This window comes from Nuphar pumila, chromosome 2 (genome assembly GCF_984573655.1).
Source record: "Nuphar pumila chromosome 2, dmNupPumi1.hap1.1, whole genome shotgun sequence".
NCBI classification, from domain to species: Eukaryota; Viridiplantae; Streptophyta; class Magnoliopsida; order Nymphaeales; family Nymphaeaceae; genus Nuphar; species Nuphar pumila.
The window spans coordinates 114,614,271-114,686,359 of record NC_143250.1 but is presented as its reverse complement, the minus strand read 5'-3'; the positions used below and the strand labels follow the sequence as shown (position 1 = coordinate 114,686,359).

General features: G+C 36.5%; 2 protein-coding genes and 1 long non-coding RNA gene across 3 annotated transcripts; all 3 read right to left on the bottom strand.

The window, feature by feature from the left end:
• Nucleotides 1-13,346: 13,346 nt before the first annotated feature.
• LOC149846824 (pentatricopeptide repeat-containing protein At1g80150, mitochondrial-like) lies at nt 13,347-14,415 on the bottom strand. Its single transcript, XM_089992589.1, has 2 exons — nt 13,421-14,415; nt 13,347-13,371 (listed from the first exon to the last, which is right to left on the bottom strand). Exons 1-2 carry the CDS (start codon nt 14,413-14,415, stop codon nt 13,347-13,349), a joined length of 1,020 nt encoding a protein of 339 aa, XP_089848715.1.
• Nucleotides 14,416-32,895: 18,480 nt separating this feature from the next.
• Nucleotides 32,896-34,100, bottom strand: LOC149846823 (uncharacterized). Its single transcript, XM_089992578.1, has 3 exons — nt 33,840-34,100; nt 33,129-33,737; nt 32,896-32,964 (listed from the first exon to the last, which is right to left on the bottom strand). Exons 1-3 carry the CDS (start codon nt 34,098-34,100, stop codon nt 32,896-32,898), a joined length of 939 nt encoding a protein of 312 aa, XP_089848704.1.
• Nucleotides 34,101-37,637: 3,537 nt separating this feature from the next.
• On the bottom strand, nt 37,638-39,366 carry LOC149846822 (uncharacterized). The gene is made up of 3 exons (XR_016430561.1): nt 39,171-39,366; nt 37,978-38,102; nt 37,638-37,892 (listed from the first exon to the last, which is right to left on the bottom strand). It is a non-coding gene; the product is annotated as an uncharacterized LOC149846822 (long non-coding RNA).
• Between the last annotated feature and the right edge of the window lie 32,723 nt (nt 39,367-72,089).

The following is a 72,089-nucleotide window of genomic DNA, read 5'->3' as shown; positions in this document are numbered from 1 at the left end:
AATTTTTCCCAAAGTTTGAATAACTCATTATAATATTCATGGATAGATTTGTCACTTTAAGTCATCGTCCAAACTTTCTCTTGAAGATTGCACACATGTGCAATATCTTTAGGGGAATACATATTTCTAAGGTATTCCCATGCCTTATCGGCATGTTCAAACTTAGCAAGGCTAGAACATTTTTTAATGTCTTCGTTATTAATAAGCCATGACATTATTTTAGTATGTCTCATCCTCCACTCTTTCCATTTCTTTTCATATGAGGCTAGAGCCTTGATTTTCTCCTCTTCTGTTAGAAGAACATCCTTATCACCCTCTTTCTTGGTGAGGGATAGTTTGGGTTTCGAATCGGAACAATCCACGATTCTTCATAAACCTTTTCCCCATATGTGGTGCTTCGTAATTGAAGCCCACATCACATAATTAGTTTCATTCAATTTCATAGGAATGATGGTGACTTTATCATGGTCATTTATCTTTTACAAGGGTGTAAAGTAGAAAGATAGATGAGAAAAAAAAGAAATGAACAGAGAAACAAGAAGGAAGAAATACAATACAATGTAGTTTAAGTCCTCTCCAAATGAATCCTCTTGTAGCCGATAGATAAGTCGTAAAACATCTTTTCGGCAAGTGATAAAGCACTTCTTTCCAAGTGACGAAACATTTTTTGTAAGAACAAGGTGGTAAAACACCTTTGCACAAGAAACACGGAAATCAAGGTGGAAGCTTTTCAAGATCTAACAATTCCGTAGCTTTGATACCATGTAATGAAATGGTAGTCTTCCACGAATGCACTTGAATCTCTCAAAAGAAAGTATCTAAAAGATACTTTATACAAGACCCAAAAAAGAGTATAAATGGAAAAACAAGAAATAAATGACAAGCTTTATTCATGAGAACAAATGTTTAAAAAACATTTTTAGTGAATGATTTTACAAAGGGGGATGCACCCCTATTTATAAGAGAAAAGGATAAGGAGCTCTCCTCTTAACCAATTCTAGCCGTTAGACTAGTTCCAACAGCTAGATGCTTGGTCATGTTCGTCATGTTCCAACCAAAACTTGACCAAAAGCAAACTATCTAGTTCAAAATGAACTAGATAGTTAAAAGACAAAATATAAAAATATAAAATTTTATATAATAATATAATATTATTCTTATTCTTATATAAATATGTATTTTACATTTTAACAGTCATTGTTGCCTTGCTTCTTCCCAGCCAGCTACTCTATTGTTTGAACCCTTCAAAAGGATACAGGTGACACTTAGAATATTAATTTGAACATTATCTTTCTGATCATCTTCAAATACAACCTGTAAATTCAACTTTGAACAATTTTTTACGGCGTTATCCACTGAAGAATCAAGACCTAAGTTATAAGTAGATGTTTCAATAGGAGGAAGAGCTGACTGCACCGATGTGATTTTCTAGATATTAATGCATGACAACAATTGAACGAGCTGTAGCCGCAAATTTTTTTTCAGAGCTAGAAGCAGCTGAATACATTCAGTATGAGGAGGAGGATTTTTGAAGATTGTGTTTTCAAGTAATGTTTTTCTAAAACTTTATTAAAAGAAGCATACATATATACATGGGACTTATAAGACGAACAAAAGAAATAATAACAACAATAATAATAATATGGGAAAAACAAAAAAGGATTCAGTAACCCCAAGAAAGAAAATTACCACAGATTTACCCATGGAAAATGGAAGTGTATCAATTGTGCATAGTGGTGAGTGAAGAATGTAAGGAAATGAGGATCTTTCATGAAAGCGCAAATGCTTGTAATCAGTGTCTATTAAAGACACTACAATCATAACCCACAAAAGAGTATAAAGGAATAACACAAAGATAAAATAATAAACTTTATTTCAGTCACATAAAAATGCTTAAGAAGCATTAATAAAAAAAGGGAGAACACCCCTATTTATATACAATGAGAGAGGGAGAGAAAGAAGCTTAAAGGGGACTCAAGAGAGACTATAATTGTAAACGTTGGACTAGCTCCAAACGCTATCTCAAAACCAATCAAAGGTTTGACTAGTTTTGAGTCTAGTTCAATATGAATTAGACCAGCCTAAAAATACAGAAATAAATACAAAAATAAATAAATAAATAAATTTATTATATATAATATAATATATTATATTATATATAATTATATACACTTTTTAACACTCTCTCTCAAACTTACGGTACAATGAGCGAAAGTTTCTTTAAGAGAAAATAAAATCTAAAAGCAACGAGAGGTTTGATGAAAAAATCAGATAATTAGTATTCTGATATAACATACGGCAGATCAATAGTTTCATGTAAATACTCCTCTCTGACATAGTGACAATCCATTTCAATATGTTTGGTGAGTTCATGAAATGTTCGGTTGCTGGCAATATAGATCGTACTCTTGTTGTCACAGCACATGCGTGAAGCTTATGTCACTTCAGCTCTCATGTCAGTCAGTAGTCTTCTGAGCCAAACTACCTCAATTGTTGTAGTGGTCATGGCTCGGTACTTAGCTTCAATGGACGAAAGAGAGACTTTTTGTTGCTTTTTGCACCGCCACGAAATCAAGAATTCACTTAAAAAACACAAAAGCCAGTGGTTGAGAGCCTTTTATTGGGATCACTTCACTAATCAACATCAGTATAAGTAATTAAATTTAATAACGATGAAACAGACAAAAAGAGGCCTCGTAAAAGGAAAGACTTGATGTATCTAACAATACGCAAAACTGCATCCATTTGAACAGAAGTGAGAGCATGCTGAAACTGACTAGCTGTGTGTACAACGTGAGCTACATTAGGTCTAATAACAAAAATATAGAAAAGTGCTCCAATAAGCTATCTGTAAGGAGTGAGACCATCAAGAGGTTCTCCATCATCGATTTTCATTTTGATGTTTACAACTTCTAGAGTATCCACTCTCTTATCATCTGTAATTTCAGACCTGAAAACAATATCAAAAACAAATTTAGATTGAGATAATAAATAATCTCGAGGAAAATAAGCAACTTCAATTTCTAAAAAATATCTCAATAAACCTAAATCAGTTATTTCAAAATGATTTTTAAGAAGTTTTTTAATGTTTTCAACTCCCTGTTTGTTGCCTCCGGTGATGATCATGTCATCCACACAAAGAAGAAGAAGAAGAATCCTTGCATTAGAAATCTTAATAAACAAAGCAGTGTCAGTCAAACAAGTTCTAAATCCAATATCAAGCATAACATGACTAAACCTATTGTACCAAGCTTTTGGTGCCTGTTTATGACCATAAAGAGTCTTTTTTAAACGAAGAGCCTTACCTTTAGGAATACTAATACCAAGTGATGCTTCCATATAAACTTCTTCAACTAGGTTTCTATTGAAAAAAACATTTTTGACATCCATTTGAAATATGAGTCATTTTCTAATAGAGGCTAAGGCTATTATTAGTGTCCTAACGATAGACATCTGGGCAACTTGAGCAAAAGTTTCTTCGTAATCGATGGCATACTCTTGGGAATACCCCTTGGCCACTAATCTGGCTTTATATCTTTCAAGTGTTCTGTCACTCTTGGTTTTAACTTTATAAACTCACCTATAGCTTATAGGTTTCTTTCTTTGTAGAATATTTTAAATAGTCCAAGTGTTAGCAAATTCTAATGCTTCCAATTTTGCCTTCATGACTTCTACCTACTCTATATGGTTTTTGGCTTGAGTATAGGATGAAGGTTCTACATATAAGTGTATTAATGCAATAAATACCTTATATGTGGGTGAAAAGGATTCGTAAGATAAATTTTATGGGAGGTTTAAAAATTTTAGATTACTTTCTGATTTGTGCCTCAAAATATTTTTTCAATTCAAATGGAAGATTGGATTCTCTACGTCTTGAGTATTGTAAATTGGTGTCCCTATGGGTTTGCTCTTCATTAGCAACATTATGTTCAAAATCAAGAGTACCTTCACCATCGTCTAGATCGTATTCATAGTCACATCTATTAGATTTCAATGTCAAATCTATCAAAAAAGAATATTTGATTACTTACTTGGTCTTTTCAAAATAAAAAAAACTTTCCTTTTTCAAGAAGAATATATTTCTTGATACATACAATTTTTCATTTTTAAAATCAAAACACCTATAGCCTTTTTTATTATATGCATAACCTAAGAAGGCACAAGGAATGACACAGGAAGGAGAGTTTATCATTTTTGTTGGTGAAGACAAAACATTTGCATCCAAAAACTCTCAATATAAAGTAATCAGAATATAATTTGAAAAGTTTTTCGAATGAAGTTATATTTTTCAAAGAGAAAGATGGCATTCAGTTATTGAGATAGGTAGCAGTTAGGGTTGTTTCTGCTCAAAACTCTTTTGGAACTTGATTTGCTATCAATAAAGTCCTAGTGATTTCCATAATGTGTCTGTGTTTTCATTCAGCCAAACCATCTTTTTGTAGTGTGGGTGGACAAGATCTTTGATGTGTGATGTCATGTAAATTGAGACCTTTAAATTCTTTTGACATAAATTCTCTCCTTGAATAAATGCGAAAAATGAAAATATTATTTTGAAATTTGTTTTTAGCCATTTTGTGAAATGTTTGAAAATGCGAAAAGACCTTGAATTTATGCTTAAGGAAGTAGATCCAAGTATGCCTAGAGAAGTCATCAACAAAAATTACATAATATGCATATTTGCCTTTTGATATGACTGGTACGGGACCCCAAACGTCCAAATGTATTAACTTAAGTAGTCTAGATGAAACAAAAGTTCTATCATGAAATGATAATCTTTTCATTTTACCAAGAAAACAATTTTTACAAGCAAAACTTTTAGAATTGCAAAATTTTCCTAAACTTGAAAAATGGTGGATTTTGGATATATGAGGATGGTCAAGTCTTTTGTGCCATAGATCCAACTCTAGTTTCTGAACATTATAACAAAAGGCATTATTGAGTAATTTCAAAAAATCCATATAATAGAGTCCTCCTTCTTTATGGCTTTCCTCAATCAGCTTCCCTGACTGGCGATCATGTACCCAACAACCATGAGAAGAGAAAAAAATGGTATACCCATAATCAGATATTTGAGACAGATAAAAGATTTAAATTTAGTTTAAGAATATATCTAACTTTTGAAATAAATAATTTTTTGGATTTTTGAAGGTTTTTAAAATTTTCTATTCTTTTTATTTTAAGAGATGTACCATCAGTTGTAAAAACATTTGACACACTTGAGTTATTGTTAAGACATTCAGACAAACTATTGACATTTGAAGTCATATAAAAAAAAACACCAGAGTCAAGGAGCGAAGGAAAGTTATCGAGATCGAAAAAGGATGAGACAACGACTCCTGTTGAGGCTTCAGTTGAGGAACATGCTCCTTTGAGAAGAGGTTGGAGAATTTTCATTAATTATGTCATAGATACGGGTGCATCTTGATTGATTTGATCTTTTGATTCTTGTGATGAACCAATAGGTGCAACTTTTTTTTCTTCTCTTCTCTTTAATTTAAGACATTGAGGCCTATAGTGCCCCGGTTCATGACAATGGTGGCAAATGACTTTTCTTTTGTCATAATCATTATTTTTTCTATCAAAATGAGGCGTCTTCTTATAAGCGCGCATATAATTTCCTGGTCTAGATACGACTAGAACGAAATCTTCGTCATTCTTTAGAATATTCTTCTTAAACCTATTTTCCTCCATAGTTAGCTCCTCAATAGTGTCAATAATAAAGAAAACTTTTTCTCTATGTAAAAGGGCCGATTTGGTTGTTTCAAATTCTGACCTCAAACTATTTATGAATTGATAAAAATGTTTCATATCGAGTTATTTTTGGGGAATCTCGATATCTTTGGGACAATGTCACTTTGGCTCAAAAAGAGTCAACTCTTTCCAAAGTTCGAACAACTCATTATAATATTCCATAATACTTTTATATTTTTTAGTCAAAGTCCTAACTTTATCTTGCAAATTGCACATATGTACAATGTCTTTAAAGGAATACATATTTCTAAGATATTTTTAAGCTTTATTGACATGCTCAAATTTGGCTAAACTAAACCATTTCTTGATATCAACGCTATTAATTAACCATAACATGATTTTAGCATGTCCTATCCTCCATTCTTTCTACCTTTTCTCATAAGTGGCTAATATTTTATTTGCTCATCTTTCCGTGGGAGGCACCGCTTTCTCATTTTCAATTTTTGTAATAATTATTTCAGGTTCCGAATCAGAACCGTCTACTATTCTCCACAACCCTTCTCCCCAAATGTGATGCTTCATGATTGAAACCCACATCACATAATTGGTATCATTTAATTTTACAGGCATGATGGTGACTTTATCATTAACATTCATTTTTACAAGGGTGAAGAAAAAAGAGAGATGATAAGAAAGAAAAGAGAAAAAAGAGAAAAACAAAGGAAAGGACAAAAGCATAATCTCAATCTTTGAGTAACCAACGGTCCTCCAAAACGTCTCATTTCTTCAAAAAAAGCACTTGAATCATGAACAAGATGAATCAACTTTTGCTAAAGAGACACGAAAAACGAGGTGAAAACTCTCCAAAATCTAGAAGCTTCCAAGCTCTAATACCATGTAAAGAAATGAGGATCTTCCACAAAAGGGCAAATGCTTATAATCGGTGTCGATTAAAGACACTACAATCATAACCCACAAAAGGGTATAAAAGAAATAACACAAAGATAAAATAATAAACTTTATTTCATTCACATGAAAATGTTTAAGAAGCACTAATACAAAGAGAGGGGGAACACCCTTATTTATATACATTGAGAGAGGAAGAGAAAGCGGCTTAAAAGGGACTCAAGAGAGTCGTTGGAGCTAGTCCAATGGCTGTATTTGTAGCTGACTAGCTCCAACTGCTATCTCAAAACTAGTCAAAGGTTTGACTAGTTTTGTGTCTAGTTCAATATGAACTAGACTAGCCTAAAAATACAGAAATAAATACAAAAATAAAAGAAAAGAAGAAAAATAATTAAATATAATTATTATATATAATATAATGTATAATAAAATATATTATATTATATATAATTATATACACTTTTTAACAAAGAACCCGAGCAAGAAATTTGCCAAAGGTTTACCCATGGAAAATGCAAATGCAAGTGGATCAACCGTTTATAGTGAAGATTTGAAGTTAACCAACCATATAATCTGCAATATTCCTGACCTCTGTTAGGAAAATAGAAACATCAAACCTTGACTCTATATGTAAGCAAAGACAAACAAAGTTGAAATAACCCTAGCACATAACAACAAAATATATTAAAAGGAGAAAAATAAAGACCAATAGAACTCAATGAAATATTCAAATAAAAATTAATATGAATTAACCATTTGATGAAATAGATGGGAAGTTTATTAGATCAAAGGACAATGGAAGAAACCAGATTGTTCCCTGACCTAAGGGCTAACCTAAGTAAGGCTTCCAGGGAACCTGTTAATAATCGAGAAAAATAGCTCAACAAAACCCCCATGAGAAAACATATACCAATGGCCAGATTTCGACAGGAGAAACATATATTGAGAAGCACCCAAAGCATGTCATGGTTGTCTGTCATTGAAGACAAGCCACAAGAAGTGGTAAAAGACAAACACAAAAGAAAGCAAAAAACTCTAATCGAACAATAAAAAATGGATGATGTTGTTCATAAAACTGGATCTGCCAAGTTAGGTAAAGCAGTCAACAGGTTACACATCCCTGGGCCTAGGTACAACACTGTTAATCCGCGGTCATAAAAACAATAGTCCAATTCAAATGCTTTTGTCATTCATAAGTGTGATTTATTAAGTTGCAAAAATGTGGAGGACCAGATAGGTAAATATCCATATCCAAGATATCAAAGCTACGCAATCAGTCATAGTCAATGAACGCACTAAGCATCGACTGAAGAAAATGATGCTGTTTGATGTTTCTTGCATCCTATGTCACATGGACACTTCACTTAGCATGTGTATCTCGTGTCAAAACGATACGACACTTCATGGACACAACGCGACACTTCATTGACATAGTCAAACCAGTTTCACACACAGTCAACATTGTGCCATTAACTTTATTTTTTTATGATCTTGTTTACTTATTTCGTATTCATTTGAGTTCTTTTTCTTTTAAAATGTGTCATCAATTACATTACATTTCAATCTCAACTTGGTTTCATTATTTGATTTTCCTAATTATAGTGATTTAGAATTGTTTTTTATATACACACTCACATACATATATCTATGTGTGTGTGTGTGTGTGCAGCCATGTTCCCATGTCTTAATTTCTAAAAATTATCGTATCACACCTAGTGTATGTGCATCATGTCCTGCTCCCGCATCCATATCCATGTGACATAGCTTGCATCTCCATGAAAGAAGATACTCTCAGGAAAATGCAGTAGCCAACAGCAGACCTCTGAACCATCGCATCACCTCTTCAATCAGCATTACATGAACACCCAATTCAAGTGTAGAAGCAAATAGAAGTCTCATGAAATGGAGTGCATATCTCATAATGAAAAAGACCATTGCTATATGTTTGGATTCAGGACTATACTGAAATTAACTAGCCAGAAGAATCAATGATAGACAGCAGGCCAAGTAATTGAGAGATATATGAAGGTGGCTGTCAACTGTCCTTGGAACAAGGATCAACTAACGGCAACCCATTTAAGATTCTCAATCATGCCTTCGCAGAAATTTAAACAACTTTATCATCAAATGGTCTTAATTTCTTAAACTAAGTGGCTCAAGCCTCATCAAGGCAAAAGAAAGAATAGGGAACTCCAACAAATATCAAACAAATCTCATACTTATCAGCTCAAAGACTGAAACTGGACTCAAAGCTTTTTTCAGATCATTAACGTTATCACCAGGGATACTCATGTCCTCAGCGTACAGGACCATTACATGCAGCAAATCAGTGTGATGCAAATGTTCCCTAGAGAAGGCCATAACTTGCCGCTCAAACTAGTAAACCCACACCTACAATCAAGAGATGGAAACATGTATAGTGTTGCTTAGCTACATGAAAAAGTGAATGAAGATTCGGGATGCACTTCAGAACATGTCTAAAAATAAAGATTTTCCATGTTTTGAATATCTCAAAAAGCACAATCAATAGTGCATTTAGACCAGTCAGTAGAGGAAACAGGAGTGGGAAGCGAAAGCGGAAGCGGAAGCGGAAGCGGAAGCAGAAAGTTAGACACTTCTAAAATTTTAGGAAGAGGGAAGCGCGGAACGACTTAAAAGCGAACCGGAAACAGTCTCGGAAGCGAGAAGAAAAGTGAACCGAAAGTAAAGCGAAAACGAAGTGGGAAGCAACCTAGGATTCAAGTGGGAAGTGAATAGGAATCAAGTTTTCTCGATATTGGGCAAAAAAAACTTTGTTAAAGGCTCCAAGCCCCCACAAAAAAGAAATATCACTTCCTGATATTGGGAAGCGAGTTTCCTATTTAAAAGGGTCGCTTCCCCGTGCATTTCGAAAGCGACACATTTCACACTTCTGAAACGCATTTCCAGTAACCCTGATTTAGACCACAAGGAGCAAAAAAGAATATATTAAAAAAAATAGGTAAAAATTAAAATGTTAAAATAAAGGGAAAATTAAGTATATTATATCTATAAGCATTTTAAAAAATTAAGATAAAATGTGGATTTATTAATAACATAAAATTGCAATTAAGGTACAATGTAAATATATCAATAGAATAAAAAATTGTAATCAAATCAAAATACCTTGTTTAAATTGAAAACTTAAAAAAAAGGAAAATAGCTGTATATTTCTCCCAAAAATATTTCAATTTTTGTGAAATTTAATTGATACAACAACTACGCCTTCATCCCAAAACAATTGGGGTCGGCGATATGAACCAAAAAAGAAAATCATTCTGGGTCTTCCACATGAATCCTTCTCCTCCAATCATTTCTATCCAATGCCATGTCCTCGGTGAAATTTAATTGATATTTTTGTAATATTTTCAGTATGGAAATATTATTAAATATTTCAATATTTTTTTCTCATTTGTTTCATTTTCTTTTGGAAAACATTTTCCAACATGAGATTCTCAAAATATCACCATTTTTGGTGACTATGGGTCTAAAATGAGTAACACATAACTAAGGTAGGTTAAGCTGCTAAAAAGTATTAGCCTGCACAGATCAACTTATTGTAGAGGAACCATCGATAGCAAATGGAACAATGGGCACCAAATCTAAAGGAGTTGTCAATGTGGTACTAAATCTAAGAACAAAAACTATCAATGCCTATACATTCTTTTCTTGTGATAGGTGAAGTTTGTATGACCAACTTCTCATAAAAAAGAAAAGCCTACACTAGATTAACTCCTAAACCAGAGACTCAATTGCAGCGTGTTAAAGGTTCAAGATAAGATTTCAAAAGAACAAAACCAATTTAACCATTTTTCTCTTAAATATGATCAGTTGAGATTCCTCTATCTTCACGGAGACAAACTTCAACAAAGAGGAACATGGCTTTGGGGTTATCCCTCCTCTACCATCTGTTGAGAAGCTGAGTCTCAATATATAAAAAAACCTTCATACTCTCACAGACATGTGAGTCTCTCCTCATGCCTGTGTGAAATGTTCAAGGATTATCAAACACAATATAGCCCTTCAATGTTTTCTAGTCAGGTCTCTTTTTAAGGGTAGGCCCATAAGATTTCTGTCTATATTAAGGCATGTTTGTACTTTAAACTAAGAGGTGCATTATTGTTTATTACTTGTAGTAAGAGAGGGAAACAATTATATTTCAGTTATACACATTGATAGAATAGGACATCTAGCCCTAAGGACAACCAGGAGATGCCTTTGCCCCCCCCCCCCCTTGGGCTCTTAAACTCCAAAAATGGTCATTATAAAGAGACAGAGGGTCTTTCCAAGGCTTCCTCCATTCCAAGGTTTGAAAAACTCTATATTTGGTCTGAGGTTGGAATTCTCATTCAACAACTATATTGACTTCCAAGTCAAAGAAAGTTCAAATTGAGGGTTGTACTTGTCCACCCATGGGTAGCACCAACTAGAGGTCCAATTTTGGATTTGGATCTTAGGCAAGATCCAAATAAAGCTAAAATTCAGACCCACACTAAAATGCATTAAAATAAAATACAAATAAAAACTATCCTGAATCCCCATACACTATTTAGTACCACAAAAAAATCTTGTAGGGCACTAGAACTATTCGGATCCGTAGAATCCGACACCTAAAAAAAATAAAATAAGAAATATCTAATATGATTCCTTAATCTGACAAAATGGAATCGAAAATGAAAAATACAATTTTTGAGAAGATAAATGCAAAATATCTCATAAATTGAAATACGGCATTCAAAACGGATTTGGGTTCTCAGAGATCTAATTGGACTCAGATAGTCTTGCATTATTGGAACTGTCAGATCACATCCTGGATCGGGTCTGGTGAGTTGGATTTGGATCCAACTTGTCTTCAATGTTCGGATCTTGAGGATGCTCTACATCATTCCCCCTGGGTCGAAAGGCTTTGTCCTCGAAGCCTTGTTTTTGTCATACAAAACTCCATAATCTCTGCACAAATTCAAAATAAAATGAAGTTATCAAAACCAAGACTACTTTGGCAAAAAATTTAATTTTTCAGTGATTTTGTTGAACTATAAAATCCATGCTACATTTGATCTGTGAAGTTCACCAGACGTAATCTCTTTAGTTTACAATATACACCAACTCCAATCAGCGGGCATCATTGCTGACCTCAATGTTCCATTAACAAACTTTTGCACTTTGTTTAATCATTTTAATTGAAGCACAAACTTACCACTCCAACTATAGAAGCTGAGTACGTATCTCAGACTTAATCCCCAGAGAGGTTTTCTCAGCTTTAACAACTATTGGTAGATACAGGTTGCCTGCTTATCTCAATAACTTCAAACCTCCATACAAACAAAAGTTCTATCTATATCATCAACAAGCACCTTTTGCAGTCGTACCAACATGTTGAACTCAAATTCCCCCTTGCTTCACAAGCAGACATTCATGATGTTATCTCCTTTATGTGAAATAATCATGATATACATTTTTCCAGCAGTTCTTTAGGCATTCATCCAATCAATGCTTGATGGTTCTTAGCCTTTGCCTCATATCAAGGATTAGAAATCTGGTGTCTCCCCAGTAGTTTGCTTATGCATTTAAGATATACAGCTTGTTGAAGTTTTCAAAGGATTATGATAGCTGTTCAATTCACAATTCCTACTTGATCATTAATTAACTTATGGATGTGGGAGGAAAGATTTATTCATCTCATTTATCATAATTTACATTATTACCAGTGTTCTTTGTTTATCTAAAGACACTCTTGCCCTCATCCTTAATAATTGTGCTACTATTTATATATAGGTTGCACCATGTCATTACAAGGAGGTGAACACTTTTTCCATTTTCATTTCAGGTTCATCAGAATCTTAGTAAAAAAAATTGACATTTTTACACCATTAACAAACAAACAAACTCAGCTGAGATGACTGGACAGATCATTCAATAAATCAAACATCTAGAAAAATTGATAACATGAACAGATAGAAAAGCTGTGAGCAGTTGATCACCAACCTCCAAGTCAATTATCTTCAAGTATCATGGTGTTCTAAGGATGATCCTTGCGTGGTTTCTGCAAACAACACTGTAATACTTAATGTAAGTGAAACAAATTTCAGAAGAAAACCTGCTAAAAAATAAGGAATGAGCTTCTACAATGGTGAGTGATGATGAAAATGATAATGTCTTCCTTACTACAACACAACGGAAGTTGAAAAAAAAATCCTCTAAAAAATTCCTCTTTTACAAACAAATGTGCAATGACGGAGAAAATTATAGAGATCTAGTAGAAAATGAAAAACCAAAGGGGACCATTTCTTACTTTTTAAGAAATACATGTATTGAGAATCCTTGGCAGAGCCCCATTATGAGTTTAGGAAATAAGTAGAATGATATTGATCGCAGACTTCAAGTAGCTCCCTGTACTGCCAGATCGAGGGAAGATCATCGTACAGCTCTAGCTTCTGGCACAATGTGAATCACTAATGTCAACACCATCTTCAAATTCGGTGCAACAGATGCACCAAAAAGGTCTTAGCTCTACCAGAAGCTCACCGTGCCACGATCATATGAAAGATGAATACCGCCAAATGATAGAAATATTCAAATTCTAGACTTTTCCGATATTAGCGGCATCATACCGATCAGTCAATAAGGCCACCATCATTCTGCTCTGAACCCGGATAAGAACGCTTGAAAAACACTCAGTTCCTCCACAGAATAAGAAGGAACCCTTCTTCCCACCATTTTTATGATCTCCTTCACCTTGTAATGATTCTCAGGGCCCTTCACAAGCCCGTGTAACAGTTTATGAACGGTCCGCACATTCGGAAACCAGTTTCTGTCCATGCTCTCCTTACAAAGCATAAACGCCAAGCCAAAATCTTCGCTTTCGCAGAGGTAATGAATCATCGTCTGGTAGATCCTCGAATTGGTCGTGTAACCGAACTCCTCCATCCTGAAGAAGTACTTCTTCGCCATTTCGAGATTGCCCGCAACGCAGAAACCCTTGATAATCAGATTATACGTCGTCTCGTCCGGCCTAATCCCCAGGGACACCATCTTCCGCATCATATTCCTCGCCTGCCAATTCTTCCTCCTGATGATGAGATACTGAATTCTGACATTGAAAGTGGCGGCATTGGGCCGAACCCCCTTCATCACCATCCTGTTCCAAATCCCATCTGCGACCTTCCCTTTGCCGCTCTTGTAGTACGCGGCGAGAAGCGTGGTGTAGGAGACGACGTCGGGTGAGATTCCGGCGAGCTTCTCCATTGCCGCCAAGAGGAGGGAGGCGGAATCCAAGGCACCCATGCCGCAGAAGGCCTTGATGAGGATGTTGTAGGAGAAGAGGTCGGGGGAGAGGCCGAGGGCGAGCGGTGTCTCGTAAAAGAAGAGGCGGAGATCGTCGAAGCGGCGGCAGAGGGCGAGGGCGGTGAGGGTGGCGTTGAAGGATTTGGTGGTGGGCGGGGAGGGAAGGCAGCGGAAGGCGCGGAGGGCGTGGTCGGGCATACCGGCGCGGCCGTAGAGGAGGATGAGGCGGGCGAGGAAGGCCTGTCTCCGGCGGCAGTGGGGGAGGGCGGCCTGCTCCTCGAGGAGAAGCTCGACGAGGTCGAAGCGGCGGGCGCCAGCGAGGCGCGAGACGGCGTCCTGGTAGGCGAACCGGTTCTCGAGGAGGACTCGGTTGTGGGTGTTGGCCTTGAAGAGCAGGAACAGCTTCTCCGGGTCGCGCTCCTGCTTCACCCTCGCGAGGATGTGCTGGTGGTGGCGACTCGGTGCGGAGGCGGTGGTGGTGCAGAGCGTCCGGGCATTGCGTAGGAGCATAGACATTGGATCATTATTTTGCACATTTTTTTGCTTCAAAATATTTATGCAATTCATTAATTGCAATTTTATCACCGTTGCTTCTTGATAAATCGTTGACTGTGTCACAAAGATATGGGTACGACCCGATACGTGACTCGAGTTCGACATGCATGTTGATTTTTTTTTTCAAAATTAAGATAGGCAGCACACATTTTTTTAATATTTTAATCAATAAAAATATTTTTTGATGATTTAATATAAAAATATCTTATGTAGTGAAATGTTAATAAAAAGTAATAAAATAATAATTTTAAGATATTAAATTAAAGTTTGCACGTGTCATAGTCTTGTTTGGGTGTTAGTGTCTCCGACTCGTGTCACCCATGACACACCCTTAGATGCTGTGTCATTGTGACATAGAGCGTGGAAGATGGTGCCTACTATTTTACTGGTTTGAGCTCAGTCTGATGTTCTCTGTATTTCGAGAAAGGTGCACACGCAGTTTAATTCAAGTTTACCATATCGAGATCGACCGTTAAAATCTAGTGCCTGCCTACAAATTTGAGTTCTTTGGCTTAAATCTGCTTTTGAAATTTCTATTGTGGTTATGTTTCTTAATAAAGATCCAGATCCGGATCAGATACTGGCATTTGTGATACCAGATCTAATGATCCGTTTGCCTTTACTCTTTACTTATGAGGAAAGATGAAATGGGATCCCTTTGAACCAATTGTGACCCATATCCAGCCTTATATGCACACCCATGTCTGGATCCAGTAACACTTGACCATGAATGTTTCAGATCCAACCCGTGTTTAGCCATGTGAAGGTTCAAATTCTATAGTTTACAGCTGTGAATCTATGCATTTATTTTTTAAATGAGCGAGCTTAAGCTTAGTGTAGTATGTTTAAAATATAAATTCTATTGTTTTTTTATTTTAAAAAAGTTTTTTTTAAGTTAAGTCGCAAAGCGATCGAGCAACCCATTGATATCCCTGTTTTACACAGCCAGCAGGTCTCCTTACCTGGATGTCGAGGTTCGTATTGAGTTGGATACTTCAGACAAACCCAACCCATTGATACCCTTGTTTTTCTCCTCTTCCTGTGACACCCAAGTCATCTAGGTCAGATTATCAACCCAACAAAAATCATACTGCAAACCGGGTCCACATGTCACTCACTCTGGTCATCTTTGGATCGACCCAAATAATTTGTGCAATCTTTGTCTTATTTTGTGCCACACATGAAATCTTAGATGAACAGATAGTCCGTCCTAGGGGTGGCAATCGTGTCGGGTTGGCGGGTCAGCATACCTCAACCCGAACCCGACCCGTTTATTAAACGGGTCGACTGTGGCAAACACGAACCCGGCCCGTTTAATAAACGGGTAACCCGACACGACCCGCCAACCCATTTAATAAATGGGTTGGGTTGGGTCGGGTAAACGGGTTCTCAGGTTCACGGGTCAGGTTGTCGGGTCGGGTTGACGGGTCGGGTTGACGGGTCGGGTTGGCAGACGGGTTGGCGGGTTGGCATACCCCCAACCCGAACCCGACCCGTTTAATAAACGGCGTACGCGGGTCGACCCGTTTATTAAACGGGTTGGCTTAAGCCCAACCCGAACCCGCCTAAGAGGCCGGTTGGCCTGCGGGTCGTGTGAGGTTTTGCCACCCCCTAGTCCGTCCATCCTCTCATAACATTGTAGTAGCAAGTTATGATTTACCAGAAACTTGAGAAAATTTCATACTAGCTAAGTGTAGTTATATGAAAATTATTTTCCCTAAACATCTATTTTTTACAAACTTGGTATGTGGATGCTGACATCAAGCTTTATTTAAATAACCGCCTGTAAGACGTCTTATAAATCTAAGTTGTTTGATTGACATCTTATTTGCCCAACGAAAAAAAATATATTATAGTTTTTAAGACAAATTACCTTGTGTTGGGACGTTGCAGGTTCAAAACCCAATGGTAGGTATCTGCCTAACCCCAGCTTGCCTTTAAAAAAACAATAAAACACAGACCTCCAATTTAAGAAAATTTTCTTCTCCACCTCATTGACTCTTGTCCGACCCTGAGATGATTTGGATCTAAATAAGGTTGATGATATCGGACCTCAACATGTCCAATCTAAAAGTGTTCCTTTATTAGCAAGGGGTGGGTTTTGTGGTTGTAATCGCTGGGTGAGATTGCTAATCTCACCCAACGTTTTGCACGATCCGCCCTCATATGTCTACAGCTGGATCTTTTTTTTTATACTCGAAGAAACCGCCCCAGGTGCAAAGACCTAATCGCGCTGGCTCAAATATGCCTATAGCTGGGTTTTTGTGAATGCATGATAGACATGCTCCAACCCTTTAATGCATTCAACTAGGGATGGCAATGGACCGGGGCAGGGGCGGGGGACAAGGTCTCCACCAATGCCTTGTCTTAAAATTTTGCCCTCCATCTTTGACTTCATCCCCGCATTGGTTTTGATTTTAACTTCCATCCCCGGTTCATTCTTTGTTTCATGTCCTCCATCCTCGGTCCAAATGAGGTGAGGTGGGGTGGGACCTTGTTTTTTCGGTCCTTCTGTCATTGTTGCCTTCTACCTTCCACCATTAGAGGAAAGAGAGGAGAGAAATAAAAGCTCATGCAGCTTGTTAGAGGAAGGATAGGAAGGAAAAGAAGGAGAAAAGAGAGATTCGAGAAAGGAATTTATGTTAAGATTATATATATATAAGATTTTATAATATGTATAAGGATATAACAGTAATTTTCTTAACAGAGATCGGGGATGAGGTGGGGCAGGGTAAATCCATCTCCGCACGGGTTTTTATTTTAAGCCTCATCCCCAGTTCATTCTCCGTTTTATGTCCTCTATCCCCAGTCCAAATGGTGCAAGGTGGGCAGGCCCCGGTCCACTGCCATCCCTAGATTCAAGTGAAGTTAAGGTTGCCTCTATGTAAATAATAAACAAAAAAGAAAGAAATAACAAGTCCACAATAGTGTATGTTTGTTTCATGCCTTTCCTATGAAGGAAGCTCTCTTTTATAGGAAGGAGAGATTCTTTTCTAAGAAGAGTGAGCTAAACATTTCACAAGAAATATATAGTGGGGCCTACTACCAAAATGGGTTTGCATTTCTCTCCATGAGTAAGCACTTTCTCTCTTGGACATCCATTTCAAGAGAAAATAGCTTCCCTTGGGTGATGTAACAAATGCCCCCGAAAATATTTAGATAATATCATGTCCAAATAAAAGAAAGTTGTAAAAAGATGCATGGTGGACGGCTAGTGTTGCACCCACTGGTTTATTGAGGTTTGTGCTGGACGAACCCGGTTGAAATTAGAAGATGGCTAGTCGAAAGACTCGGTTTCGCAATCGATGAGTACTCCAAACATAGTTTGACGGACACAAGAGAGGATCAAACTTGTTGTTCTTCGATCTTGGGACCGGTGGATAGCGTGCCAGAGCCTCTGAACCCTAGTTGACATGATGAGAATGAGGCTAGAGGTTCCTCGTGGTGATGAATGAGGTGGCTCTCGTGAAACAGGGTCCAAATTATCAATCGGGTAGATGTGGTTTTGGGCTTAATAGGTAGTTCAGGTATGGAACAAATTCTTAATCATGTGGAGCTTGGACCAAAGGTCCTAGGGAGGTCTAGTAATGTATGGAAGGGTATGGTATAAGTGTTGGATAGAAGAGAACGATATTGATGGTCAAAGGTTACCGATTTAAGAAAATTAGAGCAATCAGGGTCTTGACGAGATGTAGTTTTGGGTTCGAAAAGGGGTTCAGTTGTGAATCTAAGTCTAGAACTTGTAGGACTTAGTCCAAGGGTTCTAGGGAGGACTAAGGATATGTGAGAAGGCTTGGTATAATTGTTGAGCATAGGAGATGGTTATACTAGGTTAGGGAAGCTTGATTTAGGCAAAGTAGGTAACCGATAAAGAGCAATTTTGGTTTTCGAGTTTCATAAATTAGGGAGAAGCTAATCTAAGGCTATAAGGAGATCCTTGGAGGTTTGTAACAAGTTGAAATGATGTCTCCCACATTTTGCAACTCTGACACACGATCCAAAATGCAGCAACACAGCTGTGATCGATGAAAAGCAAATACCACACAGTCGGGACACTGGGAAAGCTTGAGCCTTTAGACGAGGATGAACATCTAGCCCTTGAAAACCTGGTACAATGTGATTCAGAGAGAATAGAGAGAGAAGAAAATATTAGGAGAAAGAGATGCCCAAAGAAAGAATCAATTAAAGAAAGGGAAAGGAAAAGGAAAATCAATTACAATACTTGCATAATCTCTAAATAGAGACCTTAGGCTACTTTATATTAAGGGTGGCAATCAGGTCAGGTTGGTGGGTCTGGTCGGATCGGCAGGTTAGCAAACCTCAACACGAACCCGACCCATTTATTAAATGGGTCGGTTGTGGCAAACACGAACTTGACCCATTTATTAAATGGGTAACCCGACACCACACAGTTAACCCATTTAATAAATGGGTCGGGTCAGGTAAACGGGTTGGCGGGTTAGAGGGCAAGTTGGCGGGTCAGGTTCGAGTAAACGGGTTGGTGGATGGGTCAAGGTCCGGTAAACGGGTTGGCGGGCGGGTTGATGGGTCGGGTTTGGGTAAACGGGTTGACCCGCCCGCCTAACCCGTTTATTAAACGGGTCAGGCGGGTTGGCATACCCCTAACACGAACCCGACCCATTTAATAAACGGGCTAGGCGGGTCGACCCATTTACGACACGAACCCGTTTAAGCCAAACCCGAACCCGGCTAAGAAGCGGGTTGGCGAGTCGTGCCAGATTTTGCCACCCCTACTTTATATAGTGTGTGACTTAGGTTTGGCTCCAGTCTCAATCCAAAAATAAAATACTAACCCATAAACTCCATACATCATCTATTTGCCAAAACAGGATTTTAACTAGAAGTTAGAACTAGACTAGAGAGAAGCTTAGTTAGCCTAACTGAGTCTCTCTCTAACTAGGTTCTAGTTACCTTAACCAGGTTACTAAAAACATAATTAAAATAAAATAAAAATATATTTTGTTCGACCCATGTTACAAAATAGAAAATAAAAAGTAGGAGAGAGATATATCCTCATCCAATTTAAAAAGTAGGAGGTGCCCCTTTCTTTCTTTTCTCATTAACAAAGTGCCCCCTACTTGATGTCTTTGTAGCTCATCTAATTTAGTCACTTTTCTTTCATTTTTTTTCTCCTTTCTTGATGTGCCAAGTGTCTAAGAAAAGTTTTTTCACTTATAGTGAGTTCTCCTTATTTGTCATGTATCTTCATTGTAGGACTTATATCTTTCTCACTTGCTTGAATAGAAAAAAGACATGTGTCATTTGACTTTTTCACCCTACCATCAACCACATAGGCTTCTACATTAACATACTGGACCCCACACAAGCTGAAATTTTCTCTCTATAAACATGAGGTAGGATCTTGAATTTAGAGTACAGATCCTTGAGCATTTTTCATAATATGAGTCGAATAGTAAGTGTAGATGATGACTTCTGGATCTTGATCCATACAGACCCGACTCCCTATTCTTTAAATAAATTGAATACCAAAACCCATTTTCCTGCTACACTCGATCCATTGGAGCAAAAAACCAAGACATTAATACTAAAATCAAAAGAACATCAAAATAAATTGGAGCTAATTTCAGACCGTAACATCTAGCTAAAACTGGTAAACGAACTGAAAGCTCACGACTTAGCTCAGTTTGGCTTGTCTCAAACTTGTTCATGATCAATTTATATAGCAGATGAGCATTGAACAAATTGTTTAGCTTAAATGAGTTGACCCAAACACAAGGTATTCAGCTCGGCTAAGGAGAGCTCATAAAGATACAAAAACATATTTGTTTAAGTATAACATATTTTAAGTGTAATATATAAAAAAATGTAAAAGATATATATACAAAAATAAAGATGCATGAAAATTAAATATATACATAAAATATGAACTATTAAGTGTAATATATAAAAATTATGTATATTTAAATATTGTTTACATGAGCCAACTCATGTTTTGCTCGTCTCATTTAGGGATGAGCCGAGCTTGGCTCGGCTACACACAAACACAAACCGAGTCACGAACATGCTGTAAACAAGCCAAGCTTGAACAGGCCCTGTTGGGTTCGATCAGCTCGTTTACCAGCTCTACAGCTAGCCATGCCAAATAATCCCGTTTTTGAACGTACAGGCTTCACCTGGGGCCACAATCTTAACCCGAGTTAAAGTAAGGACTTTTAATTTTTCACTGAAAAGAAAAGCTTTGTTAAAGAATCAAAGTTCAAAATAAGAACGCTGAACAGGGAGATACTCTCAGTGAATACTGAATCGGTCTGATGTTTTTTTACGTACATGCTCTTCCAGTGGTGGCTTCTTATAGGTTTGCTTTAATGGTCCTTTTTCAAAAAAAAAAATGAGGATATTATAGGCATAAAAAATTTATATGTTCAATCCTTCCTGCACTTTTTTAATATCGTTGGATCTAATGTTTGTAGCAGGCATCTGCACCATTGGTTTTCACTCTTTTCTTTTGAGTGAGGATCAAGTCAGAACACCTTAGATGCTGTTCTAAAAATGAACGGCAGCTGTCAATTAAAAAAGAACCCATCAATTAATATTAAAAGGGTGACCACATATATAGGATGAAAATTGAATTAAATATATATTAAAGTAAAGAAAAATATAAAGCAAATAATACCTATTATGCCCTCTTCCTTGTTTTTTAAAGGCTATGATTCTTCATTGTCATCTCTCATTTAAAGTTGAAAAGAGTATAAGTGCAAAGTACAAGTGCTATCTCTCTCTCTCTATCTCAGTGGTAACTCTAAAATTATCTCTATTTTTAACTCAAGTAATAAGGTTAGAAAATTCATGATCATGATAGCGGAGGCAAAGCTACCAATGCAGCCTGTCTTTTGTCGAAATGAAATACTTTCTTCCTTCTCTTTATCAGCTGTAGGTAGGGATGCCAGTGGATAGAGGGAAAATAGGGCCCCGCCCCGCCCCGCCCCGTCCCGCCTCACCCTGTTTAGACTGGGGATGGAGGACATAAAATGGGGATGGAGGCCGGGATGAAGGTTAAAATCAAAACTCGGGGATGAAAGCGAGGATGGACTTATGCTTTTCCCCACCCCGCCCCCATCTTGTTTCCAATCCTGGTTAGTAAAATAACTAAAATACTTTTAGAGATGACAGTGGTTCCGGGAAAAAACGGGGCCCCACCCTGACTTACCCCATTTGAACCAGGGATGGAGGACATGAAACGGGGATGGAGGTTAAAATCTAAACCTGTGCGGGGATTAAGAAGGGGATAAAGAGCAGGATTTTGAGATGGGGTGAGGGTGGAGACCTTGTCTCCCCGGTCCACTGCCATCCCTAGCTGTAGGTTTTGTTTCCAATTCACCGTCTTCAACCAAAGGCTCACACTCTCGTAGCAGTAAGAGAGTTTACTGTGCACTTACTCCATAAGCAATCGGAGAAAGAGAGAGCATCCGCTAATAATGGGGTCCTTCAGGTATCTAAGTCCATTTCTTAGTTCTCCATCAATTTGCACGTAGCAAGTAGGAAGTCTAATGGCTAGCTATGGGCATTCTTTACATCGTTGACGTCTTGTGCATGAAACCTGGTTAGGGGGATCTACCTCAATATGGTTTGTAAGAATGCCTTCTTGTTTTTTGTATTGATTCCTTACCATCCATACAGTGTGGACTGTGCTGACTTTCAATGTTAAGTCATGTTTTGCAAATCAGACCTCATAGATATCTTCAGCATAATTCATTTGTTAGGAGTTGGCTGTTGTATGGTGTTTTTCTAATAAAAAATATGGCGTTAGGAGCTTTGAAATCTATGAAACTTTTGGGTCTTTGATTTTCTTATAAAGGCCTGCTCACATGTCATAATTGGATTTGAAAAAATAGGGAAATTAGAACCGTCTGCACACTCCTAACATGGTAAGAGGAACAATTCACGTTCCAATCTTGATTTTGACTACCAGCAGGAGTTCTGCTGGGTAAAGCAGGGAGCAAATTGTTAAAAATTCAGAACTTATCCACCAGAAATTGGTGGGACTGAAGTTTGGAGGCGCACATCAAGGACACTTTCTTAAAAGGACAGTTGCCTCAACGGGGTTGAGCCTGAGTGTAGAAGTTGGGATACAACCAAGTCTGCACCTCAGGTGCAATACTAACATCTCCTGGCACTAACTAAGCTAGTCACCATGACACAACTACCTTGAACAGCTTCGCATGAAATAATAGGAGAGAGAAAAAAAAAGAGCACATGAAGAAGAAACTCACTGATCGACTGACCTAAGGCAATTGAGTTTATATAGACTCAGCTTCCATGGGTCCATAAAGGCCCATTAAAGGTCCAAACAGGTAGCATGCACTTATTAAGGTGCAAACGGATAGCATGCACCCATTAAAGCCCAAATGGCCACCCACGATAGGTTGTCTGTGCCCAACAATGGGTTAAGAGTGCCCACTAACGTCTCAACGTCTTGACACATTGAGGCTAGCCTTTTGTCTCCCAAAAAGTAAAAAAAGACCTTTAACCGCCTTGGTCAACCATCAAAACATATAAGAAAATTAAAGCTTATTAAGTGAACAAATTTATCCAAAAAGAATTAATAAAAAGTTTCTCAAAGTCAAACCAAGACAAGACAAGACCGAACTGAGTTAAATATGAATCCAAGTACAAGTCCAAAGCCAAATCCAAATTCAAGTCCAACTTTAAAGTTTAATTGACGAGCCCAAGATCCAAGCCCCTTAAGGACCTTTAAACCTTTATTTAGTATGAGCAAGATTCAAACAGTCTCAACAACTAAGTAGCTAAGCTTTGAACTTATTTTCTATTGTGGACTTGTTAGGCTTATTCACAGACATATTCTTTTCATGTAACCATGTGTCATCAATATATAAAACTTGCATATATTTAGGGTCTTATGTAGTATATCACTTCATGAGTGCTCTAGAAACAACCTCAATCTCATAAAAGGTGACCCACACCTTCACACTCATATAGGCTAATATGTCAAAAGTATAAATTTGTTTAAATATCTTTAACCAATTTGGCCTACAGATCTCATTAAGAGTACTCATCCGCATATCACAAGTTTTCAAGCACTTTCATCAAAATGGGACTTGAAAATACTATTTATCTTCATATATTCTTTATTGCCCACTCAATTACTCTAGTAACTTGTTCACATTGAACCAAGAACTCAATCAACCGAATTGCTTGGTTGGTTTTCATCACGGGTAATTTCTTTGGTAGGTTTTAATCTCATCCCCTAAGATGTATTTTTAATGATTTTACATAAAAGACCTTTCATAAGTGAATCTACTAAATTTTGGAAAGATTTTACATATTTTACTGAAATTAATTATTCGTTGTTTGAGTAAATTATTTATAGTATTGTGCTTTAGATTGATATGTTTTGATTTTCTATTATATATAATGCTCTTTGCTTTATATATCAACTTAGCTACCATAATGTGTTATAGGAGGCAAGGGTTTGCTACCCAATGGAATCTCAATCAAAAGATTTCTCAGCCATTCATTTTTTACACTAGCAGATGCTAGTGCTATAAGCTTAGCCTTCATAGTGGATTGGATTATGATGGTTTGCTTCTTAGATACCTGTGATATTGCCCCATATTCAAGGGTAAAGACTTATCCACTTGTGGATATGGAATCATCCATATCTGAATTTTAATTTGCATCACTATATCTCTCAAGGTTAGCAGGTTCCCTCGTATAGAATAATCCATAATCCATTGTCCCTTTAAGGTACTTCAGGATCCTTAGGATAGCATCCCAATGCTTATGTAGAATGTTATGTTTGATATAGTTACATTTATAGCATACATAAGACTTTCAATAATACTAACATACTCAAGTTGGGAAATACCTCTTTCAGTGTATTTAGATAATTTAACACTGAGATCAAAATGAGTGTTAATAGCCTTGCTATCAAAACAATTAAATTTTTTAAGCAAATTTTTAATGTAATGTGATTGAGTTAAACTATATCTATGTTCATGTCTAATAAGTTTGATTCCAAGAATTATATCAACACGACCCATTTTTATATCAAAATTAAATGACAAAAATTTCTTAGTGTCATTTATACATTATATACTATCAACTTGTCATCTATATATAAGCAAATTATGATAATGTTTATATGATCAACCTTAGTATAAACATATTTTTCAGATTCAAAAGTGTTAAATCCAAAACTAAAAATCATTTGGTCAATTTTTTCATGTCATTGCTTTAGAACTTGTTTTAATCCATATATGAACTTAAACAATTTACAAACTTTGCTTTCTTAACTAGAAAATACAAAACCTTTAGGTTGTTCTATGTAAATCCCTTCTTCTAAGTTGCCATTTTTTTTAAAGAAAGATGTTGTGGGGCAACTCTGAGATTTTATTAAAAAAAAAAAATTACAAATGATCACCTAAGATAGGGTAGCCAATCTGGTGGCTTGTCCTTCCAAAACAGATTATTACATGAACATAACCAAAAGAGAACAAAATCCATGGCCAACATAAGCCCCTTGGATAACACCCTGTCAACATATAGTTCTAAGTTGTCATTTAGAAAAGAAGTTTTAACATCCATTTGATGAATTTTAAGTTTAAAAATTGAAGCTAAGACTATAAAAACTCTAATTGAAGTGATTCTAGAGACTGAAACATACATGTCAAAATAATCAATCTCAGTTTTTTGTTTAAAGTCTTTTGCTACTAGTCTCGCTTTAAATTTATCAATTAATCCATCTACTCTAAATTTTCTTTTGAAAATTCATTTACAACTAAGTGGTTTAAAACCATGTGGTAATCCAGCTAAAACCCATTATTTTTTAGGATAGAATCAATTTCACTTTGAATAGATTCTTTTCAAGATGGAGCATCAGGTGACGACATAGCTTTAGAAAAAGTTAATGGATCTCTATCAATCATGTAGAGATGAAAATCTATTCTAAAATCATTTGATTTTCTTATTCTCTTACATTTTCTAATTTCTAGATTTTCATGTTCTAAAACACATTTTTTGGATATAGGTTCACAAAAAATATTTAGAGAAGAAAGATTTTGCAAATCTTTAAAGGTTATATCTTCTCTAAATTTAGCTTGTATAGATTCACAAATTACTTTAGTCTCAAAGTTCATAAATCTATATAATTTATTATTTTGAGAGTAGCCAATAAAGAGACGTGTTAATTTTAGGTCTCGACTTAGTATGGTTAGTCTCATTCAATCTGATATAAGCAATACAACCCTAAATTTTAAGATAACTTAAATTTGGTTTTCTATTTTTTTATAATTCATAAGGATTAACTTTTAATTTCGAGTAAGACACATAATTCAAAATATAAGATATACTAAGCAAAGCTTCTCCCCATAAATTAAAATCAAGACCAAAACTAATAAGCTTTGCATTCACCATATCAATTAAAGTTTGAAATTTTCATTCTGCAACACCATTATGTTCAAGAGTGTAAGATGTAGTGTTTTGTCTATATATGTCATGTTCTTCACAAAATTTTATAAAATCATGAGATAAATATTCTCTACATCTTTTGACCTAAATAAAGCAATTTTGCAATTGTGAAAAATCCCAACTTCAACCTTAAAATTCTTAAATTTCTCAAGTGACTCATCTTTGCTTTTCATAAGATAAACATAAGCAAATTTAGAGAAATCATCAATGAAAGTTATGAAATATAGATTACCCCCATGAATTAGAGTATTTTTCAAATCACAAACATCACTGGAATCATCTAAACCCACTTGAGGTGCATAAACATTAATAATATCCGTACCTAATACTAATTTAATAAGTAAAATTCTATCACCCTTCCTACGGACCTCAACTACATTATCTATATACTGACGACTCATAACAATCCCTACTCCATTCCTATTCCTATTTATTCCTGTATACCAAATCTTATATCTCCAAGGTTCTATCACTTTAGCTTTCTCACCTACCCATTTGGTCTCTTGAAGACATAAAATATCAATCTTTCTCCTACACATAACATCTACTAACTCTACCAACTTACCAGTTAAAGACCTTATGTTCCAAGTGGCTAACCTAATTTTATGGTCTTGGACTAACTTCTTTACCCCCACCCGTCCAACAAAGTGAGGGAACCCTTGCCTATTTGACACCACACCCGAGCGCCGGTGTGACGCGTCGCTTCTGGGCGACGACCTAGCAACCCTTACCCATTTATCACTGCCTCCGGGCCTAGAGAGTACAGCGCGTCGCTCAGTAGGGAACGCCCCAACGAAATTCTCATATTGGTTCATTTTCATAGGATATGACAAAGTTTTAATGCTGGCTGTCACAGGCCTACCGCAACCCTCCTCCTTTATCCGGGCTTGGGACCGGCAGTGTATAACTAAACAGTTATACACAGGCTATAAGGGACTAGAAAATAGTTGATGTCCCCAAGCTTAAACAACTCACTCCTTTGCACCTAAAAGGCTATTTATTAAATCCTTATTGTTCTTATTAAACCAATTTGAGATCGGTGGTAAAAGAGAGAGAAGAGAGTTGGTGGTTTGACCACTCAGTGCCTAAGTCCACGAGAAGAGAGGTTAAATCTTATTGCTTCCTTAGGCCCAAGCCTTTACATTTTATAAAACTCTCACACAAGGTAAGATTAAGTTCACATTTTGACAAAAGATTGTGATCATCTTCTTGTTTTTCTACCATCCTCCTTTATTTTCTTTCTTTGTTTATCTTTCTATCTTCTTTAGTTTCCTTGCTAACATTCTTTCCTTGTGAAACAAGTTTATGCATGGAGTCCTCATCTTATTGGGGATTGCCATAGCATTGAAATCCCAACTTAGGTAGGTTACCATACTTTGATTGTGGGATGAGTTGCCATCCTGGGACTCTGTCTGGATTGGGTCAGTGATGTTGAAACTGGCATTGGTATCAATAATACCCCCTCTCTCAAACTTGGTGGGGGAGACATCCACAAGTCAGGTTTGGACCAGATATTCTAAAATGCAAACTTTGTTAATGACTTGGTGAAGATATTTGCAACCTATAAATGAGAAGAAATAAAAGTGGGGACCAATTGATGTTGAGCTACATTTTCTTGAACAAAATAGTAGTCAATTTGAATATGCTTGACCGATTATGGAATACTGAATTGACGGTCATATGGAGAGCAGAGAGGTTGTCGCCGAAAATAGTGGGAGTTTAAGAGATGTAGACGCCAAGAGCTTGGAGAATGAATGTAATCCAAGTGATTTCAGCAGTCGTAGAGGCAAGAAACTTATACTCGACCTCGGTGCTGGATCAAGCAACACTGGGGTGTTTTTTTGCTCTAAGAAATACAATTACCTCCAAGGTCTATGCAATAACCAGAAGTAGAACGATGCAGCGATGCTTTCTTTTCACCCATCCATTATGCTCAGAGGTGTGAGAACATGAGATACTATGATGAATATCATGGTCCTTCAAATGTTTTTGGAATTCATGGCTCAAAAATTTGCCCCTATCGTCTGATTGAAAAACCTTGATATTACTTTGAAACCTATTCATGACCATTTTATGAAACTCATAAAGTTGATAAAAAAAATTAGGTTTAAACTTTAAGGGATGGAATCACACATAACGAGAGCAATCATAAACCATAATAACATAATAATTGTATCCTTGATTTGAGGATTTACTTGCGGGACACCAAATATTACAATGAATCTTATCAAACAGTAAGCTACATATAGAGACATAAATCGAGAAAGGAAGACAACTTGACTTGGCCACATGACAACTATGACAAACACTTATTCTTGGTCCCTTTGTCCTTTATTATAAAAAAATCATCATAAAATTCAAAAAACAATGGTTGATTAGCCTTCAATTGACTCAAGAAAATAAGATTTTTTTTCATTTCAGGGACAACTAAGACATTATCAAGTCTAAGATTTCTCATATCGACATTTAAATTTATGATCCAATGTGAGTGATTTGAAGCTTATTACCATTGTTGATCATGATCTTTTCATGCCCAAAATACCAAGAAAGGTTATGGAGTTTACCTAAGTATGTTGCTATGTGGGACTTCGCACCTGTATTCGAGAACCATCTGTGATCCTGACCATCAAAAACCTACATAGCTGCTAGGCCTGGGGAATGTCACTTGCTTGATACATTTGATTAAATATGTGGTATCACTTTAAAACAGTGTGATTAGGCTTAAAACAAATCTGACAAACAATGCTCTTGCCCTTTTGTTGATTATTTTGCCCCAGTTTTCACTGGCATTTTTGTTTGTTTTGTGATTCTTGATTTGAATTTGAGTTTTGATGCATCTGATGCAAAGACTGATCACTCATCTGCAAGAACCCATGACCTCTAGAGGAAAACTTATTTTCATAACTATTTTAATAACCCCTTTATTTATTGATTTTTTTGTCCTGATACTGGATCACAAAGGCCATATTTTGGTTAGGTCAGCTAGCATTGTCAGATGATTGTAGAGTTCTGAAGGTCTCATGACCTTGAAGCAAAGACACAAGTTGTTTATTCGAGGAGATTGGTAGTTTCATCGTAGTAGTTATGAAGGCCTCATAGCCTTGACCCAAACCACTTAGAAGAGAAAAAACCTTAGCTCGATCATCTACAGGCTGGACAATGACAACCAACTCATCACAAGTATTTTTGAAAGAAGCATTATACTCAGCAAGAGAGAGGTTACCCCAACTTTTGGAGGAGGTAACACTCACACTCTTGAGAATCCAAGGTGAAAGCCTCCTCTAAAGTTGATCGGACTTGAGCAATCGTGTCCAATTCGACAATGAATCCTAACACATCCTTGGATAAGGTGCCTGTGATTCAACCTTTGAGTTGGCAATCCCACTTTTTCTAAGCAATATAGTATGCATTTTCTACATGAACACCATCGATGCTATTCAAGTATTATTCTGGGATGACAATCTTGTTGTCAATGAAACTTTAGAGATCCTGACTCTTGATTGGCCCAAGAGTCGAGTCTTTTAAAGTAAATAATTTGAATTGGTTAATTTCATCGAAACAAAGTTAGAAACATTTAGTGTTGATGGGTAAGAGAACTTGGTAGAAGATTGGGAGGATGACAAAGTGGCCATGGAAGAATGAACTAGATCAAGTCATGACTCAGACTCTGATACCATAAACCGATTTGAGATCGGTCGGAATCGGAAGAGAGAGAGAGAAAGAGAGAGGGAGAGAGAGAGGAAGGAAGGCTAAATCTTATTGCTTCCTTATGCCCAACCCTTTACATTTTATAGAACTCCTCTCACACAAGGTAAGATTAATTTTATATTTTGATAGAGGATTGTGATCATCTTCTTGCTTATCTACAATCCTCTTTTCTTTGCTTATCTTTAAATATTCTTTAGTTTCCTTGCTTTCTTTCCTTGTGAAACAGGTTTATGCGTGGAGTCCTTGTAGAGGCTGGCACAATAGAAGTACCTCTAGTAAAGACAATAACAAATTGGGGTTGTTGAGTTACAGAGAAGAAAAGGGAAGAAGGAGAAGTCAATACAAACTTTGAGGTTTGCTTCGAAGGCTTCTTTCGTTACAGAGTTTGTTTCTCTCTATGTGTGTATTTTTAGGGGTCGAGTCCCTTGTATTTATAGCCTTCGGTTTCCCTCTCTCGACTCAATAGTCAGTTGAGAGAATCACGGTGAGTCCAAGGATTTTGATAAAGCCAAAATATAAATTTTGAATAAAAAACTTTTTGTAAACTGACTCTGCTTATCCATGAGCAGGCCTACTCATGGATAAGCACAACGTGCAGCGCATGGCCACACACACCAACATCTCCCACTTGGACATGAGACTGCTCAGTTTGCTCCCACTATTGTGGGCTTCCTTGAACTGATTACGGATTTTCCGTTAAGAATTTTCTTCGTAATCATACATATCTTAATTCCATATGGGCAACATGCTTGGTAAACAAGTCTTCTGCAATCCCCTTTGTTAAGGGACCAACTACCATATCCGATGTAGGAAGGTAATCTACATATATTTCATTATTTTCAATCATATCATGTATGTAGTGGTATTTTATCATTATGTGCTTGCTCTTGGAACTATCAGCTCCACTTTTCATTAGAGCAATAACAACTTAATTATCACAGTATATATGTACATGTTTGCATAATATATCTATCTTTAAGTCTTTAATGAACTTGTTGATCCATACTGCAAATATCGCAGTTGCATTACACGTGATATGCCCAGCCTCTTGAGTATGGTGAGCCATACAAACCTGTTTCTTATAGGATCACACAACAACTCCTCCTCCAAAAAGGAAGATGTATCCAGAAGTAGATTTCTTGTCATCTTTTCACCTTGTAAAGTCAACATCAGAGTATCCAATCAAATCGAGGTTATCAGCTTGAAAGCTTAGTTGCAAGCCTATAGAACCTTTTAAGTATCAGAATATTCTTTTGACAGCTTGCCAGTGAGGCCATCTTGGATTACTTTGATATCTGCTAACAAGACCTACAACGAAGCTTATGTCAGGTCTTGTACATAGAATCACATACATTAGGCTTCCAATAGCCTGAGCATAAGGAATTTCAAGACTTGGTTGGCCCTCACTTGGGCAATCACTTTTACTTAAGTTTACTCCTTTTGCAACTGAAGTTTCAATAGATTTGGAGTCATTCATTCTATATCTTTTTAGAATATAGTCAATGTACCTTTCTTGGCTTAGACAAAGAGTCCTTGAATCTCTGTTTTGGGTGATTTTAATTCCCAAGATATAGGAAGCTTCACCCATATCTTTCATTTCAAAGTTGGTGTATAACCATTTCTTTGTGTTGATTATTTTTTCATTATCATTACCAGTCAACAGAATATCATCAACATGTAATGATAGGATACATAAAAGACTCTCAGTTTTTCACACATATACATAGTGATCTAATTGATTTGGTTTGTATTCGATCTTTGTAAATGCCTTATAAAAAGCCAAGTACCATTGTCTTGGTGATTGCTTTAACCCGTACAAGGATTTTTTTAACTTGTACACTTTATCATTATTTATCACATAATCTTGTGGTTGGGTCATATATATATCTTCTTTTAAGTCACCATTTAGGAAGGTAGTCTTTATATCCAGCTGCCATATGTTCAGATCATAATGAGTAGCTATGGATAATATTATTCTGATGAACGTAAACTTAGCAACTGACGAATACGTTTTTGTATAATCAATCCATTCCTTTTGGAAAAAACCTTTTACAACTAGTCTTGCTTTAAATTTGTCTATAGATCCATCAACTTTATATTTCTTCTTAAGAACCCATTTATAACCAACTGATTTTCTTGCTTCAGAAATATCAGTTAAATTCCTTACTTGGTTCTTTTCAATAGATTCAATTTCTTCATCCATAGCCCTTTTCCATTCTGATGTCTCTTTTGAATTAATTGCATCATCATATGAGAGATTATTGGTCAACTCATCAAGGTCTACAGAATAACAGAGTTCCTCACATAAATACACATAGTAGTCATCCAAGTAGAACAGAGGAGCTCTTTACCTTTTATGACCACTTAGTCCTTGAGAGATAGAGAGTTCAAAATCAGTTGGTTTGTTGCCTAATTGTTCCACAGTTGGTTCATTACCTAACCATTCTACAATTGGTTCATTACCTAACTATTCATCCTGATCATCTAGCAAATCAAATGGATCATCAATTGGATCATTAGATTCATTGTTAAGATTATCCAAAAACTCAACATCTCTACCCTCAATCAGTCTTAGTCTTTGGTGATACAATCTGTAGCCTTTTGATCCTTTTGGATAACCAATAAAGATATATCTTGCTGAATTTCTCAAGTGCTACAGATCCTCATCTCCTAAGATGATTTAGATCTAGTTTCATATCAGTTCATCTTTCATATGGAGTTGTTGGGACAACCTTACATGATACTCTATTTAAGGTATATATAGTTGTATTTACAACTTCACTTCAGAAAACTTTGGGCAGTTGTGCACCTGCCAACATAGATCTAACCATGTTCAAGAGGGTTCTGTCACACCCTTCAGCAACACCATTTTGTTGCGGTGTTCTTGGCACAGTTTTTTGCCTATTAATGCCAAGATCTTTTCAATAATTACCGAATCTGTTTGAGGTATATTCACCACCTCTATCAGATCTCATAATTTTAATGTATCTACCAAGTTGTCTTTCAACTTCATTCTTGTATTCTTTGAATTTCTCAAGTGCTTTTGATTTGTTTCTGATGAGATACAAATATCCATATCTTGAGAAATCATCAATAAATGTTATAAAATATAACATGTCACTATGAGTTTGGACTCTAAAAGGTCCACAAATGTCTGTATGAATTATTTCTAATAGTTCAGTGGCTCAAATAACATTATGTGGAAAGGGTTTTCTTATCATTTTTCTGAACATACAAGATTCACACTTTTCAAAGTGAGATTCATTAAAGGTAGGGATTATTCCTTGTTGTGCCAGATTTTTCATTTTCTTTAGGCTTATATGCCCAAGTTTTCTATGCCATGCATTCACAACAATAACTAAGGCACAAACAATATAAGAGGAAAAGTTTTCTTTATTGTGAGATAATTTGAACATCCCATGTTCTATATAAAATTTTCCCTTAAATAGGATTCTACCATGTTTCTCCATTGTGACCTTTCCAGAGACAAAACATACCTCAAAACCTTTTCTAGTCAAGGCTGGTACAGACACAAAGTTCTTTCTCGTTGAAGGGACATAAAGAACATCTTTAAGTAAAACACTAGTCTCTCCCACATTGAGTTTGTAGGACTCAACCCCTAGAACATCACTATAGGAGTTATTGCTCATGCAAACCTTGTGATCGCTTGGTCCTAGCTCTTTGAGATCCACAACTCCATCGTTGGACTTGGCTATGTGTCGAGTAGTCCCAGAGTCCACCCACCATCCTGAGATCTCTTTATTCGCAAAGTGGCAATCAGATACAATACAAATGACTTCTTTTCCATCACTTTTCTTGTTTGAGTTGTTGTTATATCTTCCACCATTCCAGTTGCTCTTATTGTTGGGAAACTTTGTCCTGCAGTTCTTCTGTATGTGCTCTATCTTGCCACACTTAAAACACTTGACCTGCGAGCCTTTATTGCCTTGAGGTTTGAAACCTGCATTTTTTACTTTATGAAACTTGTCATTACCCTTCTTAAAGTTATTATGCTTAAAGGGTACTCGGTTATGAGACGGTGTGTCGTAAACCACCATCAATTCTGACTTCTTTTCTTTAGCCATGTGTTCTTGTTCTATGGCTAACTGCAAGGGCAACTCAGCCAAGTTTAAATTTTTTAAATTTAATCTTAATGCAGTTGTCACCATTTTTCATGAATGTGGGAGACTATTCAGTATGGTGGGCACCTCCATTCTATCTGGAATTACATTTCCAGCAATGACTAGGTCTTTAGCCATAACCAACATCATATTTACATGGTCTACTACACTGTCACTCTCTTTCATCCTATATGAGTTATATTGTTCGAGTAGTAATTGTATGTGAACTTCAAATGTGGTGTCATATTTGGTGGTTATTGCCTCAATCATCTCCCTTGCGGTCTTATAATCTTCAAAGACCTTAATCAAATCATCATCCATGTAGGTGAGCATGATGGTTCTCGCCATCAGGTCGTCGTTTTGAAATTTTTTGAATTTAGTTATATCATCTTGAGTTGCATCGTCATTCAATTTTTCCACATACTAAGGACATATTCCAGTCCTTTTAGGGTTAAAGCTAAGGGGATCCACCTTTTCCAAACAGAAAAGTTGGTCCTGTTTAGCTTATCAGTTTTCGCTAGTTTGGAGGCATAGACACGACTAGCCATTTTATACTAAAATATATTTATTTTATATATTTTATCTATTTATGGCAAGTCAGCATAAAGAGATAATTAGATAAAAAGAAGATTATGCCAGTCTATACTGAGAACAAGTCTCTGATTATAAATAGACCTATTTTAAGTCTTAAAAGGATTTTTTTTTAAAATGAGTGTTTTAAATTAATAAGAATGATTTTTTTTTTAATTTAAAATTAGTTCCAGGTATTAAAAGGGAAATATCGTTATTTTTGACAAATTTTCAAAAATTTCAAAGTCGCAGACTTGTTTTAGTAAATTTTTTTAAAAGTATGCGGGTTAAAAATAAAATGTTTAAACCTTTTTTTTGAAATATTCAAAACTTCTAGGGGCAGTGGGGTCTTTTTACCCCTCGGTCTATATAAGCCCTAACCCTTTCAAAACTGGCATATTATTTTCTGGTTTTTCTCTCTCCTCTTTGGCGGAGCTCCAGAGCGGCCGGAGGCGACTGGGGTGTTTTCCGGTCATTCTTCAATGGCAATGACCCGACTCTTTGGTTGAGTTTGCTCCTATCGATGCAGGCTCTCTCTGACAGCAAACCCGCAGCTGTTCCACTGCCGAAGCTTCCAGAAATGTTGAGAAAATGGTTTTTCGACCGTTCACTGGCGACGATGGCTCAACTCTCTAGTTGGGTCTGCTCCTCTCGGTGCAGGCTCCCTCTGACACTGACCTGAGGCATTTTCTTCATTGGAACTTCCAGGGAAGACAAAATGATCAGAATTTTTTCGGTCGTTCTCTGGCGGCGATGGCTCAACCCTATGATTGGGTTTGCTTCCCTTGATGCAGGCTTCCCCAACGTGCAAACCCAAGGCCAAACAGTGGCCCAAAATCGGTTTTCCCGGTAACTTAGAGTTTTGCCCTTTTAAGATTTTCTGTTTTACAATTCTGTGTTCTGGTGAATGAGTTTTTTTTTTCAGAAAGGGAGCAACAAAAAAATGTCGAAGGGCTTCTTTCCCTGCTCGTTCGGTGCTGCCAAAAAAAATGATAGTCGACCGATTTTATCCGGCGACAGAAACTGTCTGTTTTTTTTTTCTTTCCTTCTCGGTCTGTCTTTCTGTTTCTGTTTTTTTTTTCTTTTGGTTTGCAGAGACGAACAAAAAAAAAAGGATCGACTCTTTCGTGAAGAAGTTGAGCCTCTGTTTGCCCTTTTGGGTTTTGAGAGACAGACAGGAAGAAGAAACACTTCTTTCGTGAAGAAGCTGAGCCTCTGTTTTCCCTTTTGGGTTTTCAGAGATAGACAAGGAGAAGAAACACTTCTTTCGTGAAGAAGTTGAGCCGCTGTTTTCCCTTTTGGGTTTTCAGAGACAGACAGGCAGAAACAACACTTTTTTCGTGAAGAAGCTGAGCCTCTGTTTGACCTTTTGGGTTTTCAGAGATAAAAACATAAAGGAGTAGACTTACTTGTTTAACGCTTTTCTTTTTCCCGCAGGTTGAAGGCAACACAACTTAGGGAGCATCTTCGAACCTTCGCTCTGATACCACTATAGAGGTTGGCACAACAAAAACACCTCCAGTAAAGACAACAACAGATCAAGGTTGTTGAGTTACAAAGAAGAAAAGAGAAGAAGGAGAAGTCAATACAAACTTTGAGGTTTGCTTCAAAGGCTTCTTTCGTTACAGAGTTTGTTTATCTGTGTGTGTGTGTTTTTAGAGGTCGAGTTCCTTGTATTTATAGCATTCAGTTTCTCTCTCTCGGCTCAACAGTCATTTGAGAGAATCACGGTGAGTCCGAGGATTTTGATAAAGCCAAAATATGAATTTTGAATAAAAAGCTTTTTGAAAACTGACTCTGCTTATCCATGAGCAGGCCTACTCATGGATAAGCATAATGTGCAGCACATGGCCACACACACCAACAGTCCCCATCTTGTATGGGATTCCCATAGCTCTGAAATCCCATCTTAGGTAGGTTACCATAATCCTGGTCATCGGATGAGTTTCCATCCTGGGACTTAGGCTGGATTGGGTCGGTGATGCTGGATCTAGTATTGGTACTGGTACCGATAATACTTGTTTTTGTTATAGTGTCACTTTGTAGTGTCATGAAAGTTATTGAATCAAGATGATGCAGAGTAAAATTAGAAGAATTGCTGCAAAAGGAAAAGGGTGAGTTTGAAGTGAAACTCCTGGCTTTCCTTTCTCCTTGCTTTAGGTGTTTTTCAAAAGCTTCTGGGATGCTGATCTTTGCCTTTTATTGTATTGGTTTCACCGGGTACAGGGTTAGTTATAGGAAGCACTGTGGCAGCTGATATTCTTGAGATCAACCGATTGAGGGGGGCAGTTTCTTTTTCATTCATATGTGTGGGACAATTGGTTACATTTCCTGGACTCTTTGCTCAAGAAGATGTCTGCTACTGGTTCTACAACCAGTCTATCTGAAGATCTCAGTAGTTCTGCAACCAAACTGAAGGAAAGGCCCAATTTAGTTGATAGGATGGTTGAGATGAATTCAGAAATGAAGCAAGAAAATGAAAGCCTGATGAGCTTCGAGTCTTTGATAATGGCTGCAGAGGTTGATGAAACATGTAAAGGTAGCTTGTGTACTGCTTGTGCATGTAAATTGTGAGTCAGAAACCTTTTATTTGTTCTTTTCTTGTAATTTTTTTTTAGTGTTGCCTGTGTGGCATTCTTAGAATTGTGAATTATTTGTTAAAGATGATGAAGGCTCTTGGCCATGAAATTCTCGTCATAGATGACCTCTATGGGAGTTCACCCCGTCAGCATTTGTACAATATTGTTGGCATATATTTATCATATATATTAGAGAATATGCTTGTTTCAGCATGATTGTTTTTTCACGTGGTCTATGTCTATTTTCAGTGCATGTTTTCTGTATCTCTGGATTTTTCATGTTTAATTGAACATTTTCTTAATAGCTTGGATGAAATATGAATTCTCATGCATGGGGAAGTCTGATTCTTGGAAACGGGTAGACTCTTGATCGGCATGGCATATGACTTGCCTTTGGGATGGTCAGGCTGACAGCCAGTGATTTTGCATTGCATTTTCGCACTATGCTAGTATGTGAGAGTTGTCTCTCGGATTAAGAATAGAAGCATTATTCTACAGCCCGAGTCTCCTAGTCTTCTTTAAGAATTTCTTTTGTACTAAATGGTCATTGATCACCCACATATGAGAGAGAGGTGTTGCAGAGAATCTGATCTTGGTGTCATGATATTTCAAATCATGAACGTCCCACTTCTGAAAATTAGAGCAGATTCAGTGTCTATCACTCTATTATATGCTATAAAATTGCAGCTAGTAACTGTTTTCTATTGTAAAAGAGAAGTCTATATTGGTGAGGTGATTTTCAAACTCAAAACAGATCTGATCCTGTAAATTCAAAACATAACAGTTTATTTTACATAATGTATTCAAAACATAACAGTTTATTTTACATAATGTATTTCGCATCGTCATCTCACTGCGTATGTGTCTGCAGTTGTAAGCAGCATTGCATACTTGATCTCCTCATGCAGCACGCATCTTGCCAATACAGAGGAAAGCAACCCTCTTCCTTTAGTTGAATCTGGCGTCGAGAAGTGAAATGATCCGAATCTCCCTGATGTTAGGACAATCAAATAAGGTATGTGATACTTCAATCAAACAGTAAGATTTTGGTTGCAGAGACCGAATTTAAATTTAACCTCTGATTGATGAACTTTCTTATTGCTGGCAGTTTATACCGAGGGCCCTCATCGAGTCCTTCACAGACCACCTTTCCATCATCACCTCTGTAGCAGACAATTCCTCTCTCATGATCTTCATATATCTGTATCATTCATGTTAGTCAAAGAAGCATGAATCGCGTCCATTTACCCCGACAATATTTATTTCAAACTCAATTTGTTGGAGAAGCTTAATTTCAGTTGAAGGGAAATTCGAGATTTTGGGAGTTCTGTTGGAAAGAAATGTATCAAAGATTTAGGGCATGTTTGGTTCGATCGCATGAGAATCACTCTCCCATTTGAATGAGAGAGTGATTCTCATAAGGCCCCAAATCTCATGTTCAACCATGAGATTTGGGGCTGAAGTGATTTTGAATCTCATGTGATTCGGATTCGAAATCACTTCACCCGTGAGATTTCGAAATCTCACGGGTGAGAGTGTGATTTCGAATCACATTTGCGTGCTTCACGGGTTCTGATAAAACGTACGGAGGTGAACGTTGGGTTCACCTCATTCGTCTTCTCGAAGAACACAGAAGAGGAGAGAAGGAAAAAAATTCAGGTAACTCGCCGGAGAACGGCCGTTTCCCCTCCCTCTATCTCTCACTCTCTCTCTCTGGTGGTGATTCAGAGAAACACCCATTTCTCTGAACTATGGTTTTGCCCTTCTATTTCCATTGCCGGAGAAGGGAAAAAAATCAGGCAACAATGGAGGTGAACGGCCGTTCCCCCCCCCCCCCCCCCTCTCTCTCTCTGGTTGAGGGGGGAGCTCGCGGGAAAAAAACATGTTAACAGGTAACCTGTCTCGCTGGGAAAAACAGGTAACCTGTTTTTTTTCTTTTTCTGGTTGTGGGAGGGGGGAGCTCGCCGGAGAAGTGAAACTCGCCGGAAAGAACAGGTTAACAAGTAACCTGTTTCTTTAGTTTTTTCTGGTTGAGGGGTGGGGGGAGCTCGCCGGAGAGGGGGAATTCGTCGGAAAAAACAGGTAACCTGTTTTTTTTTTTTAATTCTGGTTGAGTTAACCAAACATGAGAGTCACTCTCATGAGAATTCATTTCAAGTGATTTTGAATCTCATGAGATTTACTTTCACATTTATAAAAAGCAACCAAACATACCCTTAATTGGTTCTACTGTTTAGCAGAAACAGGGACAAATGTTGAAGATGCGAACCTTGTTTTTCATGATAGATCTAAACTTGATGGTGTGAATTGTGGTGGTTGAAGCGTGCTTGGTTTGAACCATGGAGATTCTGTTTGCAGTTCTTTTGGTGTGACTGTTGATATTCAGAATGTGGGGATTGCAGAAACTAGAAGCCATTGTTGAAACCTCTATGTGAGTGAACATGTATTGGAATAAAATGGAGAGAGAGAGAGGAGGAGGAGGAAAGAATGGTGGGCGAGGTTGAAAATAAAGTTTGGCAGGTGTGTTCTTTGAGAGAGTTTAATTATTGATGGAAAGCCAAATAGGACAGATGCATTATGCTTATCTGCAATGTCTCCTGATTGTTTACTATGAAAAGAGCGGTTGCAGAATATAAACAAAGTTATTTGATTCCTTGTGAACAATAAACAAAGCTTGTAATTTTTTGCAGGAATTATTGCCGAGTGGTTATCAAATATCTGTCTTCTTTCTGTGTGAAGAAGGACATCTCTCTTTCTCTCTGTGGCCTTTGGTGTCGGTTTGTGAGTCTCCATTATTGCCTGTCATCATACGATTAACAATAATGGCTTCCATTTTTCGGGCTTATGTTGCAATCATTTTGGAAAGGCACACTGTTCAAGGGATGCCGAGCTTCTAGAGATTCTTAATATTTGCAGATTTAACTTTACGGTAAATTAATGAAAGTTGCAACGGATCGTGCCTCCTGCCTGTAAGGTTGTGAGGGTTCGGAGCAAAATTTTGAATGATAGTTATATAATTTTACCTTAAAAATTATCCTAAAAAGTTTTACTCTAAACAGGTCTATCTAGATTCCTTCTATTTAAAGAAGGCAATCGGGCAAATCTTGTCCAACCACGTAAAATCCAAGTTTTGTGTGATTGTTTTTTTTTTTTTTGCCTGTTTCTTTGATATATCCATAGGTCGTCTATCGATAGTGTGTTATTGTCATTCCAAACACAGAGAACATGGGTTGGATTTGGTCAAAGGTGAAAAAGTAAAAACTGTGATTTTGAATCACAAGGTTAACCATGTGATATATTTTCAAAAGATTCAAGACAAAAAAAAAAGGAAAAACAATCACAACTTTTACTTTTTAATGTTTCACAAACCTTGAAAAATTGTGGTGACTGTGATTTACAATGCCAGGATTCAAGAATCACAAGGCATTGCAAACATGTAATCTCTTTTTTGTTCCATTTTCGTTGGGAAAATTGAAACTTCCTCTTCATTAATAAAAAAAATTACATGTTGGAAGAGAATTTTAAGATGTCTACACTATTTTGCTTTCCCATTTAATTCTCCATTTTTTTTCTTGAACAACTCATCTCATAGACGTCTCTGGCGGGTCTGAAGCCAAGGGCCCCTAGTTTGTGTGATTATCACTCTAATGCGTGTGATTATCACTCTAATTCTTCAATGATGTGTGCATGATCGCATGCACACGCACGTTCAACCTTGACATTCTACTTTGATTGGCTAGTTGCAGCAGATTTGAGAACGTGCTGATCCCTTCATCCCAGGTTCAACTCTCAATGATGTGTGCTGATCGCCTTTCACCGGTGGGTTTCGTGAGAGCTTAGGTGTCCGTGACGGAGATTACCGGCTTCTACAAGAAACTTCCATCGCAAAAAGAAAAAAAAATACAAATGGGTGAATGGCGATCAACATCATTCTATCACATGATAGATTTATTTGAAGATAGCAGTTGCTTTAATCCCATCTTATGCTTGATCCTAATTTGTATTATGCAGTTAATTATTTAAGATGCATTAAATTATGGCCAACTTAACAATACGAAGGCGCATGGTATATTACTAATTTATTTAAGACATATTAAATTATGCGAAACTTAACCATACTAGCTTGTCATCAGCAGTAAAACGTCTTTTCATGGATGAAGAGTGCATATGGTGTTACATGAACGACCTTGTCGAGTCCCATCGTTTGAAATACATTCAATCCTAACCTTCCTGTCAATGGCTAAATGGTTCGCTGGATTGAATGTATGATGAAACCCATCCTATTTCCAAATGATGGGGATCCGTTTCCTTCGAGAGATGATCAACAAATTAGATTTGTGACACATCTTTATAAAGTTGGTACGACTCAAGTAGTCTGCCACTTTCTCTAGAAAGAGGGAGAGCTTTTTATCTCTTCCAAAAGAAATCCAAAATTAAAAGTTAGTGGCAATATCATATATTTACATAATCGTCTCTCAACTTTTCACTAGGGCTGGCAAACGAACCGCCCAGCTCGTGACTTGGCCTGGTTCGCCTAGTCACCAGCTCGCTCATGATCGGTTCATATACAGATGAGCTCGGCTCGACTCAAGAGAACTTGTATAGATAAAAGAAAATATATATATTTTAATATATATATATATATATATATATATTTAAAGTATAATATATAAACACAATAATACATAAAACATATATAAAAAGAGAAGGATGAATGAAAAATATATACATAAAATATGAGTTATTAAGTATATATATATATATATAAGAAAATAATCATACTGTATGATCAAAATAATGTATTTTTCCTAAAAACTCTACAATTTACTAAATTTGCCTGATGACCAAAACTGCAAATAGCCAACTTCATTAAGACCTTTTTACCATTCACATGTGTGAAACTTACAAAGTTCGCACGATATATCATTTCGCTCGACAGGTATCGCAAACTCCCACTTAAAACGAGGTTCGCATGTTTTTTTTGCAAACCTCATAAAGCACATAAAAAAATTATGTCATTTATGTTGTCTTCTCTGTTAATCGTAAAATCACAAATACCTTACTAAAATCATAAATTTTATACCAAAGTCACAAAAAACCATATCTCCTTTTTTTAACCCTCACTTAAATGTATGTTTGTACATATTTTTTTGTGTTCTTCATGAAGCGCATAAAAACAAGTTTTGCAAACATCTTTATGATAAGAACTTCACAAATACCTTAGCAAAATCTCATATAGAATGTAATTTTCACATTTTCAATTTTTTGTAGTATAAAAAGCATAATGATCATCTACACCCCATGGCTATTTTCACATTTCTAGGGTTTCTTTGTGGTCCCCAACTTGCTTGATCTTTCACAAAAAAACATCAGCAACTTTTTTAGCAGTTATTTTTGGCCACTTTTTTTCGTCGACACTTCAACATTGCATTCTTACTAGGTTGTGGCCCCGGTTATATATATATATATATATATATTGCTCTGTTTTCTCGTTCTATAGAGTTAGGCCCCTTAAAAAATCAAAGTTTTTGATATTTTTTTGCACATCTAACACCATAGAAGTGATCTATAGGTTTTTTAGTAGAAGCTGACTTTTGGATCATCAAAATCTGACCTATATATAGGTTTTATTGGTGATCCAAAATCAATGGCTATGAAGACATCAAATTTTTTTGGCTCATAAAAGTACTTTTTTTTCATTGAAAAAACATGATTAAAGAGTTGATTCCCAATCAATCGAGCATGCTAAAAACATCTAACAGTTCAAATCTATCATAAAACACTTCAAACTATGAGGCCTAATCGAGCAGAACGAGAAAAGAGGGCCTCAAATGTTTAGTATGCTATATATATGCATATTATTTTTTTCGTGCAAATTCAAGAAGAGTGTGACATCTCAGAAGCCTTCGAATAGATATGTGCTCTAATATCCAAACTTGTAGAGATTCATACAAAGATTAACACATATTAATATATAAAATATTAATTAAAAACTATTAAATAATATTTTAGTTTAAATCAACAATTTAGGTACAAATGAGGTAATAATTGCCTCTAACAACACCAACATGCTAGTGATGTTCATTCTTCCATTCTTCACGCTACTCGGACTTGCATAGAGGGGTGCAAGTGCGGTAGCTCCACATGCGTATTGCTCAACGCGATTCAAGTCTCTCACCAATTCAATATATATGCAACGAATCATCCTTCCACTTGTATCGATGAATACATATTTGCGAAAGAAGTGTAGTAAGAATGCTCTCAGTTCCTTATCCAAGATATTACCGGTACCAGCCTTCCCTCCAACACACAATAGTTTCTTCTTCGTTCTCCTTGCCTAGTTGTGGTCAAAGTGATTCCTCAACTATGATAATTGTCACCTTTCTCCTAGGAACGCATCATCATTCGCTCTCAAATAAATATCACACATGTTTTTTAAATTTATCTACCGATGTTCACTCACTGACTCCTTATAACACTTAAATATGGTGATTCATGCCATGTCATTCAACACGATAGTCATCTCAATATCTTTGAACTGAAACTTATTGGTTGCCACATTCTGAAACTGCACAAAGGCCTTTATGAGAAGGTGAGTAATGTTTCATGGTGTGATCTCCAAGATTTTTTTAAAATGCATATGATCAAGTTCATCCTTCGCATCTTTCGATAAAGATAAAAATCATTGTTGTGCTTGAAACCAGTAGGACTAGTGAATGCGGCATATACAATCACTCTCTTCGTTTTGCGCTCCTACAGTATATATATTATAATTTAATAAATAATTGAATATAAATAAAAAATGATTGCAAACATTTTCAAAATATTTATATACAAAATAATAAATGACCAAAGTACTAGTCCAGGAGCACTAAACCTTCTTCCCTACTTTGATCTCTTCCTATGAGTTTGCACTTTCTTCTCCACATCCTCTCTTTGCTGAGGTGCTTTCTTCCCTTTTTTGCAGAGTTTCTCTTACCCTTGCTAAGGTGCCTCCTCTCATTCCCATTGTTGAGGTGCATCCCCCCATTCTTCTTGTTGAGGTGCCTTCTCCCATTTTTTGCAAAGTTTCTCCTCCCCTTGCTGAGGTGCCTCCTCTTATTCCCATTGCTGAGGTGCATCCCCCATTCTTCTTGCTGAGGTGCCTTCTCCTATTTTTTGCAGAGTTTTTCCTCCTCTTACTGAGGTGCCTCCTCTCGTTCCCATTGATGAAGTGCATCTCCTCATTCTTCTTGCTGAGGTACCTCTTTCGCTCTTCTATCATCCATATTCTCCATGATTGTGTCTACAATTTTATCTATTTGGTCATTGAGGTTAGCAACAACCTAAGAGTGAGCGCATGAGTCAAACTTCTAGTTCGCTGAGTCCCTCTCCACCTCTCTCTCCTTAGATGCTTACAGGATGGTAGACATGATTGTGGGAACAAACTCTTTATCTTTTTTTGCATATTCTGCTTAAGTTTTGTATCACCTAAGAGTTGTTAACTGCAATTTGACCAACATTTGAGGTATTTTGTGCTACTCATTTGGGGGTGGCTCATAACTGAGGCTACACTTTTTGTGGTAAATGTCAGACAACCAATATTTTTGCCATGGAGTAGGCTCCTTCTCTATCCATGTGTGAAGTTGATGACATGCATTACAGTAGATATGATGACCCAATACATAGTTTTTCTTCTTTGGCATTTCTTGGTTTGCTTTAACACTAACAAACAATGTGGGTGTAGGCTCCTTAGATACAAACTTCTCAGTAGCCATATTGTGTCAAACTATACAAACTCAGCACTAAGAAACACAAAATTTATTCATCAATGAGAATGAATTATTAGTCGTAACTGTCATTACTACACAAGTAACAACACCCCTGCATACAAAACAACTTAAAGGAAATTAAGCAATGAACTAAACGAAAAACATGAGCCTCATGCCTCTAGGACTTAGAAGATGAAAGTGCTTATAACCATCAAACAATGTTTGTATGTAGTCTAGAAAAGCTAAACTAAAAAACAAGCTCAAAAAACATGAAACAATGTTTCATTGTATCAAACAAAAAAAGAAACTTTTCAATGCCTCTAATATTGCTATAGTTTACTAAAAAACTCATAAAGAGAGGTACGACATAGAAGATGCAACAACTTAAGGAAAATGGTTACAAAAAAACTCATTAGAAATACTTTGCTTACCAAAAAAACTCGTCGTTAAGAATGTACTCACCAAAAAACTCACCATCGAGGAATCTAAAAAAGTCAACGATGAAGTGTCATCAATAAATCGTCGAAAAAAGTGGGAAGAAATAGTTGCCGAAAAAGTTGACAATTTTTTTATAGAAGACCAAGAAGGAGACCACAAGTTGGAAACCACAAAGAAAGCCTAGAATATGCGAAAATAGCCTTGGGGTATGGATAATCACTTTTTAGTCCCTCAAAGAATTGCATTATTCTATGTCAGTTCACACGATTTCCAATGACTTTGGTACCAAATATATGCGATTTTGCGACTTTTCTTTTTGATAATCATACTGTGTTGACTGATTTTGAATTCTTTTTTTTTTCTTTTAGGGCCCATTTATGTGCTATGAAAACCAAAAGGTTTTCAAAGAAATGCACGCAACCCATGCATTCTATGAGGCCCATCACGGTCTAAAATGACTCAAGGTTGTGTTTGTTTTATGACAGAAGGCTTCATGTGCCATGAAATCACACAAGAAAAGGTTGAGTCACTTTGTTAATTCTTATCATGTCATCACAAAAAATTGTCATCTTCCTACTCATGCTTCATCAAGTAGCATGGGGGCAAGGGTAAGCCCATGGAGAGTTCGATCAGGTCTCTGTGATATATATATATATATATATATATATATATATATATATATATATATATATATATATATATATATATATATATATATATATATATATATAACACTTATCATTATTCTTAAATCATTTTCCTTAATTTCTTCTATAAGTCTTTCTATGTTTTTTTTCTTTTTACTCAAAGAGACCGCATCAAGCATAGAGACCTAGCCACGCTGGCTCAGTCAGGTGTATTTACGGTCGTTGTCCATGTTGCATTAAACTATGAGGGCTTACCCCTCAATTCCAGGGAGTCGTCAAGCTTCGGCTTATGCAGGGCTGATGCCCATAGGATTTGAACCTAGACTGTCCACGGTCTAGGTCCCATCCCACTATGCCAAAGCCCTTGGATCTATAAGCCTTTCTATTTTAGTATAGTAGCAGTTTATGAATTTTGCATTATTTTATTTTATTTTATTTTATTTTTATGACGAGAACCCTTGCTAAGAAACATGCCACTTAATGGGCCCATCCCTCAGCGAGGCAAACCCTGGGTGGGGCCCATCACCACCCTGCGGATTTTAGGTTTCTATGATCTGCTTAAAAGCTTTTTTTTATTAAACTCTCACTTGGTCTATTTTTGAGATTCTGCTTGCATCAATTCTTATCATGAAGTAATGTTAGTGGAATATATGCATGCATTGATAGGAAATGTTGCTATTGTGCAATGGAACCCCATGCATGGTTTAGTTCATATAATGAGACCATTAGTTCACAGGACTTAAGGAGTATATTAAAGATCTTGATCATTCATCTGTTGCCAAATATTAGCCAGCAATCCAGAAAGCCTTGTCATATTTACATATGGACATGCCATTATAATAATAATAATAATTATTATTATTATTATTATTATTATTATTATTATTATTATTATTTTAGGAAAATGATTCAAGAGGGAGATTTATGATCCATTTCCTTTGAAATTGTAATACAAATTGTTGAAAACTCGGTCCTCTTTTCACATAGAAAGAGGGTCTCGTGTTTGTTTCTTGATAGAAAACTGCAAAAGATTGTTTGAGCACCATAAAGGGCACTAGAAAAATAGCGACCTTTGGAGTGGTCATACACTATCAAAGCAATGAGCAACCAACTTACAAAATCAAGGAGGTTCATGAACTCGTTTGTTTCTCACTTGCGATTTTGAATCACAATGTTAACCTTGTGATATATTTTCACAAGATTCAAGACAAAAAAAGCTAAAACAATCACAACTAAGAATCATAACTTTTATTTTTTGATCGCTAAATTTGTTCATGCTAAATCATTGAAAATATCAGAAATAAACAAACATAAAGTGGAAGTGTACCTGAATTCATTGTTGCACTGATAGATCTTGATGGGTTACATCTTACAAAACCTCTATAGGTGGTCTTTCTTTCTTCTCTAAACCTAATGAGAGAGGGACAAATTTCTTTTTTGATAGGGAGGCAAAAGAGAATAATTACTATATATGGTTTTTGGGAGAATAAACTAATTGTAATCACCCTATAGTCTTCTTTCCAATTCAACCCATCATAAAATCAGAAATTGACATATGAGGGCACATAAGGTATCTACACATTATTATAATCATACTTTATAAGATGTCATATGGCCCAATCGTATAAGATCAATTTATATGGGCCTTCACTTTAGATAGTTTATAATGTGTGGTCAATTACATATGTAGGCCTACATGAAATATCTAACAATCTCCCACTTAGGCCCCATATGTTATCATATAATCACGCATTACACAATATCCTTATGACCTCAAAACACTATCTTACCAGATGACATCTTCAACAATCTGGTTCATCGATCATGTCAATATGTAACCAAAGTGATCTTCATTACAATCATCGTAATTAGACCCATCAATGATCATGTATATTGATATAACCAATGACATATATCAAGTATGGATGTGAAGCATGAAAATTGCAAGTAATGTGATCCAAACATGCCTATTTCTAACTGGTCCAGCCTTATTCTTTAGTGAGATCACAATAAATGAGTACATAATGAAACTGAAACCTAAGCCTTATATTGAAGTAATAAACTAAAACTTTATTTTATCTTTGAACATCCGAATACAAACTCCCACTAAACCAGCATATCATTAAATAATATAACACCCATTCAAGTAGTATGCTCGTGAAAGACCTTGGGTGATAAACCTTTGGTAAGCAGATCCGCAATCATAGAGTTTGTGCAAATATGTTCAATAAATATCTGACCATTCTGCACTCTTTGTTTAATAAAAAGAAACTTGATGTCTATATATTTTGACTTTGACGAGCTCATGTTGTTGTTGGAATATAGCATTGCCAAATTATTGTCACAAAACGACTTTAGCGGTCTTTCAACATTATCCAAAATTTGCAGTGTAATAATAAAATTGCGTAACCATATTCCATGATTGGATGCCTCATAATAGGCTACAAACTCTGTTGTCATAGTGGAAGATGCAATGTGTGTCTGCTTAGCACTCTTCCAAGTGATAGTTCCCCCGGCCAATAGATAAACATAACCTCACATGAATCTGAGACTGTCTTGGCATCCAACAAAGTCAGAATCAGAATACTCAATTATCTCTAACCGATTCGACTTCTTGTATGTGAGCATATAATATTTTGTTCTTTGCGAGTACCACATAACCCGTTTGGTTGCTTTCCAATGATCCATACTTGGGTTACTGAGATATCTACCTAACATCCCAACAATGTATATACTATATACGGATGTGTACACACTTGAGTGTATATAAGATGCCCTACAACAGATGCATAGAATTTTTTTCCATATCCTTAACTTCAAACTGGTGTTTGGGGAACTGAGCGATACTAAACTTGTCCCCCTTAGCAACAGGGGTATCACCTGATTTATAATCCATCATGTCAAATCTATCAAAAATTCTTTCAATATAGTTTTTTTGCGATAATTCAAGAATACCTCGAGAATGATCTTAATGTATCTGAATTCCTAATACAAAAGAGATGTCACCAAGATCTTTCATTTCAAATTTCTTTGTCAGAATTTTTTTGGTTTCATGCAATAAGCCTATATCAATACTGACAAGTAGTATGTCATCGACATATAAAACCAAGAAAATGAATTTACCCCACTGAATTTATGGTATATGCATTCATCAACCATATTCATCTCAAAACCAAATGAGATGACAACTTGATGAAATTTATGATACAATTGACGAGAAGTCTGCGTAAGTCCATAGATGGATTTATTTAATTTGAAAACCATTTTATTTGCATCGCCTAAGACAAAATATTTCAATTGCACCATATATATTGTCTCATCAATGTCACTATTAAGGAATGCAGACTTTACATCCATCTGATGTAGCTCCAAATCAAAATGAGCCACATGTGTCATCATTATTCTGAAAGAATCTTTCTTACAAACTGGAGAGAAAGTCTTTGTATAGTCAATGTCTACCCTTTGAGTAAACCCTTTTACAACAAGTTGTGCCTTATATCTTTCCACATCATCCTTTAAATCCTTTTTTGTTTTAAATATTCATTTGCAATCAATGGATTTCACATCTTCAGGTAATGGGACAAGATCACATACGTCATTGTCTATCATGGATTTAAACTCTTCATGTATGACATCTATCCACTTTTGAGAGTTAGAATTCTGTATAGCTTGTTGAAAGTTGATTGAATCATCTTCCTTTAAGTCCGTATCACTCTCATGTTCTTGGAGAAAAATAATATAATTATCTGGAATTGCCTTTCTCTTCTCTCTAATGGATTTTCTCAATGGCATTTGTTCTTGAGTTACTTGAGGTATTTCTTAAGGTTGTTGAGTTTGTACTGTAGGAGGAAAGATTTGATTTTGGATAAAAAGATCTTGAATATTGCCTTATTCTAGATTTGTTTGAAGAATGTCAAAAATTAAAATTTGATCATTGTCAACAACTATAGAAAGAAAAATAAATTCTTCTTCAAAAGCAATGTCTTTTACATTATCACCTTTCCAAAACTCAACATCCTCAAAGAAACAAGTGTTTTTCGTATCAAAAAAAGACTTATTCATAGGGTCATAAAATTTATAACCCTTAGATCTTTCAGAATATCCAAAAAAATAGCAGTTAACCGTTCTTGCATCTAATTTCTTTTCATGTGGCATATATGGCATTGCCTCAGTTGAACATCCCCAAATATAAAAATGCTTCATATTAGGCTTTTTGCCTATCCATATTTCATATGGGATTTTGGTTACTGCTTTAGTTGGTACTCTATTTATTACATAAGTTGCACTCTTTAGTGCCTCTCCCTAGAGAGATCCTGGTAAAGTAGAATGACAAATTATACTTCTTACCATATCTTTTAAGGTCATGCTTTGTCTCTCAACAATACCATTCATGCTAGAAGTACCTAGCATGAGGTACTGAGGGACGATACCATATTCATTTAATAATTGAGCAAACGTTCCTAGACATTGTTCACCTGATCCATCATATCTATCATAATACTCTCCACCATGGTCAGATCTGACAACTTTAATCCTTTTGTCAAGTTGAGTTTTAACTTCAGCCTTAAATGATTTAAACACATCCAGTGACTGAGACTTTTCATGAATCAAATATAGGTACCCATAACGAGAATAGACGTCTATGAATGTAATAAAATATTGTTGATCATTCCAACAAGCTATAAGGAATGACCCACAAATATCCAAATGAATAAGTTCTAAGATGTTTGTTCTTCTATCGAAACCTATTTTCCTTATGTTTATTTGTTTCTCTTTTATACACTTAACACAAACCTGAAAGTCAGTGAAATCAAGAGAATCAAGAATTTCACTTGTCACAAGCCTTTCAATTTTTTGTTTAGAAATGTGACCTAAGCGCATATGTCATAATAAAACAAAATCATCATTGGCTAAATTTTGTTTTGTACCACGTGAATTTGAATACAAGGTTTCATGATATGAGGCAACAATATTAAGTAAATATAGGTTATCGACCACAGATAAAAAACCAGTCCAAATAAGATTTGAATTAAGAAACAACTTAAACTGACTATTTCCAAATAAACAAGAATAACCAAATTTGTCTAATACCGAAACAAAAATCAAATTTCATCTAAACGATGATACAATGTATGTTTCTTTCAAATCTAAATAACAACCAGTCTTTAATAATAACCTAAAAGTCCCTGCTGCCTTAACTTGAACCTATTTGCTATCGCCTACATAGATGAATCTTTTAGCATCAATTATTGTTCGGCAACATAGGCAACTCAACATAAACAGATTTAGGTAAGTGGTACCAGAATCCATCCACCAATTGTGTTAGGGTATAGAAGTTAAATTAACTTTAAAACAAACCAAAGTAAAGAAAGTACCTTGCTTTTCACGTCAAGCATGATATTTGGTACAATCTTTCTTCATGTGACCCTCGCTCTTGTAAAAGAAATAACTAAACTTTGCATCCTGATGTTTCTTCTATTTCTTTTGCGATGGAGGGTCCACTGCAGCTTCCTTATCCTTTTTTCTTTTCTTATATTTGTCTTTAGAGGTAATTGCCAAGTGAGCTCTTTCTGTCTTTTCTTGTTTCATCATTTCCTTTTCTTGCACACAATGTGAAATGAGCTCATTTAGAGTTTTTTTTTTATAGTTATAACTGACCTTAAATTGACTGTATTGTGCAGAAAGAGATATCAGAACTAAATGCATGAGTAAGTCCTCAAACAACTCTAATTTTTGTGCTTTTAATTTTGAACCAAGATGAGACATTTTCATAATGTACTCCCTTATGTTCCTTTTTACCTTTATATCTCATTGAAATAATACTCAAAAGGAGAGTGCTTGTCTCAGCCTTTTCATTTTATAGGAAAATATTTTTTAATTTCCTCAAGGAACTTCTTGGCATTAACCAATTTATACATAGCGCCCCTGAAGGTTTTCAGAAGTGCACATTTCATGATCATAAAGCTTATGTGATTAGATCGATCTCACTTCTCATAGTTTCTTTTATCCTCAGTGGAACTTCTATATGTGAGAGTAGTGGGCTGATCTTCTTGAAATGCAAAGTCCAAATCCATACACCCAAAAACAATCATAATATTCTCTTTTTAGTTTTTTACGTTTGAGCCATTCAAAACAGGGATTGAATTGCTATTTACAGATATTATAGAAGCAAAAAAAATAGCTGAATCAAGAACAAAACAAACTACAACATATTCACAATCAATATGCATATTCACATGCATTAACATTAATAAACATATTCAAACTGTGGTGAACCCCATCATAAGATACCCAACACAACATTGACATTTAGTCTTTGGACAAAAATGTCAACCTGTAAGTGATACTCTTATTATAGTAATTAAACATGGACAATTAATCTTGTCAAACAATAAGCCTTTCTTTAGACCGACTCATTGTTCACATGAAAAACATGATAATCATCATATATTTATTATTGAAAGTATATTTGAGCTTGGCCAAATAGTAATCTTTCTTTGGGCCGATCACTATTCGCATGAACCTCAAATATACAAACATCTTAATATTTCAAACAAGTCAATCTTCACAAGAGAGGTTACTTTGGTAACATGTTATTTTAATAAACTCATTTTAGAATATCAAACCCTTATTCTGAAAAGAATACTATAGTTTAAATTTAATATGGGATTACATGCATATGAATAAAAGAAAACAAAGTCATAATTCAAATAGGGTCAAACATTTATCCGAAGTCAACCCTCTAAAAGGGCCCAAAATACATATAAACCAAAATAAAACAAAGCCTTAATCCAAATAGGGTCAAAATTTTATCTGAAGTCAGCCCTCTAAAGGGACCCAAAATGCATACTTAATGGCCTGGACCCTATAAATAAATAAAAAATTCTTTTTCTATTTTATTTTTGTTCCAAGGCACATGCAATGGGTCAAGGACCCGACAGGTCGAGTTAAATCAAACAGAGCTCCTTGGCCCGGGCTGGTCCCTACACAAACGAACCGGGGACTGAACCCGTCCCCACCTATCACCGGTTTTGGGTCACCGACAGTGGCTGGGGTGCATAGACGGCCCCTGAGACACCGTCGCTGGATGCCGACATGGCATCTGGCAGGGGCGACCTGGTGAGGGCCAGCCGGCTCTTCCGGTCGATAGGAAACAAAAGGGAAGGGCCGAATTGGCCCCTTCGCCATTCGGGCATCGCTTGACGACACCCTCCTCTACCAACCTCCTATCATCGGACTGAGGAGGAAGTCATCTAGCACCCTTCCGTACCTGTTAGAGGAAACACGGAGGATCGTCCAATCCTCTCTTTTTCTTTTCTCTCCTATGTAGACACCTGACGGTGTTTACGCAAAATTAGACGGCGTCAAGCAAGCCGCCTGATGCCGTCCGGTGGTCTATAGCCACCAGAAAAGGGCGAGCCACCCTTCACGGTAGGTTGATAGTCTCATCAGTCCTCCAACGACGCCGTCGGCTGCTGTAATAAAAAAAATTTTATTAGCACCTAAAACCGATAGTCAAATGGGGAAAAAGACCGAATCTGATGGGTTTCTGGTGACCCAACAAAGAAACAATGGCAAAATCAAATATTTCAACGATTTAACAAGAACAAGAGGCTCTGATATCAAATGTTGGATTTTGAATTAGAGAAATCATATTTCTTCATCTTTAAATTTGTTCATGCTAAATCATTGAAAATATCAGAAATAAATAAATAAAATATAAAGCGAAAGCGTACCCGAATCCATTATTGCACCGGTAGATCTTAATGGGTTACATCTTTCAAAACCTCTATAGGTGGCATTTCTTTCTTCTCTAAACCTAATGAGAGATGAACAATTTTTTTTTTGATGGAAAGGCAAAAGAGAACATTCATTGTATATGGTTTTGGGGACCATAACCTAATTGTAACCACCCTATAGTCTTCTTTCTAAGTCGGCCCATTATAAAATCAAAAATTAACATATGAGAACACATATGATATCTACACATTATTATAACCATACTTTATAAGATGTCATATGACCCAACCATATAAAATCACTTTATATGGGTCTTTACCTTAGATAGTTTATAATGTGTGATCAATTACATGCATAGGCCCACATGAAATATTTGACATTTCTTACTTGCCATTTTTAATCACAATGTTAACCTTGTGATATATTTTCACAAGATTCAAGACAAAAAAAAGCTAAAACAATCGCAACTAAGAATCGCAACTTTTATGTTTACTGTTTCACAAACCTTGACAAATTATGGTGACTGTGATTTACAATGCCAATTTGCAAGAATCATAAGGCATTACAAACATGTAATCTCTTTTTTGATCCATTTTCATTCGGAAAATTGAAACCTCCTCTTCATTAAAAATAAATAACATGTTGAAAGAGAATTTTAAGATGTCTTACACTATTTTGCTTTCCCATTTAATTCTCCATTTTTTCTTCTTGAACAACTCATATCATAGACGTCTCTAGCGGATCTGAAGCCAAAGGCCACTAGTTTGTGTGATTATCACTCTAATACACGTGCACGCAGGTGTGCACACACACATAGAGACAAATAGAGGTCTTCATTGATGTGTGTGCATGATCGCATGCACACGCACGTCCAACGTTGTCATTCAACTTGGTTGGCGAGTTGTAGCAGGTTGGAGGACGTGGTTTTCTGAGAACTTAGGTCTCGGTGACCGAGATTACCCGCTTCTACAAGAAACTTCATCGCAAAAATAAAAAAAATACAAATGGGTGAATGGTGATCAACATCATTCTATCACATGATGGATTTATTTGAAGATAGCAGTTGCTTTAACCCAGCCAATCCATCTTATGCTTGATCCCAATTTGTATTATGTAGCTAATTATTTTAGAAGCATTAAATTATGAGAAACTTAACCTTACGAAGACGCAAGATATGTTACTAATTTATAAACTGGCTTGTCATCAGCAGTAAAACGTCTTTTCATGGATTAAGAGTGTATATGGTGTTACACGAACGACCTTGTGGACAGAGGAAACGGATCCCATCATTTGAAATACATTCAATCCTAACCTTCCTATCAATGACTAAATGGTTCGCTGGATTGAATGTATGATGAAATCCATCCTATTTCAAATATTCAAAACATCTTCCATGTGTTGGGTATCTGTGAGGATCCAATTTGCTAAACTATCAAGGTCGATGAAGTTTTGATGGTCAACACCAAAGCCTGGATTAGATGTTTCTTGTTGTTGGTGGTTTCCTGCTTCATCGTCATATAGGAACCAGTAAGAACACTAGAACGAGTAGCATCACCACAATTGTTTTTAAATGGAAAGCACGTCTCATAAAAAATGACGCATCCACTGATATAAATACGATCAGTTTCAATGTGCAAACAACAATATCCTTTGTAAAAAACATATAACGATCTTGGAGAAAATTTGTTCTTAGAATAATCTCTCAATTGAAGAAAGAAACAAGCCATTTGTGAGGTTTTTTCGTGAAAAAATCGATGTATGACTACCTTTGCATTTTAATACTTGTTTCTTTCTTCATTTGAGAGATTATTCTAAAAACAAAAACTACAAGAAAAACTTTAATTAGCGATAGACGTTTGCGACAAAAATAATTCATCGCCAATTTGCGATGGATTAACTAGAAAAAATTATCCGTCGCTAACATTTGCGTAATTAGCTACAGAAAACTTCTGTTGCTACTTGGTGACGAAAAAAATCGGTCTCATGTTTCATCGTACTTTAGCGATGGATCATCGACAGAATTTTTTTGTCGCTACTCCGTCACCAAGTAACGACAAAATTGTTCTGTCACTAATTTCCCTCATAAATCCCTACTCGAGTCTCTTTTCCCTTTCTGTTTCATCTGTCGCCCGCTCGTCGACCTCCCATCGCCCGCCCATCGACTTCCCAACCCCCCATCGCCCGCTCACCGATCGACGACCTCCTCGCTCGTTCCCCTCTCGTTCCCTCTCACGTTCTCTCTCTCGTTGCTCCCCTCTGTTTTTTTCGGTGAGCCCCATCCGGTGACCTCTTTCGTTCCCCTCTCGTTCCCTCTCTCATTCTCCCTCTCGTTGCTGCCCCTCTAGTTGTCGGAGGGCCAACGACCCCAACCCGTGATGACCTCAGCCCGCCCGCAGGTAACCCTCCCCCTTTCTCCTATATTGGAGCCTTCCCCTTCCCCCTATGGTTGTCGGAGGGCCAACAGAGGCCCGACAACCTCTGTCGGGCCCTCCCCACCCCTCTGTAGTCGGCGGGGGCTGGCAGAGGCCCTGATCGCCTCTGTCAGTCCCTCCCCTTGCCCTGATCTTCGGTAGGATAGGGGGCTTCGCCTCTGTCCTTTCGAATACAGACATAGCCCCCCCTGTCCTCTTGACTTCTCCTGCAGTGGGGCTCCGCCCCACTGCCGAAGAATGATCAGTAGGGGGAGAAGCCTCCTGCCCTTTTGTTTTCCCTGGTAGGGGTTGGCTTCGCCCCCCTTATCCTCGATAATTTTGATAGGGGGCGAAGCCCCCATGCCCCTTGTCTGTTTTTTCGGCAAGGGGCGGATCCCTCTGCCAGGAAATTTTGCCTCGGCAGGGGGCGAGACTTGCCTGCCTCATTTTTTATTCATGGCAGGGGCTCAACCCCTGCCTCCTGATGCTTTCCTTGTGTGTGTGTGTGTGGTGGGGGGGGGGTCCCTCCCCGTACCTCCTGTGAATGTTCCGGCAGACGGTTTTGCTCCCTACGTTGACCTTACTGTCGATAGGGGCAGCACCCCTGCCTGTCTCACTTTCAATAGAGGGTTGCATCTCCCTGTTAGGGCTTGTTTCTGACAGGGGGCATCACCATCCTTGTTATCAGGTAATAAACTTCATTTTAACACAGTGTCTCCTGCAGATTCCGCAACGGATCTCGCTTGTGCCCCGTGACCCGTGGTAAGTAAGTGACAAAAGCAATATAAATCAGGTAAATACCCATGGTGAGTAAGTGATGCATGTGCATCACAGGTTATTTAATTTCTTGGATGCAATACTTTTCTATTCACACACTCACTTAGTTGTGGATATCTAGTACTGCTTTGATGGAGTTCGGAGATCATGCTGAGCATGATTTTAATGTCTAAAAATGGAAGTGTTCTTATTTTTGGAGTTCGGATTCTATGCTAGTCATGGTAGTAATTAGCGAGATATTAGAGTGTGTTTGCTGCAGATACATGTTTGACATTATTTTGATATGAATGATTTAAATGTATTGCAATGTTTGATGTGATTGTATCTATGCTTGCATGAAGTTACTTTCAATTTGATTATGACTTTCATGTAAAATTGCATCATGAAAATATGCTTCAAATGAATGTATCATGTTATGAATGAGTTTGCACATGAAAATGAATGATAAGTTATCAATGCTTCAAACATGCTTCAAATGAATGATTTTACACATGAAAATATTAAGCTATCAATGCATGCATCATAGTTCTTGAGATTGAATGACATTATATATATATGTGTGTGTGTGTGTGTGTGATATATCAAATCATTACATCTACCACAAATGCATGATAAATTTGATATTTTCTTCATCATAGCATTCTGATGATTGTCTTTTAACTGGTTAGGATAATATCCGTAACATCATAGGACAAAATGACTGCAAACCGTGAATGAATGTACCGTAGAATAATTGACAATAATGTATCACTTAAATATATGGATGGTGTTGACTATTTTATTGAATTTACAATGACAAGTGTCAGTATAGTGGATCCCACAGGTCGGATTAGGTGCCCTTGCACGATGTGTAAGAACAATTAATTTGTAGAACCTCATTGCATTAGACATCACCGATATAGAAAAGGTTTTGTGAGTGATTATCAGAATTGGACGTTTCATGGTAAAGAATTTAGGAATAATTTTGACGCACGGGTGGATATGGTGCACGATAATCCATATGTGGATTTGATATTTGATGTCGCAGGACCAGAACTGGGTTCTGTTATGGGTTCTAGTGATGTACCAACTGGGGTAGAGGAAGAAGTAGCAAACGATGCAGCTAGTAGATTTTATGATTTACTTAGAGATGCTGATGAGCCACTTTGGAATAGTTGTGAGAGTCACACTATCTTGTCTGCAGTTCTTCAACTACTGAATCTAAAGTTCGAGTTTAATTTGAGTCAATCATGTTTTGACCATTTGTGCTCTATTGTGAAGAGTATGTTGCCAAAAGATGAAAAATTGTCACAAAATTTCTATCGTGCAAAGGTTATGGTCAACGCTTTAAGTATGTGGTATCAAAAGATAGATGTTTGTCCAAATCACTACATGTTGTATTTCAAAGATCAGGAAAATAGCAAATCATGCCTGTCATGTGGGCATCCTCGGTTCAAGCCAAAGACAAGAGGCAATGGTAGCACGAGGTCAAAAGAAGTGTCATAGAAGTCGCTCTGCTACTTCCCTCTCACCCCTAGATTACAACGATTGTATATGTCTTCAAGGACAACTAAGCACATGAGATGACATGCAAATAAAGTTCGACATGATGAAGACAAGATCACGCATCCTGTTGACGCGAAAACTTGGAAGCACTTTGATCGTACTCATCAGACCTTCGCAATGGAAGTGAGAAATGTTAGGCTCGGTTTATGTATAGATGAATTTAATCCATTTGGGGGTAGATCAACTCTATACTCGTGTTGGCTAGTATTTGTCACCTCATACAACCTTCCTCCAAGCTTGTGTATGAAGCGTCAAAATCTTTTCTTATCTCTATTGATACCTGGTCTGACCTTTCTGGGTCAAAATCTTGATATATATTTAAGATCATTGATTGATGAACTAAAAATATTGTGGGATGACGGTGTTCTCGCATACGATGCCCACAAAAAATAAAACTTCAATATGAAAGTTGTTGTTCTATGGACAATCAGTGACTTCCCTACATATGATATGTTATCTGGTTGGAGCACACATGAGAAGTTAGCATGTCCGTACTGCATGGAGGATACAAAATCTTTTAGATTAAAGCATGGAAGGAAGCTTTATTGGTTTGATTGTCACTGTCAATTTCTACCCAGCGACCATCCGTTTTGACGATAAAGGAATGTGTTTCTAACAAACACAACTGAAATAGAAGGTTCACCTACAAGGTTGTGTGGCATAGAGATTTTAAGAAGATTGCGATACTTTCCATATGGATTGACAGATGCCCGTAGCTCGACACCCTTCCTTGGATTTGAGAAGGATCACAATTAGACAAAAAATTTAATATTTTGGAAACTACCATATTGGCTGACCTTATCGATACAACATAATTTGGATGTGATGTATGTAGAGAAAAATGTGTTTGATAATGTGTTCAATACGATAATGAATGTCAAAGGAAAAATGAAGGATAATCCGAAGGCTCGTATGGATTTAAAAGTAATATATAAAAGACCAGAATTGGAACTCAAATAGTACAATGGCAAAATACTGAAACCAAAGACAATGTATGCACTTGGACCAGATCAAATAAAGCAGGTATGTCAATGGTTAAGATAACTGAGATTTTCATATGGATACGCCTCCAACATTGCTCGAGATGTGAAGATAGACGAGGGACAATTATATGGGTTGAAGAGCCATGATTGTCATATCATTATGCAACGGTTGATACCCCTAGCATTCTATGATATGTTAGACAAACCTATATGGGGGGTATTATCCAAGTTGAGTAGATTTGTTAGAACATTGTGTGCATCGAAAGTCGTAGTATCCGAGGTAAAGAATCTCAAGAATTCTGTTGTCACTACTATTTGTCAGCTAAAGAAGATATTTCTGCCAGCATTTTTTGATGTTATGAAACATGTGATCATACATTTGCCATATGAACTAAGGGTTGGTGGTCCTGTGCAATATCGGTGGATATACCCATTTAAAAGGTATATATATATATTTTTTTTATATTTTTATCTTCAATGCTATTGAGAAATTTATTGTAATCTGAGATGTATATTGTTGACAGATGCATGTTTGACCTCAAAAAAAAGGTTCAGAATAAAGCAAGAGTAGAGGGCTCTATTTGTGAGATATACACTTTAGAAGAAATTTCAAATTTCTCGTCTATGTACTTTGAACCTCAAATTCCAACACGTTACACATGCCCACCTCGTAATGATGATGGAGAATAATTTATTGTAGCTGACAAATTGTCGATATTTCAACCACTTGGGCATGCCTTTGGCAGTTGTCGATCAAGACTCTTGGAAGATCGAGAGCAAAATGCAACACAAATCTATATCCTTTTTAATTGCTCAGCGATTGACCCATACATCGAGTAAGTATACTTAATATATAACACTAAGTTCTATATGTGCGTACATGGTTCGGTAATATAAGTATTTGTTAAGTGTAGACGATTTGATCTGGAGTTGCGAAGAGAACTTTCACATCTCACTGATGCAGAAGTACATAAAGAACGTGAAAATAAGTTTGTGGCATGGTTGAAAGAGTTGGTAAGGACGATGAAATACATTCTTTTCATATAAAATAAGTTACTTAATTGGTCGTGATCACAGTCATTGTTTATGTTTGTAGGTCCGCCATGGTGATGTTAAAGATCAAGAAATATGTGATTTACAAAATGGTTTGATCAAAATTGTGCAATGTTAGAACGGGTACATCGTAAATGGTTATCGATTTCATACAAAATACTACAGTGTAAATAAGTCAATGATGAATACTGACATGTGCGTGAAGGGTAGCAGTTACGGTAAAAATGAACATGATTACTACGGTGTTATAGAAGAAATAATGGAGTTGACTTACTTAGGCATAAATAATAGAGTGACTTTATTCAAGTGTCATTGGTTTGATCCCACAACAACAACAGTCGACAAAGCCTCAAGCATTGTGAAGGTGAATTATAAATCAAGGTTTGAAACATATGAACCATTCATATTAGCCTCGCAAGCTCAACAAGTTTATTATATTTCATATCCGAGTATAAGGAAGTCAGATAAAAATGAATGGTGGGCAATTTGCAAGGTGAAGTCTAAACTATACCCCAAGTATGATCAGTTACAGGAAGACAAGTTAACTAAAGAGAGTGATTACTATCAATCAGATGATATGTATGACTTCTCTTATTGTCACGATATCGCACATGGTATGCATGTCATATCTCCATTGTCCGATGACACATGCATGAAAGAATGGGATCCAAATGATATACCAAGTGGATAGACGACCAATGAAGAATAAGAAGATGACGAAGAGGAGGAGGAGGAAGAAAAACAATATGAAAGTCAAACAAGTGATGAGAACGCATTCTTGAGCTAGTGAAATACATCTTGTAATACATATCTCTATTTGATGTGAATAATTTGAATGCATACATCTAGTGAAATACATCTTGTATTGTAAGTTAAGGATAAGTTATCCATGATTAGAAAGTGATGTCATATCTTATGTTTTAATGTATTGCAATATTTGATGTGAATGATTTGAATGCATTGAAATATATTGCAATGACTTGAATGATTTGAAGGTATTACAATGTTTGAATGTATTGCATGAAGTTATTTTTGATTTGATTATGTATCTTCGATAGATATAGAGTTATGATTTAAATGTATTGTAATGATTTGAATGATTTGAATGTATTGCAATATTTGAATGTCTTGCATGAAGTTATTTTCGATTTGATTATGTATCCATGAAGATATAGAGTTGTGTAACTGGTTCAAATGTATTGCAAGTTAAGGATAAGTTATCCATGATTAGCAAGTGATGTCATATCTTATGTTTTAATGTATTGCAATGTTTAATGTGAATGATTTGAATGTATTGAAATGTATTGCAATGATTTGAATGTATTAAAATGTATTACAATATTTGATGTGAATTATTTGAATGTATTGAAATGTATTGCAATGATTTGAATGTTTGAATGTATTGCATGACATTTTTTATTTGTTAGAATATTGTTCGTGGAGGTCACAGTGGTCGAGCACCCAGTGGTAGCCAGTCTCAACCATCATCTTCATGGGCTGCTTTGATAGGTATATCATTTAACTGATTGTATACTTGATTTGTTTAAATGCGCATTGTGTGAATTTCTAACTCATTTTTCTATAAATGATGTTTCGCCTGCACATGACCCACCTACACCAACTATTCATACACGTCTCGAGACAACGTCGGATGCAGGGTCTTCTTAGTCTAACACACGATGACTCATTCAAATAGTGTATATCGATAATTGACCGTAAGTATTTCATTTTCACTTATCCTATACTTATCTTATAAATATTGCATATTGATAGTTGATGTGTATCAATTCATGTGCAACGCGATGTTCAAACCACAAGAAGTAATACGAGAGATTATGCATTCACTAGTTTAACATCTATCAGAACTAGTCGTTTAATAAAAAGAGTACCTGAAGGAGGTGTTGGACAGATTATGGTCCTCATTCATGGTATATAATCGTTTCTCATAGTTAATGTGTTTCATAATTAATTTTTTGTTATAGTTATATCTACTAACTTTCTGAAATTATTTGTAGGCTTCGAATCATTTTACGACTACGATGAAGGAGCAAGACGCGATGAAGGTGTGACAGAAGGTGGCTGTCAGTCGATTTGCAGACATGCTGCATAATATGAAGATCGCAACAAGAAAAGCATCTGGCGGGATAAATGATCCACTGCAGTGGAAGGGCCATAGCCCTCCTACTATCAGGTCAGATGTTTGGGATGCAATGTGCGATAAGTGGGCGAGGCATAAATTTTGAAACCGCTCAGCGAAGGCTGCATAAAATCGAGTGAAGATGCTCGATGCTCATCTACACACAGGTGGATCTAGGACTTTTGGGAGCCACCTGAAGAAAATGGTAACTCATCAATATATATATTGTCAAATTTATAAGTATTGTTGCATGCTTGTTAACTAATTTTTTTATCATTTAACTTCGCAGAAAGCAGAAAAATGAGGCATTGTGCCATAAAATGATGTATTTGTTGAAACACATAAATGTAAGACCACGGAAGAGTTCGTATCAGAGAAGGCGAGAACAACAATGGTATATATTTATTGTATTAATAAATATTAGAATATACAAGTTATCATAAATATTATAATTCTTAATTATTAATCTACACTCTAATCATTACTTTGTAGGAGTCATACGAGCAACATATGGTAGAGCGATATGGCGATGACTCTACTCAACATCCGACTTTTGATCCTGCAGCATGGGTGACTGCAACAGGTGAACCCAAAAAGGGTCATGTGTTTGGGTTTGGGAGTAATATGAACACCTCACCAGTCGTTGCCTCCTCCACTCACGACTCTCAGGGTTCTCCCGCCAGCATCAGCTCCAAGCATCCAACTGATCAGCCTAATTCTTGGGATGGTGTCCGCCAGCTTGTTATGGAGACAATGCGTGACTATTTACATGAAGCAATTTTCGCTGTTGTCTGTAATGAGTTGTGTTGCTTTTTCGTGCTAGAAAAAATTCGTCTGCAGGTGCCTGTTAGGTATGAAAGTTTCATGTCATTAGATTTCAAGCTAGTATTTACATGATTTCATCACATATGAGCATGATTTCATCACTATAAAAGTTTTTGTCTGCCTTATAACACATATATGCATGATTTTATCACTATTAAAGTTTTTTTACTACATTAGAACACATATAAGTATCATTCCATCACTATGAAAGTTTTTTCACTACCTTAGAACACATATATGCATGATTGAATCACTATAAGAGTGTTTTGAGAACCTTAGAACACATATTTGCATGATTGAATCATTATGAATTTTTTTTCTGTCAGCCTTAGAACACATCTGAGTTCTGTTAATATCCTTCACTTTATTGCTAGCTAGACTATGTGTAATTCACTCATGTTACTTTGATTGCCTTAGCTTAGGTGCATTGTATATAATTTATTTTATTATATTTTGTTTATCAATACTAACATTTCTTTTCTCTTATAGGATGCTGGAGATAATTAGCATAGAGAAGCTGAAGGGACAGATCGAGACAATGAAGAAGATGACACACAGAATCTTGGCGATGATTAGATTCATGTGTTGAATTTGTTGTACCTTATTGTTGTTTCAAAACAAACTCTTTGTAAATGTTCACTTGTAAATAATTTGAACATGGCGAGGATTATAGTGGATCGATAAATTGTTTGTAGTTGCTTTGTATATGTATTTTTTATGTGTACTTTGTTTTTTATTAACAGGATATATAAATTGTATCACGAGAATTTTTTTTTCTCGATATTTATATTTTAAATAAATTTTTTTATTTTTTAAAATTTTTGGCGACGGATTAGCGACAGATATTATCTGTCGCTAATTGGTATCGCCCTCTAATTTAGCAACGGATCAGGGACGGATATTCAACCATCGCAAAACTGACTCGACTGATGTTGTGCGACAGATTTTAATCCGTCGCAATTCTGTTGCTATAATAGCGACAAAATTAGCAACAGATTCATATATGTCGCAAACCCAAATCTCAACAGATTAACGACGACCTTGCGACAAATCATAGCATTCGCTACTTCATCGCAATTTAGTGATGAAAGTAGCGATAGATATGTTCCGTCGCTAATTAGCGACTAGAAATTTGTGATGAAAGTTAGTCATCATTACTCCGTCGCTAAACTCTACAGCGAGAAATTGATGACGGATTAACGACGGATTGCGGCCGTCGCTAATCCACAGATTTCTTGTAGTGAGCTTATTAAGAAGCCAAATAATAGTAATAAAAGCTTTTACCCAATACTTTTTGGGTAGATTAGAGTGAAAAATCATAGCCAACCCGAGCTCAACTATGTGGTGATGCTTTCTTTCCACCCATCCATTATGCTCGAGGGTGTGAGGACACGAGATACTATGATGAATTCTATGGTCCTTCAAATCTTTTTGGATTTCATGGCTCATGAATTCGCCCTTACCGTCCAATTGAAAAATCTTGATATTACTTTGAAACCTATTTATCACCGTTTTATGAAACTCATAAAGTTGATAAAAAAATCAGATTTAAACTTTAAGGGATAGAACCACACATAACTAGAGCACTAATCAACCATAATAACATAATAATTGTATCCTTGATTTGAGGATTTAGTTGGGGAACACTAAATATTACAATGAATAGAGACATAAATCATGAAAGGAAGATGACTTGACTTGGCCATAGGACAACTATGACAAACACTTATTCTTGGTCCCCTCGTCCTTTATTATAAAATAATTATCATAAAATTAAAAAAAACAAAAGGTTGATTAGTCGTCAGTTGACTCACAAAAACAAGATTTTTTTTTTATTTCAGGGACAACTAAGACATTATAAGTCTAAGTTTTTGCATACCAACATCTAAATGTATGATCCAATGTGAGTGATTTGAAGCTTCTTACCATTGCAGATCATGATCTTTTCATGCCCAAAATACCGAGAAAGGTTATGGAGTTAACCCAAGTATATTGCTATGTGGGAGGTCGCACCTATGTCCGATAACCATCTGTGATCCTAACCATCAAAAACCTTCATAGCTGCTAGGCCTGGGGAATGCCACCTACTTGATACATTTGATTAAATATGTGGTATCACTTTACAACAGTGTGATTAAACTTAAAACAAATCTGACAAACAATGTTCTTGCCCTTCTGTTGGTTATTTTGCCTGGGTTTTCCTGGCGATTTTGGTTGTTTTGTGAGTCTTGATTTGAATTTGAATTTTGATGCATCTGATGTGAAGACTGATTACTCATATGCAAGAACCCACGACCTCTATAAGAAAACTTATTTTGATAATTATTTTGATAACCCCCTTATTTATTGAATTTTTTGTCCTGATTCTGGATCACAAAGCCCATATTTTGGTTAGGTCAGCTAGCATTGTCAGATGATTGTAGAGTTCTGAAGGTCTCATGACCTTGAAGCAAAGACACAAATTGTTTATATGTGGAGATTGGTGGTTTCATCGCCTCATAGCCTTGACCCAAATCACTTAGAAGAGAAAAAACCTTAGCTCGATCATCCACAGGCTGTCAATTCATCACAAGTATTTTTTAAAGCAATATACTCAAGAAGATCGAGGTTACCCTTATGGGACATCCACAACTTTTGAAGGAGGTGACACTCACGCTCTTGATAATCCACGGTGAAAGCCTCCTCTAAAGTTGATCAGACTTTAGCAACCGTGTCCAATTCGACAATGAATCCTAACACATCCTTGGATAAGGTGCCTGTGATCCAGCTTTTGAGTAGGCAATCCGATTTTCTCCAAGCAATATAGTATGCATTTTCTACGTGAACACCATAGATGCCAGTGAAGTATTATTCTGGGATGACAATCTTGTTGTCAATGAAACTTTAGAGATCCTGACTCTTGATTAGGCCCAACCGTTGAGTCCTCCAATGTAAATAATTTGGATTGGTCAATTTCAGCGAAACAAAGTTAGCAACATTTAGTGTTGATCGGTAAGAGAACTTGGTAGAAGATGGGGAGGACGACAAAGTGGCTATGGAAGAATGAACTGGATCAAGTCCAGGCTCAGGCTCTGATATCATAAACCGATTTGAGATTGGTGGTAAGAGAGAGAGAGAGAGAGTTATGTGATTCGGCCACTCTGTGACTACGTCCACAAGAAGGAAGGCTAAATCTTATTGCTTGCTTATGTCCAACCCTTTACATTTTACAGAACTCCTCTCACACAAGGTAAGATCGAGTTTACGTTGTGATAGAGGATTGTGATCATCTTCTTGCTTTTCTACAGTCCTTTCTTTGCTTATCTTTCAATATTCTTTAGTTTCCTTGCCAACTTTCTTTCCTTGTGAAACAGGTTTATCCGTGGAGTCCTCGTCTTGTATGGGATTCCCATAACTCTGAAATCCCAACTTAGGTAGGTTACCATAATCCTGATCATTGGATGAGTTTCCATCCTGGGACTCTGCCTGGATTGGGTGGGTGATGCTGGATCTAGTATTGGTACTGGTACCGATAATACTTGTTTCTGTTATAGTGTCACTTTGTAGTGTCATGAAAGTTATTGAATCAAGATGATGCAGAGTAAAATTAGAAGAATTGCTGCAAAAGGAAAAGGGTGAATTTGAAGTGAAACTCTTGGCTTTCCTTTGTCCTTGCTTTAAGTGTTTTTCAAAAGCTTCTGGGATGCTGATCTTTGCCTTTTTATTGTATTGGTTTCACCGGGTACAGGGTTAGTTATAGGAAGCACTGTCAAAGGGATTCAAGAAAGGTCAACTGGCAGCTGATATTCTTGAGATCAACCGATTGAAGGGGCAGTTTCTTTTTCATTCATATGTGTGGGACAATTGCTTACTTTTCCTGCACTCTTTGCTCAAGAAGATGTCTGCTACTGGTTCTACAACCAGTCTATCTGAAGAGTCTATCTGGAGATCTCAGTAGTTCTGCCACCAAACCTAAGGAAAGGCCCAATTTAGTTGATAGGATGGTTGAGATGAATTCAGAAATGAAGCAAGAAAATGAAAGCATGATGAGCTTTGAGTCTTCGATAATGGCTGCAGAGGTTGATGAAACATGTAAAGGTAGCTTGTGTACTGCTTCTGCATGTAAATTGTAAGTCAGAAACCTTCTATTTGTTCTTGTAAATTTTTTTTGAGTGTTGCCTGTGTGGCATTCTTAGAATTGAGAATTATTTGTTAAAGATGATGAAGGCTCTTGGCCATGAAATTCTCGTCATAGATGACCTCTATGGGAGTTCACCCCGTCAGCATTTGTACAAATATTGTTGGCATATATTTATCATATATATTAGAGAATATGCTTGTTTCAGCATGATTGTTTTTTCACGTGTTCTATGTCTATTTTCAGTGCATGTTTTCTGTATCTCTGGATTTTTCCTGTTTAAGTCTTGAACATTTTCTTAATAGCTTGGATGAAATATGAATTCTCATGCATGGGGAAGTCTGATTCTTGGAAACGAGTAGATTCTTGATCGGCATGGCATATGACTTGCCTTTGGGATGGTCAGGCTGACAGCCAGTGATTTTGCATTGCATTTTCGCACTATGCTAGTATGTGAGAGTTGTCTCTCGGATTAAGAATAGAAGCATTATTCTACAGCCTGAGTCTCCTAGTCTTCTTTAAGAATTTCTTTTGTACTAAGTGGTCATTGATCACCCACATATGAGAGAGAGAGATGTTGCAGAGAATCTGATATTAGTGTCATGATATTTCAAATCATGAACGTCCCACCTCTGAAAATTAGAGCAGATTCAGTGTCTATCACTCTATTCTATGCTATAAAATTGCAGCTAGTAACTGTTTTCTATTGTAAAAAAGAAGTCTATATTGGTGAGGTGATTTTCAAACTCAAAACAGATCTGATCCTGTAAATTCAAAACATAACAGTTTATTTTACATAATGTATTAAAAACATAACAGTTTATTTTGCATAATGTATTCAAAACATAACAGTTTATTTTACATAATGTATTCAAAACATAACAGTTTATTTTACATAATGTATTCAAAACATAACAGTTTATTTTACATAATGTATTTCTCATCGTCATCTCACTGCGTATGTGTCTGCAGTTGTAAGCAGCATTGCATACTTGATCTCCTCATGCAGCACGCATCTTGCCAATACAGCGGAAAGCAACCCTCTTCCTCTAGTTGAATCTGGCGTCGAGAAGTGAAATGATCCGAATCTCCCTGATGTTAGGACAATCAAAGAAGGTATGTGATACTTCAATCAAACAATAAGATTGTGGTGGCAGAGACCGAATTTAAATTTAACCTCTGATTGATGAACTTTGTTGTTGCTGGCAGTTGATACCGAGGGCCCTCATCGAGTCCTTCACAGACCACCTTTCCATCATCATCTCTGTAGCAGACAATTCCTCTCTCATGATCTTCATATATCTGTATCATTCATGTTAGTCGAAGAAGCATGAATCGCGTCCATTTACCTCGACAATATTTATTTCAAACTCAATTTGTTGGAGAAGCTTAATTTCAGTTGAAGGGAAATTTGAGATTTTGGGAGTTCTGTTGGAAAGAAATCTATCAAAGATTTAGGGCATGTTTGGTTCGATCACATGAGAATCACTCTCCCATTTGAATGAGAGAGTGATTCTCATATGCCCCCAAATCTCATGTTCAACCATGAGATTTGGGGCTGAAGTGATTTTGAATCTCATGTGATTCGGATAAGAAATCACTTCACCCGTGAGATTTCGAAATCTCACGGGTGAGAGTGTGATTTCGAATCACATTTGCGTGCTTCACGGGTTCTGATAAAACGTACGGAGGTGAACGTTGGGTTCACCTCATTCGTCTTCTCGAAGAACACAGAAGAGAGGGAATCTGCTTGCCGGAGAAGGGAAAAAAATCAGGCAACCCACCGGAGAACGGCCGTTTCCCCTCCCTCTCTCTCTCTCTGGTGGTAATTCAGAGAAACACCCATTTCTCTGAACTATGGTTTTGCCTTTCAATTTCCATTGTCGGAGAAGGAAAAAATATCAGGCAACAATGGAGGTGAACGGCCGTCCATCCCCCCTCCCCCCCTCTCTCTCTCTGGGTGATGGGGGAGCTCGCCGAAAAAAATCAGGTTAACAGGTAACTTGTCTCGCCGGCGAAGGGAGAGCTCGCCGGGAAAAACAGGTAACATGTTTTTTTTCTTTTTCTGGTTGTGGGAGGGGGGGAGCTTGCCGGAGAAGGGAAACTCGCCGGAAAGAACAGGTTAACAAGTAACCTGTTTCTTTAGTTTTTTCTGGTTGAGGGGTGGGGGGAGCTCGCCGGAGAGGGGGAATTCGTCGGAAAAAACAGGTAACCTGTTTTTTTTTTTTTTATTCTGGTTGAGGTAACCAAACATGAGAATCACTCTCATGAGAATTCATTTCAAGTGATTTTGAATCTCATGAGATTTACTTTCACATTTATAAAAAGCAACCAAACATACCCTTAATTGGTTCTACTGTTTAGCAGAAACAGGGACAAGTGTTGAAGATGCGAACCTTGTTTTTCATGATAGATCTAAACTTGATGGTGTGAATTGTGGTGGTTGAAGCGTGCTTGGTTTGAACCATGGAGATTCTGTTTGCAGTTCTATTGGTGTGACTGTTGATATTCAGAATGTGGGGATTGCAGAAACTAGAAGCCATTGTTGAAACCTCTATGTGAGTGAACATGTATTGGAATAAAATGGAGAGGGAGAGTTATTTTTGCAGGAACTATTGCCAAGTAGTTATCAAATGCCTGTCTTCGTACTGTGTGAAAGACATCTCTCTTTCTAGCCTTTGATGTCGGTTTGTGAGTTGTATCAAGTTTCCATCATTGCATGTGTCATCATACGATTAACAATAACGGCTTTCATTTTTCAAGGGCTTATGTTGCAATCATTATTTAAACCTCTATGTGTGTTCAAGGAATGTAGAACGCTTACAAAATTCTTAATTTTTAGTGGATTTAACTTTATTGTAAATTAATGAAAGTTGTAAGGAATTGCACCCCCTGCTCGTAAGGTGGAGGTTCGGATTGCCTTAATCTCCAAGGCAAAATTTTGAAAGATAGTTATGTAATTTTACCTTAAAAATTATCTTAAAGAGTTTTACCTTAAATAGGTCAATCTATACTCTTTCTATTTAAAGAATGCAAAATTAATGAATGTAGTTTTTCTCAATCTGAAAAAAGAATCTCAATACAACTGTGAACATAGGCAAATCGTGTCGAACCATGTAAAATTCATGTTCTGTATGCCATTGTTTTTTTTCTTTTCTTTTTTTGTCTGTTTCTTCGATCTATCGATAGTGTCTTGTATCATTTCCTAACACAGAGAACATGAATTGGATTTGGTCACATGTGAAAAGCTAGAAACTGAGAAAGTAAAAACTGTGATTTTGAATCACAAGGTTAACTTTGTGATATGTTTTCACAGAATTCAAGACAAAAAAAGAAAAAGCAAAAACATCAAAAAAAAGAAGCAAAAAAGAAGCAAAAATTGTGATTTACTAGATCTGTCTAACCGCAAATAACCAATTTCATTAAGACCTTTTTACCATTCACATGTGTGAAACTTACAAAGTTCGCGAGATATATCATTTCACTCGTCTGTTAATCGTAAAATCACAAATACCTTACTAAAATCGCATATTTTATACCAAAGTCACGAAAAACCATGCAAACTTTTTTTCTTCTTTCTTTAACCCTCACTTAAATGTATGTTTGTATACATTTTTTGTGTTTTTCGTGAAGCGAATAAAAACAAGTTTTGAAAACCTCCTTATGATCGTAACTTCACAAATACCTTTGCAAAATCGCATATAGAATGTGATTTTCATGTTTACAGTTTTTTTTGTGGTATAAAAAGCATAAGGATCATCGACACCCATGGCTATTTTCGCATTTCTAGAGTTTCTTTGTGATCCCCAACTTGCTTGATCTTTCGCAAAAAAAAAATAGCGACTTTTTCAGCAATTATTTTTGGCCAATTTTTTTCGTCGACACTTCAGCATTGCATTCTTACTAGGTTGTGGGCCCGATTATGTGGAAAGCTGAGTATATATATATTATATATATATATATATATATATATGTGTGTGTGGGGGGGGGGGGGGGTAATGCGTTGGTTTTGCTCCATTTTCTCATTTTGTCCAGTTAGGCCCCTTAAAAAATCACAGTCTTCAATATTTTTTCTCACATATAACATCATAGATGTGATCTATAGGTTTTGTTTAGTGGAAACTGACTTTTAGATCATCGAAATTTGACCTATATATAGGTTTTTTTGGTGATCCAAAATCTATGGCTATTAAGAAATCAAATTTTTTGGCTCATAAAATACATTTTTTTGTTGAAAAAACATGACCAAAGAGTTTATTCCCAATAAATCGAGCATGATAAACACATCTAGCAGTTCAAATCTATCATAAAATACTTCAAACTATGAGGCCTAATCAGGCAGAATGAGAAAAGAGGGCCTCAAATGTTTAGTCGCTATATATATATATATATATATATATATATATATATATATATATATATATATATATATATATATATATATATATTGCTTTTTTCACACAAATTCAAGGAGAGTGTGACATCTAAGAAGCCTTATAATAGATATGTGCTCCCATATCCAATCCTGCAAAGATTCAAACATGGATGACACATATTAATATACAGAATATTACATAAAAAATGTTAAATAATATTTTAGTTTAAATAAAGAAATTAGGTATAGATGAAGTAATAATTGCCTCTAACAACACCAACATGCTAGTGATGTTCATTCTTCTATTCCTTGCGCTACTCAAACTTGCATAAAGATGTGCAAGTAAGGTAGCTCCACATGCGCATTGCTCAACGCGATTCAAGTCTCTC

Bases quoted from the DNA above. Each gene is read 5' to 3' on its own strand.
- LOC149846824 (XM_089992589.1), bottom strand. From the start codon at position 14,415: ATGTCTATGCTCCTACGCAATGCCCGGACGCTCTGCACCACCACCGCC. The intron at 13,372-13,420 runs GTTTCCGAATGT...GGGCTTGTGAAG, and splicing joins GAGAGCATGGACAGAAACTG to GGCCCTGAGAATCATTACAA.
- LOC149846823 (XM_089992578.1), bottom strand. From the start codon at position 34,100: ATGGCGAGAACCATCATGCTCACCTACATGGATGATGATTTGATTAAG. The intron at 33,738-33,839 runs GTGCCCACCATA...TTGCCCTTGCAG, and splicing joins TAATTCCAGATAGAATGGAG to TTAGCCATAGAACAAGAACA. The intron at 32,965-33,128 runs GTATGTTTTGTC...TGCATGGCATAG, and splicing joins TGACTAGAAAAGGTTTTGAG to AAAACTTGGGCATATAAGCC.